General features: G+C 48.8%; 4 protein-coding genes across 11 annotated transcripts; 1 reads left to right on the top strand and 3 right to left on the bottom strand.

Annotated features, from left to right (window-relative positions):
* Positions 1–890: 890 nt before the first annotated feature.
* On the top strand, positions 891–18,258 carry LOC101118510 (clusterin-like). 3 transcript variants are annotated; one of them, XM_042243105.1, is made up of 6 exons: positions 891–1,071; positions 5,523–5,667; positions 10,288–10,890; positions 12,528–12,629; positions 16,677–16,906; positions 18,003–18,258. In XM_042243105.1, exons 3-6 carry the CDS (start codon positions 10,401–10,403, stop codon positions 18,069–18,071), a joined length of 891 nt encoding a protein of 296 aa, XP_042099039.1. In that variant the 5' UTR covers positions 891–1,071; positions 5,523–5,667; positions 10,288–10,400; the 3' UTR covers positions 18,072–18,258. The 3 variants fall into 3 exon arrangements, with proteins under 3 accessions (XP_042099039.1, XP_042099038.1, XP_042099040.1); XM_042243104.1 differs by having other exon boundaries at positions 16,677–18,258; XM_042243106.1 differs by having other exon boundaries at positions 10,482–10,890; positions 16,677–18,258.
* An 8,698-nt stretch (positions 18,259–26,956) lies between these two features.
* On the bottom strand, positions 26,957–27,424 carry LOC101118764 (ribonuclease P protein subunit p14-like). The gene has a single exon (XM_042242684.1). It carries the CDS (start codon positions 27,422–27,424, stop codon positions 26,957–26,959), a length of 468 nt encoding a protein of 155 aa, XP_042098618.1.
* A 2,693-nt stretch (positions 27,425–30,117) lies between these two features.
* LOC101106139 (nascent polypeptide-associated complex subunit alpha-like) lies at positions 30,118–32,232 on the bottom strand. Its single transcript, XM_042242685.2, has one exon. It carries the CDS (start codon positions 32,204–32,206, stop codon positions 31,496–31,498), a length of 711 nt encoding a protein of 236 aa, XP_042098619.2. The 5' UTR covers positions 32,207–32,232; the 3' UTR covers positions 30,118–31,495.
* Positions 32,233–34,466: 2,234 nt separating this feature from the next.
* Positions 34,467–60,123, bottom strand: LOC101106395 (L-gulonolactone oxidase). 6 transcript variants are annotated; one of them, XM_027964301.2, is made up of 13 exons: positions 59,980–60,123; positions 58,907–59,008; positions 56,776–56,901; positions 55,430–55,524; positions 54,961–55,051; positions 53,405–53,590; positions 49,035–49,160; positions 43,894–44,001; positions 42,757–42,833; positions 40,402–40,551; positions 39,427–39,591; positions 36,021–36,111; positions 34,467–35,245 (listed from the first exon to the last, which is right to left on the bottom strand). In XM_027964301.2, the coding sequence occupies exons 1-13, from the start codon at positions 59,980–59,982 to the stop codon at positions 35,117–35,119; spliced, it is 1,449 nt and encodes a 482-aa protein (XP_027820102.1). In that variant the 5' UTR covers positions 59,983–60,123; the 3' UTR covers positions 34,467–35,116. The 6 variants fall into 6 exon arrangements, with proteins under 6 accessions (XP_027820102.1, XP_004004204.1, XP_060265141.1 ...); XM_004004155.5 differs by lacking the exon at positions 49,035–49,160; XM_060409158.1 differs by having other exon boundaries at positions 34,467–36,111.
* Between the last annotated feature and the right edge of the window lie 4,429 nt (positions 60,124–64,552).

Raw genomic sequence — 64,552 nt, forward strand, 5'->3', positions numbered from 1 at the left:
ATGGCTATGCCTGTGCAGCTTCTGCGTTGGTCCTCTCCCTGCTAGGGAGTGGCATGACTGCTCTCACCCCTCTGCCCCATCAAAGGCCCCTGCCACAGAGAGTCTGTTGGCAAGCTTCCTTCTGCCAGCAGAGGGAACTTGGGGCTGGTGATCAGTAAGTCCCTTTGCAAATAGGATCAGCAGCATAATTTGTGAGGCTCCATGCACTATGAAAACGCAGGGCCCCTTGTTCAAAAACTATTGAGAATTTCAAGACTTGGACAGTAGCTCATCAAACAACGCATGGGGCAGCAGGGTCCCGTGTTCATGAAGCCCACCTGGTTTGGCTGGGTCTCAAGTGGATGGGGGCCACACTTACTTCAAGTCTGGGACTCAAAGCCAGGGAGGCCTTCTAATCTTCCAAATGAATGTTCTGTTCATCCCTAAGAACCTGTTTCTGTTTCCTGCAGCCTAGCAGGTCTGCCAAGGGACCACCAGGTCACTGTAGTGGTTTGGGAAGCCATCATTTCATACTTTCTGTGTTGCATCACAACATCCCTCTCCATCACACCCCCGATATTTCTGATGCTGTTATATGGAGCCGGAGGAGTGGCACATTTGAAAAATTAAAGTTCAATCCCGCAGCGGAACTGAGGTTTTATTTGGGGGCACCAGACAGGGGCGCGGAGCATCCCTCCACTCCTGCGGAGCTGGGCGCTCGCCGTGCATGTGAACTCAGGCTCTCCCCTCCTGGGGCGCCGTGCCCCAGCACTGAGCGCCCTGGGTGCGACCCAGCACCCCAGCGTCTGTCTCCACCGGAGCCTTTTGCTGTGCCGAACGCCTCCCCTCCTAAGCCCCCGCGGGGTGCTGCACCTGACCCACCTCCCAAATGCCCACCCCCCCGCATCTCCGCACCGCTTCCCGCGCCGGCTTCCGGAAAGCTCTCGGTGCTTTCTACGGCATTCTTCGGGCGTCCTGCAGGTTTGGAGCCATTCCCAAAGTGGGTGTACACGCAGCGGAGCGCTGTAAACACGGGAGCCTCACCGTGCAGTGCACGCGGGGTCGCCAGAAGCTTGTGGGCGGCGCTGACGGGTGAGATGTCCCCACCCTTCCAGTCCCCTGCGCAGAGCCCCGCCGCCGGGAAGATGAGTGTAGGGGTGGGGGTGGGGGGCCGCCAGGCGAGGAGAGGATGGTCGCTGGTAGTCCCAGGGCTGTCAGGGGGTGCTTTGGGTGGAGTCGGAAGATCCAGGGAAGGGAGGTGGCTGGAGCCCCATCGCCAAGGAACCTAGTTGGGGACCGAAAATTGTGGGGTCGGCGCACAGGCAGGGACTCGGGAGCCCCTTTGTTCATGAACTCCAATCACAGTTCTGTGGGGTAAACATGGTAGATGTTAGTGAACCTACTTTTGTGAAGATGGGGAAACTGACATTTGGAGAACTGACGCTGCTGCTGGAGTGGCAGAGCTGCTTCCTAATGCACCAGAGTACATCAGAGAAACGTCGCGCAACCTCCTCAGATTTCAGACATCTGATTCAAACTGTCACATCTTACAAATGAAAATCTGGAAGGATAAACAGAAAGAAAAATCTCTAAAGATACCCAGAAAATAGGTATCAGAATTGAGATTAGAACCCAAGTCTTGACCTTTCAGAATTTCTGGACCTATTGAAAAAAGAAGCTGATTATTAGTATTTAAGAGTGGGGTCAGGAATTTAAGAGTAAGTGCTGGTATTGTAACAGGATGCTTTTGAGAGTTCGTTATAATAATAGTTGGAAATTACAGACAATTTAAATGATCAGCCACGTGGGATGGCAAAATAAGGTACACCAGGTAAGAGACTATTACACAGCTGCAAAACTGTGCTTTTAGAGTGTATTTGAAGATAGTGGATGTAAAGGATCCAATTGTATGCAAATACACAGAAAAGAGGAAAGAGACCACAGTGCTACTGGTTGCCTCTGGAGGGTGTGAATTACAGGCGAATTGTTTTGTTTTTCTTTTTGGATGAGTTTGCCATATTTGGGGAGGGAGTAGGAGAGGAGCTTGGGCTTTGGGCTTTGAACCCTGCAGCTTAGTCTGCGTGACAGTGTCTTCCCCATGGCTTCCTTTGGGGAAAGGAGAGCTTTTGAGAGGCTTGTTTAATCAGTTCAGTTCAATTCAGTTGCTCAGTCGTGTCCGACTCTTTGCGACCTCATGAATTGCACCACGCCAGGCCTCCCTGTCCATCACCAACTCCCGGAGTTCACTCCAACTCACGTCCATCGAGTCGGTGATGCCATCCAGCCATCTCATTCTCTGTCGTCCCCTTTTCCTCCTGCCTCCAATCCCTCCCAGCATCAGAGTCTTTTCCAGTGAGTCAACTCTTCGTATGAGGTGGCCAAAGTACTGGAGTTTCAGCTTTAGCGTCATTCCTTCCAAAGAACACCCAGGGCTGATCTCCTGTAGAATGGACTGGTTGGATCTCCTTGCAGTCTAAGGGACTCTCAAGAGTCTTCTCCAACACCACAGTTCAAAAGCATCAATTCTTCAGCACTCAGCTTTCTTCACAGTCCAACTCTCACATCTATACATGACCACTGGAAAAACCACAGCCTTGACTAGACGGACCTTTGTTGGCAAAGTAATGTCTCTGCTTTTCAATATGCTCTGTTTAATCAGAGCAGTTGGCAACCAGGTGCCCTAGTCTGGAGATGGGAGGGAAGGGGAGTCAGTGCAAAGGGAGGGCAATTTGGCCCCACAGCCACTGTTCTGGTACTGCCCTTGCGCTAGTATCAATATCATCTGCAAGCTTGTTAGCACAGCAGTCTCGGAATCAGAATCTGGTGTGATAACAAGACTCCCGGCTAATTCCCAGGTACTTTAAAGTACCTGGAGCAGCAGGGAAGGACCACAAGTGGCCTCTGTGTGCCTGCTTCCTTTCCTCTGTCCTTCTCTCTGTGCCACCTCCTCCCACTTCCCCAAAAGATACTGTGCCAGTGCCCACAATTGGTCCTATGTCTACTTTTGAAGGAGTCAGAATTTGCAATGATGACATAAGACCCTTGTGTTTACAGAACACATTCACATCTCTGAGATCTGTATTACGTCCATTTTACAGATGGAGAAACTGAGGCTTAGATATCAGTGGCTTGGTGACAAGGAAAGAACACTGGGCTGGAGGGTTGGGAGGGCTGGGTTCTCATCCTGGGGTTGCCACCAGCTTGTTGCAGGCCTTGGGGAGCCCCAGCCTGTGTCTGGGTTCTGCCTTACCTCTGAGGTGATTGGGTGGGAGACAGGTCCCTGTCCCAGGTCTCAGCTCCATGACACCCATGGTCCCCAGGCTCCTGATGGGAGATCCTGTACTGACCCCTGCGTTTCCGGACTCCTCATCTAGTGCTCCTACCTTTGGCTTCCCTGTGTTTCTTTTCTTCAGGACCCAATGCCCTGTCTTCCAGTCACAGCCTATTTCAAAGGCTGGGGTATGGATTTCTACAAAGCCTTCACTTACGGGGGAGGAATGCTCTGCTGGAGAGGTGTTTCTCTCTGGCGTGACAAAGCCTCTGTCCCTGCTCCAGGCGTTTCAGGCCTCAGTGAGCAGCAGGGGCAGTGCCTGGCAGGCCTAAGATAGCACCTTGGCTTAGCTGCCCACCCACCATCTCTGAGGAGGGCAGTGACCCGCTCTCCTCTCCCACGCTGCTCAGGGACCACAGCCCAGCTGCCTTAATAATTGTGTCTCAGGAGAGACTTGCCTTATTCATTTTTCTCCCAAGGGTTCCAGCGGACCTGTGGAGGAGCTGAGAATGGCTTCAGGGTGTGCATCGTTTCAGGAAGGGGAGAGCCCCTTCCCATTCTTGTTAGGGTGAAGCGGATGAGTTCAGATGAGCAGTTGTGAGGAGGAGGGGTGCGGGGTGGGAGAGGGATGCAGGGAGAAGGATTTTTGTTTTGCAACAACTTTAGCTTTGGGGGAAGGATCCATTGTGTAAGACCAGCTGGTCCAGGGCTCAGGGCAGCCAGCCAAGTGATGGTGGGAGGATCTTGGGAGAAGCCCTGCTGTGGGCTTAGAGGGAACAGCCAAGTGAAAGGGACCTGGTGGAGCAGAGAAGCGCTGCTCCCAGCAGGACTTCTTCTGGGGAGTCTCCTTGCCCCTCCATGCTCCCCTCACCATGCCCCCAACCCACCAGTCCCTTTGGCCTTGCCCCTCCCTCTCTATACTCCCTGAAGACCACTGTCCTCCTTGCCTCACTCTACTTCCATCCATGCTTCCTGCCTCAAGTCTCACGCTGGGGATGATAAATGGATTTATTTCCCTGTGTCAGCTCAGAGGGTCTGAGGCTGTCACTGCTTCAGGCCCTTGAAAAGCACTTTCGGGAGGTGTTGAGGCTTGGTTGGGGAGTGGTGCTGTGACCCCAAGCCCTTTCTGGATCTTGTATCTCATCTGGTTGCTCTGTTCCCAGTCAGCTTGGCCCAGCACCCACACAGCCCCCCATGAAGCTCCATGAAGCCTGGACCACTGGGGCCTCTGTGGACTTCCCTCTTGAGTTTCCATAATGTTTACTACCTGTGTCTGCCACCTTTCCACCTACAAAACCAATGCCCTGGGTTCAGGAAAGAGAAAATGTCATTCATTAGGAGGGCTTGTCATCCTTCGGAGCCTAGCTTTTGGTTCCCCTCTTCTGCTAGGTCCTTCCTGACACCTGTCTTCCCTCTGCTCCACTCTTGTCCTGTGAGCTGACCAGCTCTCTGGGGTAGTAGTTAGAAACCCAAATGTTGAGATCAGAGGTGGGTGGGAGTCTATCTCCACCCTCCCAGCTGTATAACTGTGGGTGAGTATCTTGATCTCATTATGATTCTTCATCCTCATTTATGCAATGAGGTGAAGGCGGTGTTGAGAGTCTTAGATAAAATGCATATGATAAAATGCATTAGATAAATCTTAGATAAAATCCAGCATGGTGCCTGGCCCAGGATAAGCACTGGAGAAGCCTGGTAACATTGTCTCATTGTATTTTTCAAACGATGTGGTGTGTCTGATCACAGTCTCCTTGTGGAATGGTGTAACTAAGTCAGCTCGGTGTCCCCGTCACCTGACACCATGCATTGGAACAAAGACCACCGAAGTTCAGATGTTTCCTTAAACTGCATTCCAGAAAGGACTGTATCCAAAAGGATATTATTTTATATTTTGATGCTTAAACATCAAATTATCCTTCCAGGATTTTTTTTTTTCCTTGAACATTTTCTTCTGCAGTTAGTTAGGCTGCTCCTCCAGAGCCCCAGGGGCAGACTGGGTTATTTCTCTGGGTGTGTCTGCTCCAGTGTTTGCATTTCTGAGTAGCTGGGTCATTGATTCTCAGGCCCTGGGTCTTTAGTGCGCCCTGGAAATGGAACCTGGAATGGAACCTGTGTCAGAGTGAAGCTGGGACCCTGAAGGCTGCTTGCCAGGGGTACCCCAGCTATGCAGCCCCTAGATCCACTGGACTTTCTGACCCTTTCAGCTGGTTCCAGGATTGTATTCCCAGCACCACCCGTTCATATCATCCACCTCTCTGCCCTTTTCCTGCAGAAACGTCCACCGAGGGGAGTAAGTATGTGAATAAAGAAGTTAAAAATGCCCTCAAGGAGGTGAAACAAAGACCGGCATAGAACAAACCAACGAAGAGCGCAAATTACTGCACAGCTCCCTAGAGGAAGCCAAGAAGAGGAAAGCGGTGAGGAAGAGCTCCGTGGCCCCAACCTTGATCCTCTGTGCTGGAGGGAGGGAGTGGCCCTTGCTCTTCCAGGTGCCCTGCCAGGTTGCCATGGTGACCTGCCCTCCTTCCTTTCCCACTGTGTCATCTGATACCAGGGGCTGTGGTTAACAAATAGGGAAGGTTTATTCGCTTTTGAAAGCTTCAAGAGGTGAGATTTTGGATCTGGTTTCCTTATAAGCCTGCTGCCAGATTCATTTCAATAGATTTTTCTAAACCCCGATTGTGTGCAAACTCCAACATCGGCTTTGGGTAGGGTCTGTCACTGTCACGGGTTAGAAGGGGGATGGCACCCTACCTTCAGGAAGCTTATCTAGTGTGGGTAATACCTTTGGGGGTATAGCAGGCACACACTGTATTGCCCACATCTGAGTTCTGGACTACTTTGTAAAGAGACACCTAAATCAACAGTGAACATACACAACTAAACCAGTCATTCAACAAAGAGCTTATTTGTGCTGTGCTCAGTCCCTCAGTTTTGTCCAACTCTTTGAGAACCCATGGGCTGTAGCCCGCCAGGCTCCTCTGTCCATGGGATTCTCCAGGCAAGAATACTGGAGCAGGTGGCCATTTGCTCTTCCAGGGGATCTTTCTGATCCGGGGATCAAACCCACGTCTCTTAAATGTCTCTTGCCCTGGCAGGCATGTTCTTACCACTATCACCATCTGGGAAGCCCAGCTTATTTAAAAAATCAATAGTCTTTGTCAGGGTATCCTCAAATTCTACTCTGATTGCTACCCTACCCCTAATGACAGAGATGCTGAGATGGAGCCAATGGTCTCTAATGTGTGGGGTGAAATCATTATAAAGACTCAGAGAAGTTCTGCAGTAAAGAAACACATGTAACTTCATTTAACCCAAGTGCTTTCCAAATCCAATTGACCAGGAAATCCATTTATTTTTTTTCCTGATAGCTTGTAGCACAATTTCATGGTAGCCACTTGCAGAAATGTTGGCCTGGGTGCAGCTCTAACTTTCTCTGAAACTTAATGCCCTTTCTTGGCGTGAGTAGAAATTCCTGCCATGCTATGAGAAACCTCCTAGAGTCCACTGAGAAGTGGCAAGTCTTGTTCTTGAATATTTGTGTTTCTCACTGGAATTTGATATTTGACAATCCAGGTTCTATAAAGCACATCATGTTTGGAAAAAGACTCCATGACAACTCCGTTGAGAAATATGAGAACCGGAAAGAAAAGAATTGCCTGTGAATTGGCCTCATAGAAGGTGTGGTAGCCTTCCCCATTTGGGAGCAAGAGGCAGTGGACACAGACCAGGGGACAGGGGACATGGAGCAGGAGATTTCACATGGCTCCTCCTGGCCAGACATTCCTAGTGCAGCTTCATCTGGGGGTATAAATGGTCTACTTAATTCTTTGAAGAATAAAACAGTTATTTTTCAGGATTTTAATGTAGAAAAGCAGAAGAAAAGTTTTTCCATAATCCTTTTACTTTAGGACGATTCCTTAGGTATCTAAGGGTACCTAAGTTTGATCTATTTCTTACTACTTTTTCTCTTCTATACTTTTTGGACAGTGGCTGTACTCAAACTCATGGATTTTTTAACATGAGAAATGCTTATTGTAATATTTAACACTTATTACAAACATCCTTGGTAATGTTGTCCTTGCTACAATTTGTAGGTACAACTGTTTCCTTAACTTGTCCCCTAGTTTTGAACATCTGAGTTAACTCCATTTTTTTTTTTTTTTTTTTTTTTTGCCAGTCATGAATCTTGTAAAAAATATCTTCAGGCATACAGATTTTTCCTTGATTGCAGGGATTCCTTGGGATAGATTCTTGCAGAATTCCTGGATCAAATGTCATGGTCATGTTAGAGACTTTTGGTAGAAGGTGTGATTTTGATTTCAGAAACTTACCTATTCCCATGGCATGCTGCAGACTGTGGTTGCCATAGAAAAATAAGATTCAAGGAAGCTTTGGAAGATGACATTTAAATTCCTGAAGTTGAGAGTAGAAAGTGGGGTATTTAGTGAGAAGGGGGAAGTCTCGGGGTAAAGACAGTAGGTGCGGCATCAGAGAAAGATGTCTAGACGGGCTCTAGTGGCCAGAAAGGACCAACGAGCAGGATGAAGATGGGAGGATGTTTAAAACCAGATGAGAAGGGACATCCTGGTGGCAAATGTGGGACCTGTGAGCCAGAGCGGGATGGAAATAAGCACCCCATCTGCCCAGGTTGGGCAGAGTTGGGGGTGGGCACCCATGCCTGCTTCGGGAGGGGGAAGCCCATGGTTTCTGTGGCTAAGCCAGCCTGTGTCATCCCCTGGAATGCCCTGAATGACACCAGGGATTCCGAAACAAAGCTGAAGGCATCCCAGGAGGTGTGCAATGAGACCATGATGGCCTTCTGGGACGAGTGTAAGCCCTGCCTGCAACAGACCTGCGTGAAGTTCTATGCTCGTGTGTGTAGCAGCAGCTCAGGACTGGCTGGCCACCGGGTGAAGGGGCCCCGGCCCTTCAGTACAGCATGGCTCAGGCAGGGGAATGAGAACTGAATATGCTTCTTTGATTCTGCATTGAGTTCCAAGGGTGGGGCTTTCCCTACCAAGGGGTTCTCCCACACCAGCTGGGTGCCCTGCAGTTCAACTCAAGTTGAACCCCATCTACCTAGAGACAGCGTCAGACCCCGCAGCTTCAGGGCTCAGTCCCACAGGTCTGCCCCACCACGCCCACCCCCGACTTCAACCGCCAGTCATGAGTCCAGGTGCTCACCTGTGCTTCTGACTGGCTGGCTGTAGATTAGAGTGTTCCATGACCGCTTCCTTTTATTGTTGAGTCACTAAGTCGTGTCCAACTCTTTCCAACCCCATGGACTGTAGCCTGACAGGCTCCTCTGTCCATGGGACTTCCCAGGCAAGAATACTGGAGTAAGTTGCCATTTCTTTCTCCCAGGGATCTTCCTGACCCAGGCGTCAAACCCATATTATCTCCTACACTGCAAGTGGATTGCCCCCTTGAGTTCAATTAATTTGTTCAAGAAGCCCACAGAACCTGGAAAACATTTTACATACTGGATAATCAATTTATTATAAAAGGATATAAGTTGGGTGACTTCCCCGGTAGTCCAGTGGTTAAGTATCTACCTTGCAGTGCAGGGAACATGAGTTCGAACCCTGGTTGGGAACTAGGATCCTAAATGCCACAGGGCAGTTAAGCCCGTGTACCACAATGAAAGGTCCCACGTGACACAACTAAGGCCTGACACAACCAGAGATAAAGTTTAAAAATCAAAAATAAGTAAAATCAGTTTTTGAAAAGCCACCAATGGATGACTAGCCCATTGGTCATCCATTAAAAAAAGTAATAAAAATAAAAGGGTATAAGTCAGGAACAGCCAGATGGAAGAGACGCCAGAGATAGGGATGGGAGGGGTGGGGAGCCTTCCTGTCCTCTCTGAGTCAGCAGTCTCTTGTGTCTCATTGGTGCGTATGTTCATCAACCCAGAAGCTTCCCAAGCCCATTCTTTCGGATTTCACAGAGGCTTTGTTACACAGGCACGATTGATTAAATCATTGGCCATTGGTCATTGATTTAATCTCCAGCCCCTCTCCCCTCTCTAGAAATCAGGGGCTGAGGCTGAAAGTTCTAACCCTTTAATCATGTAGTTGGCTCTCCCAGCAATCAGCCCCCATCCTTAGCTACTTTCAAAAAGTTACTTTCCTAACATAACAAAGACACCTTGATTGCTCTTATCACGGAAAATTCCAAGAGATTTAGGACCTCCTTGTCAGGAACCAGACCATATATATATATTTCTTATGATAAATAATAGTATCACAGCTTCATTTCACAGGCCATTTGCAACTGATTAGTTCTGGCTGCATTGGAGCCCAGAGTGTCGTGATCTATTGGTAATGTCTGCTATGAGTGCAGTAATGTGGGTTGGTGAAAAGCACCTGTGTCAGGTATTTACCATCTTAGAAGACTCTCATCCAGCAATTCTTAGCTGCATAAGGTAACAAATGGCTCCACGGTAGGACAGAGCCCTGTGTCCACTTTAGCAAAAGGAATTAAGAATTTTTAGTATGTTAATTTGGAGAAGGAAATGGCAACCCACTCCAGTGTTCTTGCCTGGAGAATCCCAGGGACGGGGGAGCCTGGTGGGCTGCTGTCTATGGGGTTGCACAGAGTCGGACACGACTGAAGTGACTTAGCAGCAGCAGCAGCAGCAGTATATTAATATCCATCTGGACTTCCCTGGTGGCTCAGATGGTAAAGCATCTGCCTACAATGTAAGAGACCTGGGTTCAATCCCTGGGTCAGGAAGATCTCCTGGAGAAGGAAATGGCAACCCACTCCAGTATTCTTGCCTGGAAGATCCCATGGACAGAGGAACCTGGTAGGCTATAGTTCATGGGATTGCAAAGAGTCAGACATGACTGAGCAACTTCAATGTCCAGTATCCATCTACACTCCCCTATAGGCCTTGCTCGATTAGGACTCATGAATTTTGCCCTTCCCCAGAGTCCTGTCAGTTTGCACTTGGTTGATTGGGGAGGGGGTCAAAGAGGACAGCAGACTAGTCTCACCTGGTGGGTCTTGTGACTTTCTTGGTCTTACAGGTCTTCCTGCTCCTCCACATTGGAGTCAGTAGATTGGAAGGGGCTGGCCTGGACATTTCAGAGATGGGGAGCCATTCCCAGCCAGGCTTTCTACCCCCTGCTGGGACTCCTAGATGTCCCAGGTGCAGCCGGGACAGGCCTGGCTCATCTTGACAAGGGAGGCACCTCTGATTATCCTCCATCTCCTGTCACAGCTTGAGGATTTCCTGAACCAGAGCTCCCCCTTCTACTTCTGGATCAATGGTGATCGCATTGACTCCCTGATGGAGAATGACCGGCAGCAGAGCCATGTGATGGACGTCATGGAGGACAGCTTCAACCGGGCACCTAACACCATGGATGAACTCTTCCAGGACCGGTTCTTTCCCCAGAGGCCCCAGGACACTCAGTACTACTCCCCCTTCAGCTCATTCCCCAGGGGGTCACTCTTCTTTAATCCCAAATCCCGCTTTCCCTGGAACTTGCCTTTCCCTGTGTTGGAACCCCTCAACTTTCATGATGTGTTTCAGCCCTTCTACAATATGATCCACCAGGCCCAGCAGGCCATGGATGCCCACCTGCACAGGACTCCCTACCACTTCCCCATGGTGGAATTTGCAGGAGGTGAGAAGGAGGGGGTGAGAACTCATGGTTCACTGAGATGCTTAACCCAGTCAAATGGGCTGTGATGCTAAAGAAAAGTACAAATGACTAAGGAGCTAAGGGATTGTGGAGGTAGGGAGCATTAGATTCTCATATCTGTCCCCAGGACTTGGCCTATGCCATCTGAACCCCCACTAGCAACCTGGGGAGGGGGCTACCATCCCCTTTGATGGAGAGTGTAGGAGCATTCCCAGAGGTTCACGGACTTCTGTGGTGGTTCAGCGGTAAAGAATCCACCTGCAATGCAGGAGGTGCGGGTTTGATCCCTGGTTTGGGAAGATCCAAACCAGGATTTGGGCTGGTCAAATCTAGCCCTACAGGACTTGGAACCAGTGTTCTTTTGAGTTTTCCAGGTCCTTCCAAAAATTGGTGGGCATGACCCTATTTCCTCTAGAGCAGGCATCCCCAACCTCTAGGATCTAATGCCTGTTGATCTGAGATGCAGCTGGTGTAATAATAACAGACATAAAGTGCACAATAAATGGAATGTTCTTGCATCATCCTGAAACCCCCTCCCCTACCCCTCGGTCCATGGAAAAAATTGTCTTCCACAAAACTGATCCCTTGCTCCAAAAAAGCTGCAGACCACTGCTCTTGAAAACTAGATCCCTTTGTTTTGGGAACTCAGGTGGCTTTATGTGGACACCATGCTTATACTGGCAATGAATTGTACAATCAGCTCACTGTACAGTTAAGAGAGCTGTTTGTGGCTATAACCTTAGGGTCTGGTAGAGAATGGACACACAGTATCTTTTGAATGAATGAACTCTAACATGGACATGAAAAGCCAAAACTTTTAGAAGTGTCTTCTTTCAGTGAATCAATAGACACTGGTTGGCCAACCCAATCTCCTAAATGCTACAGTTTGACTGGCACTGGGGTTTGGCTTGTAATGGATTGGAAATACAGGAGCGTATTGGCTTGAATGGGCCTCCCTGGTGGCTCAGTGGTGAAGAACCCACCTTCTAGTGCAGGAGACATGGGTTCAATCCCTGGTTCAGGAAGATCCCCTGGATAAGCAAATGGCAACCCACTCCAGTATTCTTGCCTGGGAAATCCCATGGACAGAGGAGTCTGGCGGGCTACAGTCCATGGGGTCACAGAAGAGTCAGACATGACTTAGCAGCTTATCAACAAACTGACTTGAATAAGCATTTACTGCATATCGTAAGGTCGGGGCAAGGGGTGCCCTGTGTTATAAGGAGGTTCCAAGGTGAATCTTACTCCTGCCTTCAAGGGGCTTGCTGCCTGGCCAGAGGGAGAGAAATGAGCCAGACAGAATGCAGAGCAAAACAGGTTATAATACCAAAGAGAAGTATGGACAGCTCAGAAAATGTGGAGGTGGGAGAGGTGTCAACAGGTGGAAGTGGTGAGAGGGAGGCTATACCCAGCTCAGGGGGCCCCAGGAACCACCTCCTGGTCCTGCTGCAGGGAGTACCACTGCTGACCCAAGCCTGTGTCTTTCTGCAGGCAGACAGCCAGATGCCAACCTGCTCTGCCTGCAGAACCATCTCAAAGGGCCAGACAGTGGTATGGAAGGGCTCAGAGAGATGGGGCGGCCCATGTTGCTCTGTGTGACTTCCCTTGTGTGTCCTCAGAAAACAATGACCGCACCATGTGCAAGGAGATTAGCTACAACTCCACAAGATGCCTGTGGATGAAGGGCCAGTGCGCGAAGTGCCAGGAGATCTTGGAAGTGGGTGAGTCGGAGACCCTCTGGTCTGTGTCCTCAGGCTCCCAGCACCTCACTGGGGCTGCCTTTAGGGCATCAAGCTGATGGGAGTTCAAATGCCAACTCTGTTACCTTCCAGTTGTGGCTCTTGGTGGGAGAGGGGTCCTTTGCTTGGTTCTGCCTGGATCCCCCTCTGGGGTAAAGGGTTAAGATGCAGTTCAGTTCAGTTCAGTTCAGTCGCTCAGTCGTGTCCGACTCTTTGTGACCCCATGAATCGCAGCATGCCAGGCCTCCCTGTCCATCACCATCTCCCGGAGTTCACGCAGACTCACGTCCATCAAGTCTGTGATGCCATCCAGCCATCTCATCCTTGGTCGTCCCCTTCTCCTCCTGCCCCCAATCCCTCCCAGCATCAGAGTCTTCTCCAATGAGTCAACTCTTCGCATGAGGTGGCCAAAGTACTGGAGCTTCAGCTTTAGCATCATTGCTTCCAAAGAAATCCCAGGGCTGATCTCCTTCAGAATGGACTGGTTGGATCTCCTTGCAGTCCAAGGGACTCTCAAGAGTCTTCTCCAACACCACAGTTCAAAAGCATCAATTCTTCGGCACTCAGCTTTCTTCACAGTCCAACTCTCGCATCCATACATGACCACTGGAAAAACCATAGTCTTGACTAGACGGACCTTAGTCAGCAAAGTAATGTCTCTGCTTTTGAATATACTGTCTAGGTTGGTCATAACTTTTCTTCCAAGGAGTAAGCATCTTTTAAGATGCAGAGTTGTCCCCAAAGTTGGGAGACAGAATACAAAGTATCGGGTTGGCCAGAAAGTTTATTCAGGTTTTTCCATAACATTTTGTGGAAAAACCCCAAGAACTTTATGGCCAACCCAATACTTATCGCATCAGTTCATGGTTAACAGGCTGACGATAGGAGAGGCAGCTGTGCTTTCTAAAAAGCTGTCATCTTGTGACTTCCTCCAGTTAGTCTGTCCCCAAGGGCTAAACCCAGTAGACATCCTCATTTTTGGCTGCAGACGATGAAAATTTAGACAGTATGTTGCTGTTACTGTTGTTTTGTCGCTAAGTCGTGTCCATCTCTTTGCAGCCCTGTAGACTATATAGCCCGCCAGGCTCCTCTGTCCATGGGATTTCCAAGACGAGAATACTGCAGTGGGTTGCCATTTCCTACTCCAAGGGATCTTCCCGACCCAGGGATTGAATTCGAGTCTCCTGCATTGGCAGGCGGATTCTTCACCACTGAGCCATTGAGGAAACCCTTCGACAGTGTGGACTCTGTTAAACTCTTGCCAAGTGTTTGTTACTGAACACTCTTCTTCTAAACACTTCATATTTACCCTTCTCCCTTGGATAACTGGGGTGGCTGCCTGTCTTACAGAGGAGACTGAGTTAGAGAAGGTCCAGTGACCTGCTCAGGATTACAGGCCACCCCTCCTGTGGGGTGCCTGGAGTGTGTTCCCCACCAGTGCTGCTGTGTTCTCTGCCCTGAACATACAGGTCTCACTTTGTGATACCTTCACTTCCTGGCCACCTTCCCTGTGGTTGGTTGGTCCCCGAGGCAAAGGAAATAGCTCTCTTCTGCTGTTGCTCTCTGTTTTATCGGGGGAACTGAATTCTTCCTACTTGGAGGTAACAGCTAGAAAAGCAGAGACACACTTCCTGGCTCACAAAAGTTTATGCTCAGAAGGAAAGAGTTAATAGCCCCCCACTACCACTCCAACAAGTGGATCAATCCTGTGGCTTTGCTGTTACTTAATTCTTTTGGGTGCCTGGGCAGGCCTTCAGAGTCTGGTTAAATATTCCTAATCTCAGTGCTGTGATTTTAGAAGCCACTGCAAAAGTATAAGTGCTATATGAGGCTGATCTGTGAAGAAGTAAGGTGAGTCTACAAGCACGCTCTTGGGTTTAGCCCATAAAATATCACAGCTAGAAAGCCGTAAATCGCACAGTGCCTCGCAGCGAGAAAGTCACCTTAGGGCCAGGAGAAGAGACCTACCGGTGCCCAAGCTCAGATCGGTGCCCCTGGTACTGATCTTAACGGTCACTGATCACAACTTCCTGAAACACTGGTTTTCTTTTCTGCACTGAGGAAGATTTATGCCTTCTTATCTAAGGTGCTTGCAACCTTTGGAGTGTGTGCTGCCTGGGACCTCCAGACTGAACTTTTGCAATTTCCATACTCCTGGCATTTTGGACCAGATCATTCTCTTTTTTATGATAGGTTTCATAATTTTTTAAATATTTATTAAAAAAATTTTATTTATGTATTTGGCTGCTTAGGCTCTAGCTGTGGCATGCATGACCCTCATTGTGTCATGTATTGCAGTGGGTGGGTTCAGTTGTTGCAGCATGCAATGTGGGATCCTAGTTCCCCAACCAGAGATCAAACCCATGACCCTGCATTGCAAGGCAGATTCTCAACCACTGGACCACCAGGGAAGCCCCTGGACCAGATCATTCTTTGTGATGGGGGCTGCCCTGGGCACTGTAAGGTGTTTCACAGCATCTCTGGCCTCCAGTAACCTCCCATCCCCTACCCTGCCAGTTGTGACAACCAAAAGTCTTTTCAGACCTTGTCAAATATCCATGGGGACAGCACTGTCCCAGGTGAGAGCCACTGCTCTAGACTTCATCCTGGTTCTCAATGACTGTCCTTATTTTCAATGACTCTCTGGCACAAAGAGTTAAGGTTAGTCATTGTACATATTTTTCAACCCAGGTTATTGTTCATAATTCTATGTCTTGCTCCACCTGATGTTTTATTTTAATTTAATAGAAATGATTAAAGGGCTTCCCTCATAGCTCAGTCAGTAAAGAATCTGCCTGCAATGCAGGAGACCCCGGTTCTATTCCTGGGTCAGGAAGATGCCCTGGAGAAGGGCATGGCAATTCACTCCACTATTCTTGCCTGGAGAATCCCATGGACAGAGGAACCTGGTGGGCTACAGTCCATGAGGTTGAAAAGAGTTTCACACGACTTAGTGACTAAACCTAAACCAATAGAAATGATTACAACCGGCATGATGAAGCATGCATAGAACTCCTCCTTTTCCCTGACTTGCTTGAGTTTCATGTGCTCTTTTGGGGATATTTTTCAACAGTTAAGGGAGAGAAAAACAGTAGTTTTTAAAGAGAGAGTGCATTGTTTCCAACCCTTGTCTACCTGACCACTTGCAGTGGCTGGGGTGGTGGGGTGGGGGGACCAAAAGCAATGAACTTCCCTACTCTCTGGTGAGCTTGGCAGCCAGCCACACTGGGCAGATGGGCAAACCTGGACCCCCACACTTCCTGTGTGTTTGTGGTCTGAGGATCCTGGCTGGCTCTTCTGCTAGCCAGGTTCTTGGGGCCAGAATTTCCAACTCTGTAGATACAGGCAAACTTGGAGAACTTTGCAGAGCCACAGACTCAGTAGGAAGAGCCCAAGTTTAGGAGTTAAAGCCTTGAGTTCACCATCCTGACCTGCCAAATAATTCATCCTGTGACTTTAGGCAAATGATTTAGCTCTGTGCTCCTCAGTTTCATTGTTGGACGTCAGAATACATCAGACTATTAGAGATTACCACTACACAGCGTGTTCGGTGATGCCTGGGGCATAGCGGTACCACACAAATGGCAGCCACAGGCAATGTCCACCGTTTCTGGAAATGACTCCTGGGGGGGACAGGGACAGCAAAGAGGAGCTCCTAGTCTTTGCACACGGAGCCCTGAAGTCCATGCTTCTTGAGATGTGGACAATGTCCCTCCTTGCCAATCTCCAGGGAGGCAGGATCTTGCACCCAAAGAGAAATCAGTGATGTTACTGAAACAATTTACTTCAGCTGACACTGTCTCCCAGAGCAAGACTTTTTTGATGAAGATAGTATGTGCTGATTCCCACTCAGGGCGAGCTCTCTGCTTTGTCTTGGGCTGACAGTGAACACACGGTGGAAAGACAGCGCTCAGAGTAGCTCTGCCTTAGGTACTGGCTGTGTGACCCGACTGCCATTTGTTTTCATCCCTGTTGAGCTCTCCCTTCACATTTTTGTCATTTGTTTGTGTTCTTTCCATCTCTGGGCAGACTGTTCTGCCAACATCCCGACTCAGACGCTGCTGTGCCAGCAGCTAAACGAGTCCCTGCAGCTGGTGGAGAAGTTCAGCAGGCTGTGCGACCAGCTGCTCCAGTTCTACCAGCAGAAGATGCTCAACACGTCGGCCCTGCTCAAGCAGCTGATCGAGCAGTTCACCTGGGTGTCCCAGCTGGCCCACCTCATGCAGAACAACGACCAGTACCATCTGCAGGTCTCCACGGTTAGTCCGTGCTGGCCACACATGGCAGCTGCACTCGCGGTGCAGCCTGGAGGTCACGTGTTCCTCCCCCGGGGGTGAAACAGGATCAAGATGCTCACGGGGGCATGTCTGCTTTGATGGAGCACTTGTCCTACTGCAGGAAGCAAACACTCAGGTGCAGCGGTGCACAGAGACCTCATTGCCTGATGAGGCCGAGTGTCACGATCCTATTTTATGGGTGAGGAAGTGGCGAGGTTCAACAGCTTCCCCAGCATCTCCTACCTGAGGGGTGATCACCTAGGTGTTTGAACCTGTCTGCCTGGCTGCAGAGCTCTCTTTCCGGAGAGCTGCCCTGTGCCATGTAGGATGCCTCGTGAATTGATCCATTGTTCTCCTCCAGTGATAAGCAGCATCTCTCTAGTACCAGGAAACGTTTCTTTTTCTCTCCCTGATTCCTCTTCTACCACTGCCTGGCTTGTTGCTGCCCAAAGGAAGCATGGCAGCTCGGAAACCATGTTTTACTTGGGGGGGCTCCCCCTGGGCTGGTCCTTTGTGGAAGGCATTTACCCCAAAAAAGTAGTGTCTCTGAGGGCGTTTCTGTTCACCAAGTTGTCTAGTTGTGGAGGTTAGGGAAAAGCAAAGGGGTCCACAGATTCGAATGAAGCCTTACTTTAGTTGCCAGCTGAGTCTGGGTTGACCATCTTCCCCACCTCTTTGTTACTTTTTCTCCTTCCAAGTGAATCCCCACAGCTCTGACCCCAGAATTCCGTCTGGCCTCACCAAGGTGGTTGTGAAGCTCTTCAACCCCTTCCCCATCACTGTGATGGTCCTGCAGGAAGTCCCCAGTCCTAACTTTATGGAAAACGTGGTGGAAAAAGCGCTGCAGCAATACTGCCACCTCGGGCCCTCTGGGGCGAACAGCTCCTTGGGGGTCCAAAACACAGGGCAGAGGCGTCACTGGAGCTACAGCCAGAGCCCACGCAGGAAGTTGGGAAGCTACTAGGAATTTGTTTCTTTCTTTGGAGGATGTTCTTTCTGGGTTGATGAGAATCAAAGTGTTGGTTGCTGCTTCTCAGTGATTATCAGCCCTCACCTTCCCCTCCCGTTTCTTTCTCAGGGAGGAGTGAGGCGTGAAAGTTGCTTTTCTAAGTATGGGGGCATCTGCACCCACTTGCCTCTGAGATGAGCTTCAGGCCCCTCTAGAGAGTTCTGCACATCACCAGGTGACCAGGCCCTGGGCTCGAGGCCCTCCTGACCCCACCAGCCCCTCTTTCCTCTGAACTCCTCTGAAACGCACTGATGCCTGCGTTTGCTGATCACCGGAGGAACTTGCTCACATGCCCCTAACTCAATAAACCGCCTTGTAATCTGAATGTTTTGCTGTGTCTTTTTTTTAAATTTTTTTGGCTGCGTCCTGAGGCATGTGGGATCTTAGTTCACTGTTGTTGTTGATTAGTCGCTCAGTCTGTATTGACCTCTATTACGACCTATGGACTGTAGCCCACCAGGCTCCTCTGTCCATGGAATTCTCCAGGTGAGAATATTGGAGTGAGTAACGATTCCCTGCTCCTGGGGATCTTCCTGACCCAGGAATCAAACCCACATCTGCATTGGCAGGCGGGTTCTTTACCGCTGAGCCACCAGGGAAGCCCCTTTTAGTTCACTGACTAGGGATCCAACCCACACTCTCGGCATTGGAAGTGTGGCGTCTTAACGTCTGGATGACCAGGGAAGTCCTGGTGTGTCCTCCTTAGGCTGCTTGTTTTGTTTGTTTTAACCCCCGAATGTCTTCATTTGAATATGGGAAAAAGAAAAGAAAAACCAATGGCTAAGATGGTATAATCTCAAGTAGTTGAGAATAAAAGGAATGGGATGATGAAGCTGGTCCAGTTCAAGGATTTCCTGCTTTTAGGAAGAGACGTGCCCAGCAGCCAGCTAAAGCATGTTTCTGAAAAACGAACCGTTTCCATTTTCTTATAAAGTGGATACATACTATGATCGGGGTGAGGATGATCTCCCGAAGGAATACATTGAAAATTAGGGTGTGTAAGGGTAAAAATAAGGCATACTGGTTATTTTGATACATAATTGATATTTTCTTTCTGGAAAATGTACTCCTCCCCAAAAAACAAAACGAGGTAATTTTCTTTTAGTTGTGAGAGCTTAGAATCCCTGTGAAACGTTCTTGACTGTGGCATTGCTTGTTTACTGTCTGTTCTATACTACGTTTGTATCTGTCCCCCAACCTTAAGAATTTCTCCTCTGCCTGGGTTTTTCTTGATAACTATTCACCCCTCCAGGCTTCTCAGGTGACTCAGTGGTAGAGAATCCGCCTGCAATGCAGGAGACACGAGTTCAGTCCCTGGGTTGGGATAAACAGGAGAGGGTCAGATGTATGGAAAGAGTAACGTGGAAGCTTACATTACCATGTGTAAAACAGATAGCCAACGGGAATTTGCTGTATGGCTCAGGAAACTCAAACAGGAGCTCTGTATCAACATTAGAGGGGTGGGATGGGGAGGGAGATGGGGGGAGGTTCAGAAGAGAGGGGATATATGTATACCTATGGCTGATTCATGTTGAGGTTTGAGATAAAAATAACAAAATTTTGTAAAGCAATTATCCTTCAATTAAAAAATAAATTAAAAAAATTTCGCCCCTCACACTGAAATATAGCTGGTCTGCAGTGCCCCCAGATTGCCAGCAGGTGGCACCGACTAACTGCAATACTTTTCTCCACATTAAGAAGCTTTTCCATTTATGAATCTTCTCTAAAGAATCCTGTTCATCAAATATACATCAAAGGGAAATGAAAACCATCTGGATGCACGCCAGGTTTGTAACAAAATCCACATGTAAATTAAAAGCTTAAAATATTCTTAGTTTACTATTCCTTTTCTCTCTCTCTGTTGCCACACAGATGACAATATCTATTAGCTTATGTCCACAGAAGCTAGTACTTTAGTACTGCTATCAAGGAAATTCAGAGGAAGGTAAGCGTGTGTGATTCACTTAAAGATATACATTAATTAGGGTTATGGTTCAGAGGGCATTTGCTAAAATGATCATAATTGTAAATTATATATTACATTAATGTCACTTATTACATTTCACAAGTTATTTTCTGTTTTCCACTATGCTGCTGGATGTTGGAAGTCACTATACCCCCAGTTGTTGCTTCTTTTTATGCAACTCCCTTTAAATTCTAGACTTGCCCCTTAAAAGACAGAGCCTAGGACTTCCCTGGTGGTCCAGTGGTTAAGAATTTGTCTGCCAATGCGGGGAACATGGGTTTGATCCCTGGTCCTGGAAGGTCCACAGGCCATGGGGCAGCTAAGCCCATGCACCACAACTGCTGAGCCCATGCGCCTAGAACCTGTGCTCTGCAACGAGAGAAGCCACCACAATTAAAAACTCACGCACCACAGCTACTTGCCCTAACTAGAGAAAGCCCACATGCAGCAATGGAGACCCTGCGCAGCCAAAAATTCTACCTGATGCAAAGAGCCGGCTCATTGGAAGAGACCCTGATGCTGGGAAAGATGGAGGGCAGGAGGAGAAGGGGGGCGACAGAGGATGAGATGGTTGGATGGCATCACTGACTCAATGGACATGAGTTTGAGCAAACTCTGGGAGATAGTGAAGGATGGGGAAGCCTGGCGTGCTGCAGTCCACAGGATTTGAAAGTAGACACGACTGAGCAACTGAACAATACAAGGGAAAAAAAAAAAAAAAAAAAGGAGAGAGCCTGAAGCTGACTCTGAGTTTCACTGGATGCCCCTTTCCCCTTCCTGTTTCCCTCTTTGCACCATGACCTGGTTTAAGGGTCCTTGGATGTCCCTCCATCCCTGATAGAAATCCCAGCCGGAGGCCCCAGAAAGCCCTGAGGCAGGAGACGAAATCACCACGGTACTGGATGAGACAGGGTGGGGGTCTTCCAGCTGGGGGTCTGTGGATAATGGGCCCTTGGTTTCTAGCTTCTAGGATCCTTGTGGCAGAGAGGGAGCAGGGCTTGATGTTCTGAGAAGAGAGGGTTGCTTAGTGGAGGTTGGGGTGGGGGGCGCAGAATCATGACCCCTGCTGTCAGCCTCTGCATCGCCACTTGACTGTCTTCTGCCAGAAACCCATAGTTGGATATCATCTCTGATGACCATGAAGTGAAATGACACCAGAGTTGTGCAGTGTGCAGCCTGGGCAACTGTTACCAGGAACCCTGGGCCAACCACAATTCTCTAATCCCTGGGCCAATTATTTTGTGTGATCCCATCAGTTCCCCACAATTACCCTCAGGGCAGTGGTTATTTCCTCCACAGCATAAAAGCTGCCGGGGGTGGTGGGGGGAGCTTTCACTTGAGAAGTGCCTAGAGGGAAGAAGACCCTGCCCCAGTTCCTTGTGGCCCACAGAGGCTATAGAAGGAGACCCCGGGTTGCGGCCCTGCCCTGTGAAGTAGCAGGGGATAGGGGAGTGGTGGGAGCCAAGAAGCCTCCCATGCAGAGAGCGAGAGCCGCCACCAAGTGGTGGAGGTGGGGATGACAGACAGTCACTCAGCTCAGGACTCCCCAGGCTCCTGGCATCATATCTCCTGGGGTTACATGGTTGGAGTCAGTCACAGTGACAGGATTAAAAAAAAAGCGGCCAACGCGTAACAGAGCCTTTGGTCGCCCTGAGGGGGCTGGAGACTCGGACTGCTGGCAGGGGCCTATGGAGGACACAGGTGCCAAGTTTAAGGCCTACCCCAGGACACCGTTCACTTGTCTGTGATGGGAAGAGATCAACTGGCAGTAGCAGCCCAGATCAACAGACCAAGCAAGACCCTACCGCGCCTCAGAGGAGCTTGACCAGGGCGAGGAGGACGAGGGAGGGGGCGTGTCCAGTGTGGGACACGCCCCCTCCCTACTCTGCTCCGGGTTCTCAGAAGGTGAGCAGGGCAGCCTGTGTGCCCCTCACCTCCTGCACCCCTGCTCCTCTGATGGGGCAGAGAAAGAGCCTGGCTTTGCACGGGAGAGTGACGTTCCAAAGTAAATGGATCCTTTTATTACCTGTGAGATGTTCAGGAAGTAAAACAATCTGCTCTAGCTATTCTCAAGTGAAGAGAACAGTGGTCAGAATGAATAAAATTGCTTCTTGTGTGCGCCTCCGAAGGAATGGAAACTCCACAACAAACAGATTCTGAGTCGCAACCACAGCTGAGCAAGAGCTTCAGACAGGAAGCGGACCGAGGAGAGGTAATTGCCAGTGTGGGTGCAGACATAATGTGTGTGCTCAGTTGCTCGGTCGTGTCCCCACCCTTTGTAGTCCCATGGACTGTAGCCTGCCAGGCTCCCGTTCATGGGATTCTTCAGGCAGGAATACTGGAGTGGGTTGCTGTGCCCTCCGCCTCCAGGGGATCTTCCCAACTCAGGGACTAAAAGTGTGTCTCTTATGTCTCCTGCGTTGGCAGGTGATTTCTTAACCACTATCGCCACCTGGGAAGCGTAGAGATAATAAGAACCATTTATTTGCAGAAATGCAGAATTGGGATCAAACCCAAGTCTGACTCTGGGGTCTGAGGCACCTGCCCCAGTGTCCTCTCACGACCGAGCATTTGCCTGGTGTTCTCTCACTGTGACAGAATGGCTTGGTAAACCCAGGAAGTATCAGTATTGAATAGATCTAAAGACAACTCGAGGACTCAGGTCTGCAGAATATTTATTCATAGAACTGACAACTGCCAAATCAGTCAATAAGAAAGTAAGGAAATGCTAGGCCACATGGAACAAATTTACCAGGCTAATAATGGACTCTTTGTTTGCCTCTGAGATATCTCAGCCCCTCGGGTACAATCCTCCCAAATGGTGACATTGATCTCGGTGGGGTAGGGGTGGGCAATAACAGTGACTCCTGCCCCACCCCCACCACTCTTACTCACTAATGGTCAACACTTGCCTTCAGCCAGGTCAAGTCCGCTGCAAGGTTGGGGAGAGGGCATCAGGCTGCGTATAGGAGAGGGAGACAAGTCAGCACATTTCTTGCCCTCACTTCTTGCCTCAGGGCTTCCCAGGTGGCACGAGTGGTAAAGAACCCACCTGCCAAGGCAGGAGGCTTAAAAGATGAGGGTTCAGTCCCTGAGTCGGGAAGATCTGGAGAAGGGCATGGCAACCCACTCCAGTATTCTTGCCTGGAGAATCCCATGGACAGAGGAGCCTGGCGGGCTAGGTCCATGGAGTCGCAAAGAGTCAGACATGACTGAAGCGACTTAGCATGCACGTTGCCTCCAATATCAAAGGAATAAAGGCAGTGATCTTCAAGTGGTACCAGATGTTCTACAATCTCCTCTTGATCTCCAGACCCTTCGGTGCCCAATTCAATAAAAAAGAGCACTTGACCCAGTCTGACTGCCAAGCAGGCATGTCACACAGCAGCGGAGGTGACAGGTGAACTACATACTCCAGCCTCGCGTCCATGAAGAGACTTTTGCCTTCTTTGTGAAGGACTTTGTGCATGTGGACAGCATCACAAAGATGCCCTGACAGCATTAAAGGAAGATATTTCTCCCCCAAATTCAAGCCTGCACCCCTACCACCAGCCTGGAATGAACACGGCATCATTCTTTAAAACAATGTCCTGAGATTATCCAGAGCCCAACAAAACATTCTCTTACTCTGTGTATGTAAAAGTATCCACTTGTGGGTGTCAAAAATTAAAACTAACCAACAGTTTGATAATTCTCTTTGAGAACTTTCTGGAAATACCTGGGTCTCTCTTGACCCTGTCACATGGAGAAGAAACCAGGGTGGAGATGAAGATAAGCCAAGCTTGGGTATTTAGTGCAGCTTTACTCAGGCACTGCCTTGTATTCATCCCCTTTAGTTTATGGGTTCCTCAAGGAACTATTTTTCATAGCTATTTATCCACTTTCCACTGCCCCATTCTTGTAGCTCCTCCTTTTGGTCTCATTTTCGTGTTTGGCGCTAGTGGTAAAGAGCCTGCCTGCCCATGCAGAAGACATAAGAGACACAGGTTCAAGCCCTGGGTCAGAAAGATCCCCTGAAGTAGGAAATGGCAACCCACTCCAGCATTCTTGCTTGGAGAATCCCGTGAACAGAGGACCCTGGCGGGCTACAGTCCATGCGGTTGCAAAGAGTCACACATGACTGAACAGACACAGAGACCTATGGGTAAGATCTTCCTGGTAGGGGACCCAGCGCCACCCTTTCTAAATTTGTTTTCTTTTTTTTTTTTTTTTTAAAGACTCATCTGTTCTTTAATTTTTGGCCAGTTCAGTTCAGTTCAGTCACTCAGTCAAGTCTGACTCTTTGGACCCCATGAGCTACAGCACGCCAGGCCTCCCTGTCCATCACCAACTCCCGGAGTCCACCCAAACCCATGTCCATTGAGTCGGTGACACCATCCAACCATCTCATTCTCAGTCGTCCCCTTCTCCTCCTGCCCTCAATCTCCAAATGCCCAAAGCTCCCAAATCAGGAAACCTGTAACCTTGCTCCCAGATGAGAATGGACAACAGCAGTAGCTACTGTGTAGAGGCTGGGCTTTGTGCTTACCTGTTTGTATCTGTCATCTCCAACACTCCTGTGTGGTGTCATTATCCCTGCTTTATAGATGAAACCAAGAGAGCTCATAGAACTAAGTCCAAACATGTACATAAGCCCTCCCCCAGTGACAGGAAAACCATCTGAAGGGAAAGTGACACTGAAGGGTCAAAAAATCACCATCTTGGTATAAACAGTAATGAATTATAATAAATGCTGACTCAGAAATTGCTGAAGAACAGGATCTAAGAATATTTACTTGCCGGGAGCCAGCACACGAGGTCCCACCCATGACAAGGTCATGAGGAGACAACCTGACAAGCAGGCAGATCAGGACTCCAGGGATTTTGAAAAGCTGCCCCGGCGCTCACCTTAAAGATGAAATCTATCTTTCTGATGCTTGCTATACTAGACCGTGCCCTAATTTCTGTGATATAGGCAGAAGGCCTTCCCCGATCTGTTTCCAAACAAATCAACTTGAAACTTTAATCAATATGTCCCCTGGACGGTGGCATCCTATAAGATTATCCGGGATAAGAAGAGTATTTCAATCTAAACCCCTTTTGCTAGCATTTTAGTTTGCTTGACAAATGTGTTTATGCCCTTGGTATTAATGCACATGACTGTTCACAACACCTTAATCATAAACAGCATAAAGAACCTGAACACACAAAAAAGCCCTAATAGGCACAGAGCCCTTTGGGGGGTGAAGAAGCCCTATTAGAGAACATAAAAAATATTATTCTATAAAGTTGTTACTGGATCCATGTTTGCTTGCTGTGTTTTTGCTCTTAATGTGCTAAGGTTGTACAATAAAAACTATTGTTAATATGGAAAATAAGAGTTTAGCCCTAGTGTGAAAACAATAAGACAATTGTATAAATTTAGCTGGTGACTTCTGCAAAAGAACTGGCTTTTCTGTTATATTTCTACTATGTTGCAACCTGCTGTACCCTTATCCTATGAGACTGCAACTTTTCTGTTAAGCTCAAGGCAAAGAATAGATTATAGAAAACAGGGTTTACATTCACCTAGCCTGCAGGAAAAGGTCATAAAATGCTGATAGGCCCCAAGGCCAGAAGACAATGCACAAAAATCTACTATGGAAAAGACTCTCATAAACAAAGAAGAATGCAGAAAACATCCTGGGTGTCGTAAAGGACAAACTGATGTAATGTTAAACTAACTTTTACTTGGTCATCCTTAACGTGCAAACTCAGGGTATAAAAACTCCCTGAGAAAATAAAGTAGCAGACCCTGCTTCATACCCGAGCTTGGTCTCTCTCTCTCTCTCTCTCTCTCTCTCACTGACACCGTCCATCCTGAGGGTTTCCTTGGATCCTGCTGAGGCTGGACCCCAGCATTTACTGGTAAAAGATAGGTGTTCAAAGAGGGCCTATCTTCCATCATTGCCTTTAATAATTAAATGCTTGGTATTCATAAATTCCGTGACTTTAACAAATTCTTATTCTACACAGATATAGGCAGGTTTGTGTTATCTAACTGCAAATCTAATTAGGTTTAAAATCCTAAAAGTAGAACATTTAAGCTAAATCATAACTTTCCTAACACTTTTTTCAGTTTTTTTTCCTTTTATGATGGCACCTCATGGAGACAGGCTAACAATGCGCAACCTTAGAATCATCACTGACTTCCTCTGCTCGTGTGTGTGTGTGCATGCACGTGTGCTGTGCCACATGGCTTGTAGGACACAGCTGTGGGATCGTAGGTCCCTGATAGGGATTGGATCCATGGCCCTGGCAGTGAAAGCCTGGAGTCCTAACCACTGGACATCCAGGGAATTGCCTGTTTTTTTCAGTTTGAAACCTAGAGAGGTGATGAATATACTTAAGCCTGAGTGAAGCATAAGTGGACACTGGAACAACTCTTTACCTGCTCCCCTCTCCCAGTGTAGGTCTATGAGCCCGTCCTTGCGAAGAACAGCAATCCCTGTTTTCCCCAGAGGCTTTCAATACTAAAAACACTGATGGCTGAACTTGCATCTTTAAAGACGTATTTCAGGATTTGGGCGTTTTTGGAACCATAACTTTAACCCAGCCGTCCATGACAGTCTTTTTACTTTCTAGCACAGATCATGACACTGCAACAACGGCAATGAACTGCTTCAGCTTTTTCACTTCTGCAGAAGCTAAAACAACTTCCCCAGCATATAAAGGGGCTGGAAAGTTAATTTTCTGGGAAAGAAATACACAGCCTGGCCCCGGCATTTTAGTACCGAGGAAAGCTGAAATAAGTCCATTGATCAAAACTCCATGGACAATTGTCTTTCTAAATCTGGTGTGTTTTGCAAATCTTCGTCTAAGTGCAAAGGGTTGACATCCCCTGTTAATTCTGAGAAGGTGGCCATGTCCCTCTGTATGAAGGCCCTATTGAGTTCAGCCCAGTCTCCGACTCTGAGGAGCATGTGCTCTAAGGGCTGCCTGTTCGGTACTGATTGGCTCAGGCAGATTCTCCTGTGAAGCCAACCCCACCAAAGGGGTTGGACATTACTGGGGGCATCTTCAGCACTCTCAAATTCCATCAACAGGAGCTTTTGGGCTGCTTCAGTCTCCAAACATTATGCTGGCACCAAAAAGTACTTTTGAGAGTGAGGAATATTTTCTCAAATTGAAGACTACTCAATTCTAGTTCCCTACTATTGCCAGATAATGCAAGGAGAAGTGGAGAAAACTGAATCACTCTGAAAGCATAGTTCTTGCCTTTATAGGATCCTAACAGGGTCAGAGAGCTCCACAATTTGACAAGACCACTGCTGCATATCCTTAGGATGCCTGACAGGGTCTTCTCTTCATAGGTCAGAACGTCCAAGGGTAACGCAGCATCAACCTCACCAAACAGGTCCTTCAGCGCTGAAATAAGCAGCTGTTTGAACTGTGCAGCATTCAGTCCAATCCCACAATCTTGAAATTCTAGGCGGACTTTCATGTAGTGGTACTCAGAGGGATGTTTGTAAACAGTTCTTTTCCATGTGGCAGCTGAGGCTGGCATCTTTTTCCAGTGCTGGTCACATCTGTATTGAGTCAAGAGGGTGTTGGGCGCTTAAAGTCGTTTTCAACTTTTTTTTGGACTAACTTCTGCCTCTGATTTCTCCCCTACCTGGGGCCAGGCGCATGCGCTCTGCACACGTGGTCTCAGTCCTCTCCACCACCCTATGCGACTGAGACCGCGTTGTAGAGAGAGGCCTGGGATGTTTCACGGCCTGGCCTCGCCTTAGTTGGTGGCATCCACGGCCAGAGTGGGAGGTACCCAAGGCCGCACCTTGCTGCCCGCCACCCCTCTGCCTTCTGTTTTCATTTTTTACTTTTTTATTATTTTATTTATTTGACAGGGACCAGATTTCACCGGGGCAGGCAGGATCTATTTCCTTGATCAGGGATAGAACCCAGGGCCTATGCATTAAGAGCAGGGAGTCTTAACCACTGGACCACCAGGGATGTCCTCCACCCCTTCTCAATTTGAAACCTACGTTTGCCGGGAGAAATCTCTTCCCTCTTGCCCACCCCCATCCTCCAGGGTTTTCCCCCTTTTCTGAGGCCCTTCTGGTGGCTTCAGAGTTTGAGACTAGCCAGCTTCATGCCTTTAGGGTCAGCCTTGCTTGCCTTCGTGTGGGCTCAGTTGTGTCTGACTCTTTGCGACCCCATGGATTGTAGCCCACCAGGCTTCTCTGTCCTTGGGATTCTCCAGGCAAGAATACTGGAATGCGTTGTCATTTCCTTCACCAGGGGATCTCCCCAACCCAGGGGTCGAACCTGAGTCTCCCGCATTGGCAGGCAGATTCTTTACCACCACTGAGCTACTTGGAAAGCCTTTTAGTTCAGAGAGGGAGGCTTTGTTCCTCTTGAGCCTGCACCTCGCAGGATCCCGACAGCTGCCACCAGGAGGCGCCATGAGTCCCTGTTCCAGGGCTGACGGTGGATGCTGACCTTGAGAAGGACCAGAGCTGTCCTGTGGCTCCGCAGATGCTGGGCTCTGCTGCTCTGCCCCCTCCCGTCAGCTGACCCATGCATTCCCTTGTCTATCTTCCAGTCGGAGCCTCTGCAGGTGGCTAGGTTGACTTGGCCGTTTTGGGGTTATCCCCATGCAGAGACACCTGCAAGTGAAGTGAGGGGGCATCCGTCTTGGTTTTTAAATGTCCCACATCTTTGCATTTGGGGAGGCTTTCTGATCAGTGGTGCATCCTTCTGGGACTGTCAGAGGTCACCTGGAACCCTCCTTTTCTCTGCTGTGCACCTGTAGGTTGCAGGGGCCAGGCGGCCACTTGAGGGGAGAAGCTGCCCACAGTCCACTCACTCCACTCGGTGAAATTTGCTTGTTACTTTTCAGCTGATGACTGCTCACCCCAAATTCAACTTTGGGAGCCGCCCACAGCTCAACAGCCCTGATGCTGTACTATGACTGAGCTTCACACTGGCCCAGGAGGACTTTTCCTCATCCTTCCAGCCTACTTCAAAGATGCTGCCGACAATCACTGTTTACTGTTAGAAGCACAGGTTCTGAATCTCAGCACCCACAATTTTCCAAGTCTCCTGAGGTGAGGAGAGTGTTTGCCACTGGGACATCATATGACCCGAGGCTTGGGCCTGAGGACAGCACTGGGAGCGAGGGGAAGCCAGCCACTGGGAATCTGGACCAGCAATAGCCAGCAGGAGGCGAAGGAGGAGAGAAAAAGTGGATCTGCAGCAGTGGCGGCTTCAGGAGCACAGTTTATGGCCTCAGTATACACTCAATCTCAAAAGGACTCTGCAATGAGAATTTGCGGGGGGTGGGGGGGGTGGGGAGGGGGTGGGGGGTGGGAGGGGTGGGGGGGTGGCGAAGATGACCTTCAGGCTTTAAAAGGTCTCAAATCAAAGGAAGACTAAATTATAATTCATCAAAATCCTGATCTAGGAAGGGGCCTCGGGTTCTCTGGTAGTTAGAAAGTCTATTTCCAGAGTATTCTTTGACCTCAGCATTCCAGGAGTTGAAGTTTAACTGAATCTCAAGGTTTTGGGCGTAAGCCATTGCACTGGGTACTCCTTAAATGTAGGGAACAAAGTATAAAGAAGGTTGAGAAGTGCTTGCAAACGAGACTCTCAACCAGGGCTGAACATTCTTGCAAACGAGATGTTCTGCCCAGTGTAGGGAACTAGGTTTAAGGAAGATTGAGAAGTGCTTGCAAACGAGACTCTCAACCAGGGCTGAGCATTCTTGCAAACGAGATGTTCAGCTAAAAATCCTGTTTGTTCCCATGGGAAAAGAACATTGCTTGCACACAAGGATGTTTCTCTGATTCCTCAAAAGGAACAGACCTTGGGACAAAACAGATTCTAAGTTGATAAGGAAGTTCCCCAAACATGTATACTATCATGTGAATTGAATCGCCAGTCTATGTCTGACGCAGGATGCAGCATGGGGATGACCCAGAAAGATGTTATGGGGAGGGAGGTGGGAGGGGGTTCATGTTTGGGAATGCATGTAAGAATTAAAGATTTTAAAATTTAAAAAAAAAAAACTAAAAAAAAATAAAAATTAAAATAAAAAAAAAACAAAAAAACCACAAAGTCTTAGCTGCAGTAAATAAGCCAAGGTAAAGGTTATCTCGCCCTGCGCCTGCGCACTGTATAGTCTCTGAATCATAGTGCTTGGCAGCTTGCCCTGTAGGTTGTTGTGCAAGGGATATAAAATTAAGCAGCTGTAAGAAGCAAGTGTTAAAAAATATAAAGATTTAAACCACTCTGCAGTGTGGGTGTTTCATTCCGTCGCCGGCACTTAAAGCCTGCACTTGTCCCCCTGGGGTTCATGAAAGGGGCCATAAACCACACACCAAACATGGCACTCCTGCCTAGGGCAGAAATGCCATCTAAAAATTTGGAAAATAAAACGCTGCTCAAAAGTTTAAAACACGATTACACAATGGAATAGAATACAAAATTCACAGATTTAAAAAATTTAATTCAAGCTATTGAAAATATGGGTTTTGAGATGTACCTTGATTGAAATATTTAGGGGCACTGTCTTTCCTAAATTGCTGTGTGACATTGAACAAGTTTCCTCAACTCTCTGAGACTTGGTTTTCTCATCTGTACAACAGGGAGTGGCTTGAACTCCACCTTTTCCTGAGCCTCAGGGTTTAGCCTACCATGCTTTTCTTTGTATTAATGTCACCAGTTCATCTCTTTCCTTATATGTCAGCCAGGTCCTCTGGAGAAATAGAACCAGTGTACATGTTTATGTTAAACTGACGTCAAGGAGCTGGCTCAAGTCTGACAGTTATAGGGCAGCCCCACGGGCTGGAAACTCAGCTAGCAGCTCTTGAGATAGAATTTATTCTTCTCTTAGAAATGTCAACTTTTGTTTTGAAGGCCTTTCTAATGTTGCACGAAGCCCATGTACACTGTTATTGTTCAGTTGCTAAGTCATGTCTGGCTCTTTGCGACCCCATGGACTGCAGCACGCCAGGCTCCCCTGTCCTCCACTATCTCACTGGAGCTTGCTCAGATTCATGTCCATTGAGTGGGTGATGCTATCTAACCATCTCATCCTCTGCCACCCACTTCTCCTTTTGCCTTCAATCTTTAGCATCTGGGTCTTCTCCAATGAGTCGGCTCTTTGCATCAGGTAGGTAAGTATTGGATCAGCATCAGTACATTATTGAGGGTAATTTCCTTTAAATTAACTCACTCTAGATGCTCAGTGCTTCCATAAAATACCTTCAGAACAACCCCTAGGTCAGTGTTTTTTTTTTTTTCATCCAACAAGAAGCCATAACTTTGTTAATGATAGAAACAGTACAAATTTCAAACCCAGCTGCAGTTACTCTTTTGAAACACACACACACACACACAAAGGTCCTCTTTTCAGATGGTTACATTGTTAATTCCATAACAGCATTTACAATATCATTACTGTTGTTCTTCAGGGCTGCTGCTAAGTCACTTCAGTCGTGTCTGACTTTGTGTGACCCCATAGACGGCAGCCCACCAGGCTCCATGGTCCCTGAGATTCTCCAGGCAAGAACACTGGAGTGGCTTGCCATTTCCTTCTCCAATGCATGAAAGTGAAAAGTGAAAGTGAAGTCGCTCAGTCGTGTCTGACCCTCAGCAACCCCATGGACTGCAGCCTTCCAGGCTCCTCGGTCCATGGGATTTTCCAGGCAGAAGTACTGGAGTGGCGTGCCATTGCCTTTTCCATCTTCAGGGCTAGGACTGCCTTTGCTCTCGACGCATTTGCTTGTGACATGACCAATTCTATGTTCTTAACTTCCACACCTGTTTCATCAACCTCTTGCTCTTCACTCTCCTCTTGTACAGTTGGAGTCTGTGTGTTTTCTTGGATGTTTGAGACAGCTTCACCTTGAACTTTGAATTTCTCTGCAGCTGCTAACTGTGCTTGCTGAGACAAATCCTCAATCTTGGCTTCCCCCAAAACAATGTAGGTATCTGAAGCTGGGCTCTTGTACACATCTGGTTTTGTGATGACAAAAAGGATATTCTTAGATTTCCGGATAGTGACTCTAGTAACCTCTGTAACCTGTCGAAGACCCAGTTTGGACAGAGCCTTCCGTGCCTTCTTTTCACTCCAGCTCTGTTTTGCTTTACTGACTGGTTCTTCATCGATTTCAGCTGCTGCTGCCAGCTGAGCTTGTTGTGTGGTTGCCTGTGTAGAATCCTGTTCCTCAAGCTCTGGGACTGATTCATCACTATCAGATTCTGTTCCAGACCCTGTCTCAGCCTGGGGCTGTGGCAACTCCTGCTCTGTAGCAGGGATGGTTTCTGTGGCTTCACCAGGCATTTTGTGCGGGGAACGCGGAACCAAGACGGCGGCAGGCCTAGGTCAGTGTTTGATGAAATGATTCAGACTGTTGTCCAGTAAGGGGACATGTGCCTACCAGCTATGCCTGGCGGTGGGGAGCAGGGCTGGTTTCATGGGTTAGCTTAGCCAGTGCTGTGCTTAGAAGATCCCTGTGCTTTTTAATTGTATATTTTAGTTTTGGGTTGCACCGTGCAGCATGTGGGATCTTAGTCCCTTAATCAGGGATCCAACCCACAGCCCCTGCATTGGAGTATGGAGTCTTAACCATCGGACCAGCAGGAATGTCTCAGAAGGCCCTTGTGCTTGGTTGAATGCTCTGTTGTCACCCTCTTGAAATTTGTTTTTTAATTCAAGTATAGTTGTCTTCTTGAAGTTCTTCATTGCCTTGTGCTGGGTTCTGTGATTCATATAGCCTGTCCTACTGAAGGTGTAGTTTTTGCCCTTGAAGTCATGGACTCGGATCTTGAACCAGTCTCTCTGGGGAAGTTGAGTCCATGGGCACTGACCAGGTCTCCATGGTTGTGCCATTTCCCTAACACTTCATCACACACTCCCTGGCTTGGCTATTTAATGTCCTATGAATGTTAGTCTTGTTTCCCTGAATTAGAATATACATTGCTTTACTTTTATTGGTGTAGAAATATATATAATATAGAATGTACCATGTTGACCATTTTTCAGAGTGCAGTTCAGTGGCATTAAGTACAGTCAGTGTATTTTACTTTTTCACATTTATTTATTTATATGGCTGTGGCGGGTCTTCATTGCAGTGTGTGGTATGGATTGAACCTGGGCACCCTGCCCTGAGAGTGCGAAGTCTTAGCCACTGGACACCAGGGAAGTCCCAAGGACATTCACTTTATTGTGAAGCCATCACCAGTCTCCAGAATTCTTCATCTTCCCCAACTGGAAACTCTGTACCAGTTAAACACTATCTCCTAGCCTCCCAGTGGCACCCTACTCCAGCACTCTTGCCTGGAAAATCCCATGAACGGAGGAGCCTGGTAGATTGCAGTCCATGGGGCCGCTAAGAGTCGGACATGACTGAGCGACTTCCCTTTCAGTTTTCACTATCATGCATTGGAAGAGGAAATGGCAACCCACTCCAGTGTTCTTGCCTGGAGAATCCCAGGGACTGGGGAGCCTGGTGGGCTGCCGTCTATGGGGTCACACAGAGTCAGACACGACTGAAGCGACTTAGCAGCAGCAGCAGCCTCCCTTTCTCCCAGCCCCCACTATTCTATTTTCTGTTTCTGTGAGTCTGAATATTCTAGGTACCTCATATAAGTGGAATCATGCAGGATTTGTCTTTATTGTGACTGGCTTATTTCAGTTAGCAGAAAGCTTTCAAGGCTCATTAATTGTAGGATATATCAAAATTTCCTTCCTTTTTAAGTCTGAGTATTATTCCACTGTATGTGGAATATGAGTCCACATTTTATTTATCTAACCATCCATCAGTGGACATGTGGGTTGCTTTTATTTTTTGACAATGGTGAACAATGCTGCTATGAATATAGGTGTGCAAATATCCATTTGAGTCCCTGCTTTCAGTTGTTTTGGGTGTATGCCCAGAAGTGGAATTGCTGGATCATGTTTTATGTTTTTTGAGGAACCTCCAAACTATTTTCTTTGGCAGCTGCACTATTTTATTACAGTTTCACCAACAATATACACAGATTCCAATTTCTCCATGTCCTTGACAACACGTGTTATTTGCTGTTGTTGTTGTTTTGAAAAGAGTAATCCTAATGCATGTAAAGTGACATCTCATTGTGATTTTATTGTCATTTCCCTAATGATTAGTGATGTGGAGCACCTTTTCATGTGCTTATTGACGATTTGTTTATTTTCTTTGGAGAAATGTGTATTCAAGTCCTTTGCCCATTTTTGATTAGTTTGTTTTTGTGTTGATAAATTGTAGGTGTTCTTTGTATCTTCTGCATATTAACCTCTGATTAGACATATGATTAGAATATACATTTCTTGATCCAGGAGCCTGTCTTAAGGTTCTTTTAATTCCCCCAAAGCACTTGGCACCTTGTAGATAGTCAACAAAAGCTTTGTGAAAGACTAGCCACAACATGTGGGAGGGCAGAGGCCACTCGAAACTGCAAAAGGAATATGAAGAACATTTTCCAGGCAAGTCCAAGACCCTGGAGGGAAGCTGGGGAATCAAGGAGCCTTCTGCTCCCAAAGGATTACCTTGGAGATGGAGAGGAAGGAGCGGAGACTAGACTAAAGGAACTCTTGGCCTTTATTAAAAAGACGGCAAGGAAAGTCCCCCTTTCCAAACATCCCTGGAACAGACATGCTGCAGGTTGGGCTATGGGAGATCAGGCGGACAAGTGGACCCCCTGGAAGAGGACAGTCCCAGGGCAGGGCACATGCCTTTGAGCATCTGAAAGACCCTGGAGGGTGAAAGGAAGCAAGGCACAGCACACATGACCTCTGTGTCTAAACGTATGCTGGTGGGACTCCTCCCTATGAGGGTGGGCAAGGCGACCCCTGGAGCTCCAGACATCCAGCCAGCGGGTGGAACCTGTGAATGGCCGAATCCTTACCTCATAGACATACAGAACGTTTGGGGGCTTCTCTGTCTCTTGGGAACAGGATGTGGTGACTGTAGGCTTGCGCTAAGGGGATGCTGCTGGAGAGGTAAAGGGATTTGGTGCTCTTCCTTACACGGGGTGCTGCGAGGATGAAGAGGTAGGGGATGCCCAGAACCAGGTTCCTTGCTGTGGGTCGGAGCAGCTGTGGGTGTCCTGGCAGAGGGCCCCAGGGGAGATGTCTGTTCCCCATCAGGACAGCGGGACATTGAGCCTTGCCCTGTGAGAGGTGGGCCTGGAGGTGAGATGAGGTGGGCTAGACTTGTTTTCTGTTTGTGCTTCAGTAGAACACCTTCTCCAGATAGGCGTTCAGGAACATCCCTGTGGGGTCCAGCTTTTCTCGGATGGCACAGAACCTCTGGAAGGCCGGGTACATTTTCTCAAAGTCCTTCCGGGTGCAGTTGTGAGCCTGCGGAAGCAACAGGAGACAGCAGGCCTTGTTTCCCGGAGCTGGCATTTCAGCGGGGCTGCAAACCTGTGTCTGTGTGCCTGCATGTGTGATCCCCTATCCCTAGGCATGCACAGAACACATGCGTGCAGGTATATGCATGCACACACTCACAACCCCCATGCGTGTGCCCACACCCACGTGTGCATGTATGCACATGTATACATGCATATAGGCTCATGCACAAACCCACGTGTTATGTGTGTGCACATATGCACACACACACACGCATGCATGCACATACACATGTAATGTAAAGAACCCAAACAGGAGGGAGGAAGTTCTTGGAAAGTAGAGAAGGAAGCGGTTAAAATGCAGTATTAAAGTTCCCATTCCATTTGCCATCGGGCAGTGGAGGGGGCTCTGGCACCAGTTCTACTGCTAATTAGTAAGTCCCATCATCTCTGAGAGACCCCTAGTTTCCTGTCTGCTGAATGGACTCATTGCCTTAGCCTGCTTATAGGGTTTCTATGAGAATTAAATGAAAGGTGAGCACTAAAAACTCGAAGGGAACTACAGCCACTGGGCTTCTGAAACATGAATGCAGAGAAGCTGGTCTAGTTAAGGTAGTGGAGGCCCTCCTTCCTATGACTTGCTCAGCTCACGGTTTCCCCTGGAGGCTGGAGCCCTGGGCAGGCAGGACAATAGGGAAGAGAGGCGCCCTCTGCTGGAAGCCCTGGCTCACAGTAGCTGCCCGGCTCCCACCCGTGGTGAGGCTCCGACAGACGTGTCTTACCTTGGCCCAGTGGGGCCTGCCTCCCACCTTCTTCATGATGTTCTCATAGGCCAGCCAGTAGTCCAGCCGTGGTACGTCCTTGCCATAGGGCCTGAGGAGGGGGCAGAAGGAGGTGAGGCTATGCTCTTGTCTCTGTGGTCTCACCCATGGTTATCAGGCATCTTGCCCAGCGCTTGTCTACAGAGCACGGATGGCAGTGACTCAGCACCCTGCAGCTTTTGCTCAGAAGGATTTGGAAAAAGTTTACCTCTTACACATATTTTAACTGTCAACTGAAAGTTGCCGTGTTTTTGTTGTTGTTCAGTCATTCAGTCATGTCCGACTCTTTGCAACCCCATGTGTATGAGTGTGAATAATTTTAAATTAATATATTTTTTCCTCTGTGTGTGTATATATACATATACATATATATACACACACACACACACTTATTTGGGCTTCCCTGGTGGCTTAGTGGTAAAGAATCCACCTGCCAATGCAGGAGATGGAGGAGACATGGGATGGGAAGATTCCCTGGAGGAGGAAATGGCAGCCCACTCCAGTATTCTTGCCTGGAAAATCCCATGAACAGAGGAGCCTTGTGGGCTACAGTCCACAGGGTTGCAAAAGAGTTGGACATGACTGAGTGACTAAGCACAGCACATACACTTAAAGATTTGAATTTTAAATCTAAATAGTTTAAAATGTAAATTAAAAAACTTAATGTAAAGATTATTTAAAAGATGTATACAAAAATCTTTATAATAAATAAATAGATATATAAATATCTCTATCAGAATCACCTCATTTGATGCATGGAAATCACGGCCAATGTAACCTAGTTGGTCAGTCCTTGCTGCAACGTCAGACTTACTGACAGAGAAGAGTCAGAACTCGCAAAAACTCAAAAGTTATGATGCAGCCCCCAGGCGAATTTTCTTGCTTCTGAATTTGCATTCACAGGCAGGGACAAAACAGACAGATATCTTGAGGACTGAGCCAGGCCCTCAGTTTGTTCCTGCGTGAAATGAGCTGCCTCCCATTCGATGTGGGTTTCTGAAATTCTCTTTTCTGGCTTTGGGACCCCCCCTCCAGGACAGCGCCCTCTTAAACTGTCCCTAGGGATCCCCTGAGTTTGGGGGTATTTTACAGACTGGAGAGATAAAGCATAGTAAGATTCAGGCTAGGTGAGAGGTGGTCTGTTTGTCTTTTACAAAGTCAGGGAAGGACTATTATCAGTGGTGGAAGGGAAGGAAGAAAGATGTGTCTTAAGCAGGGAGTTTTAGAAAAGAAGAGTTTCTTAAACTGTGTGTGTCCATAAGCCTCATACGGGAGGTCATTGCACACCAACTCAGGAAATAATAGCACAGTATGAGCATACGGTGTCTGCCTATGGCCTGGTGGACCTGGTGAGATGGCACCATGTCCAGGCATAACTCTCCTGGCCTCACAGTCCTTCTCAACCCGATGCTCCAGGCTCTCAGAATCATTGCCTAGGGCAGCACATGAGACAGCATAAACTTGTCAGTCCTGAATATCAGTTTTGCAAAGGGTAGCTGTGCATATTAACATTAATATTAACATTTGCCTGTATGCTCACTCAGTTGTGTCTGACTCTTTGTGATCCCATAGGCTACAGCCCGCCAGGCTCCTCTGTCCATGGGATTTTCCAGGCAAGAATACTGGAATGGATTACCATGCCCTCCTCCAGGGGAATCTTCTGGACCCAGGAAATTGAACCTATGATTCCTGCATTGGCAGGTGGATTCTTTACCACCAGAGGAGCCCATTATGTGTTACATATTAATTAATAGTACATATTAATAATATCTCCAATAATAACATTAACAATTATAATTACTAGGATCCTCTATGATCCACCTCCCAGAATTCTGGAAATAAAAGCAAAAATAAACAAATGGGATCTAATTAAACTTAAAAGCTTCTGCACAACAAAGGAAAATATAAGCAAGGTGAAAAGACAGCCTTCTGAATGGGAGAAAATAATAGCAAATGAAGCAACTGACAAACAACTAATCTCAAAAATATACAAGCAACTTATGCAGCTCAATTCCAGAAAAATAAATGACCCAATCAAAAAATGGGCCAAAGAACTAAATAGACATTTCTCCAAAGAAGACATACGGATGGTTAACAAACACATGAAAGATGCTCAACATCACTCATTATTAGAGAAATGCAAATCAAAACCACAATGAGGTACCACTTCACACCAGTCAGAATGGCTGCAACCCAAAAATCTGCAAGCAATAAATGCTGGAGAGGGTGTGGAGAAAAGGGAACCCTCCTACACTGTTGGTGGGAATGCAAACTAGTACAGCCACTATGGAGAACAGTGTGGAGATTCCTTAAAAAATTGCAAATAGAACTGCCTTATGACCCAGCAATCCCACTGCTGGGCATACACACCAAGGAAACCAGAATTGAAAGAGACACATGTACCCCAATGTTCATTGCAGCACTGTTTATAATAGCCAGGACATGGAAACAACCTAGATGTCCATCAGCAGATGAATGGATAAGAAAGCTGTGGTACATATACACAATGGAGTATTACTCAGCCGTTAAAAAGAATACATTTGAATCAGTTCTGATGAGATGGATGAAACTGGAGCCGATTATACAGAGTGAAGTAAGCCAGAAAGAAAAACACCAATACAGTATACTAACACATATATATGGAATTTAGAAAGATGGCAATGACGACCCTGTATGCAAGACAGCAAAAAAGACACAGATGTGTATAACGGACTTTTGGACTCAGAGGGAGAGGGAGAGGGTGGGATGATTTGGGAGAATAGCATTGTAACATGTATACTATCATGTAAGAATCGAATCGCCAGTCTATGTCGGATGCAGGATACAGCATGCTTGGGGCTGGTGCACGGTGATGACCCAGAGAGATGTTATGGGGAGGGGAGGTGGGAGGGGGGTTCATGTTTGGGAACGCATGTACACCCATGGTGGATTCATGTCAATGCATGGCAAAACCAATACAGTATTGTAAAGTAAAATAAAGTAAAAATAAAAATTAAAAAAAAAGAAAAAGAAAAAGAAAAAATAAAAAAACAGTTATAATTACTATATGTAAGTAAAACAATTCTAATTAACAATAATATTATATATTAATTAACATTAATGACCACATTAACACAGTACAGCTAGAAAGGGTAGTTGCTGGAACGGGAAGGAGAGAAAGACTATTTTCTGCTGCTAGGACCAGGGAAGTCTCCCTGGAGAAGGTGGCATTTGAACTGGCCTTGAAAGCTGAGGAAGGAGGGAGGGGCTCTTCGAAGAGGAGGGACCTGCTTCCGAGGCCCCGCCCCCTTCACTGCCGGCTTCCGCAGCCCCGCCCCGTCCACTACCGGCTTCCGCAGCCCCGCCCCGCCCCGAGCAAACCATTCACCTGTACATGATGATGTTCATGTAGCAGCTGTCGCGCTGGAAGCAGGGGCTCAGCAGGATGTCGTCCGCGCGAGTGAAGCGTACCTCTACGGGGTAGTGGGCCACCACCTTGGGGTTTGCCTCTAGCGTGGCCTTCAGCTCCAGCAGGGCCACTTTGGTCTTCTCTCTGCACTCGGCCCGGGGTGGGAGAGGGGATGGAACCCAGACCTGAGGAAGGGGCCTCTGGAGATGTCCCATGAGGCTCAGCACGGCCCCCAGGAAGCCCCTTCCTCATGGCTTCTGCTCTTAAAGTCCTTCTCACAGAAGCAGAGAGCTACCTCCTGCTCCCACTCCAGTCCCTAGGACCCCCACCCAATTGGAAGCTCTGCTCAGGTCTCTTCTGGCCGCAGCTGTCCCAGGCCGTGGCCTCTTCTTCTTCAGATAGGAGCAAGCCACTCTGATGCCAAGATTCCTACTTTTTCTAATAGTCCAGCCCTGAGAGTTTGGTGCCCCAGCCTCTGAACACTGTGACAGAGGGATCTCCTGAGCCCTGAGCATTGATCCCCCTTTTCCTGGAGAAAGATAAAGAGGGGCGATTCAGAGAGGAAGCTGCAGTGAGTTGGGTACAGACCTAGCCTCCATCTCAAGGGGGTCCCTCCCCATGAAGAGTCCTCCAGCCTGCCAGGTGGGCTCTGCTAATGGAGGGACTGAACACAGGGTACAGTCTTTCAGAAGAGCAAGATGCTGGCCACGAAGCCCTATGTTTCAAGTCTAAACCAGTCAGGGGCCAATGGGGAGAGTGGAGTGGATCCCCTGGCTGGTTTCCCTAGAGGCACAATGGTGCAAGGACACTGGATGGGAATTTGGAACTTCCCGTTTCCCTCAGAAATAACAGGTAGGATGGGTAGCCTGGTTGGCAGTGCATGGGCTGTGAGCACGACCCAAAGGGAGCTATATGTTGCTGACCCACCCACAGGGTGGCCCGCTCAGCCCTTACCTGGGGATGGCCCAGTCCTGGACATGCTGCTTGAAGCGGCATTCGTAGTTGAAGATCTTGTGGCTGAGGTTGCAGTTTTCCTTCTTCCCATTGAACAGGAGCCAGAAGAAAAAGCGATTGATCCAGCCCACAAGGCCTGGCAGGAAGGTGCTGGGGGGCAGGGCAGAGGGGTCCTGATCATCAAATTATCCAGCGGTGGGTAAGTACCGGCTGTGTTGTGGTCAGTGGACCGAGTCCTTTACAAACCGGGGCTTCATTCCCTACATCCTGTGCCACATGTGCTAATCTGCAGCCTGGAAATCCCTCCAGGGAACGTGAAGATCCCCCTGTATCACTCTTTCTGTGGCTGCCCAGGGCTCCAGTTATGGATTTTAGCCTACATTTTATTCTTCTCTCCTTCTTTAATGACTAGGTTGTTTTTAGTGTTAGAGTGTTTCATTTTAATCGTGATTTAAAAGAAAAAACCACATAATGTAAAATTTACCCTCTTAACCATTGTTTAAGTGTGCAGTTCAGTACTGTTAAGTATATTCACATCACTGAGCAGTGGATCTCCAGAATCTTGCAAAACTGAAACTCTGTCTCCACTAAAAATTAACTCCCCATTTCTCCCTCCCTCCAGCCTCCGGCAACCTCCATTCTTCTTCGGCAACCCTCCATACTTCTCGTCTTTGTGAATTTGACTGCTCTGGCTGCCTCATATAAGTGGAATCACTCAATATTTGTCCTCTTATGTGTCTGGCTTATTTCAGTTATCATCATGTCTTCAAGATTCGTTCACATTGTAGCCTGTGTCAGAATTTCCTTCCTTTTTGAAGGCTGTCTAGTTTTCCATTGAATAGCTATATGTCCCATTTTGTTTAGTCATCAGTTGGATAGTAATGTTCACTTTTTGGTTGTGAACACAAATGTGCAGATATCTCTTTGAAATTGTGCTTTCAGTTCTTTCTGACATATAGTCAGAGGTGGAATTGCTGGGTCATAAGGGAAATTCTATTTTTAACTTTTTGAGAAACCTCATACTGTTTTCCATAGTGGCTGCACCAGTTTACCTTCTCACCAACAGTGCATGCGTCCTAAGTTGCATCCGACTCTCTATGACCCTGTGGACTGTAGGCCGTCAGGCTCCTCTGTCCGTGGGATTTCTCAGGCAAGAATACTGGAGGGGGTTGCCATTTCCTCCTCTAGGGGATCTTCCTGACCCAGGGATCGAACCTTCATCTACTGCATTGGCAGGCGGGTTCTTTACCACTGAGCCACCAGGGCAGCCAAATCACCAAGACCCAATCCTTTATTTCGTGTTCACCGCTGCATCCTTGGGGACATGGTTCAGCGAGCAGCAGAGCTGCAAGGGTGAGGCCAAGTGGACGTGGTTTCCAGAAGCCACTAAGTGAGAGCCACATAGGTGGGGCTCAGAGGCCATGGAGCTCCCTCAGAGCATCCGTCCCAGCCCGGGTTGTGGCCACTGTGATTTAGAGCTCAATTTATTTGGATGCTTCCTGGCTTGGACTCCACAGACACAGGCACATAAAGCTGCCAGGCTGCTGTGATGGAAGGGGAGAGGTCTGGCTGGGCATTTTCCACTCTCACCCCTAATCCATCATCTGATGGAGCAATGGCCTCCAGGCTGGACTCACTGTCTTTAATAAGACCTCAAAGTCTCCAAGATAAAAGAATAGATGGATACACTTGACAATAAGTTTAAATGTCTATACACCATAAGGGCTTCCCAGGTGGTAAAGAATCTGCCTGTCAGTGCAGGAGACACAAGAGAAGTGGGTTTGATCCCTGGGTCAAGAAGATCTCCTGGAGCAGGAAATGGCAATCCACTCCTGTATTCTTGCCTAGGAAATCCCATGGACAGAGGAGCCTGCTGGCCTACAGCCCAGGGGGGTCTCAAAGAGTCTGACACAACTTAGTGGCTGAACAACAACAACAACAGCAACATACTTTAAATATGTGTTGCCTATATTATTTATGTGTATGAAACATGTCAAAAGTTTTTATCAGATGCCATTCCATGTCTTGGCTGAATATAGTGTCACTGCTCAAGGACCCATAAGGCCTTCCTCATCACTCATAGTTATGTGTCTGGTACTTGAGCCTGAGCACAGACTTCAGGCTGGGAAGGAGGTAAGAAACTGGACAATATGAAGGTTCACATCAGCCATGAGCCAGAGTGTGCAGCCTGGGCATGGGTATTTTTTAAAAAAAGCTCCACAGGGTTGGAATTCACTGCTCTGGACCATGCAGACAGACCAAGTTTGCATGTCTGAAGGTGGGATGTTCTTCTGATGGACCACACCCCCAGCAGTAGATGGCAGGTGCTGGGAAAAGATACAGTGGCCTTCCTACCTGATCCAGAGTAGGAACTCCAGTAAGTAGAATCCAATAGCGTAGTCCCAGAACCAGTTGGCTGAAGAGGAGGGCGGCTGGGAAGCAGAGTCTGTGGTCAGTTCCGAGCTGGAGCTGAGTGTCCCAGGAGAGGCTGTATGTGTGTGCTGGGGAGGGGGGACCCACTGGCCAGGACGATTGAAAGCCTCATTCTTGGTGGCACTGCCGATCCCCATGTCCTGTCCCCTTCTGTTTCGTGCTTATGTGATCATTTTGCTTAAGACCAAGAAATGCCTATGTCTCTTCTCTGCAGAGCTGATGAGCCTGGTGTTCGGCAGTCACCCTTTATGAACCCTATGCCAGCCCTGTACACATAGTAGGTGTTCTGGCCTTTGTCTGACTTGTCTGGTCAACATCTTCCTGCTGCTGCTGCTGCTAAGTCACTTCAGTTGTGTCTGACTCTGTGCGACCCCATAGATGGCAACCCACTAGGCTCCCCCATCCCTGGGATTCTCCAGGCAAGAATACTGGAGTGGGTTGCCATTTCCTCCTCCAATGCAGGAAAGTGAAAACTGAAAGTGAAGTCGCTCAGTTGTGTCCAACTTTTAGCGACCGCATGGACTGCAGCCTACCAGGCTCCTCCGTCCATGGGATTTTCCAGATAAGAGTACTGAAGTGGGTTGCCATTGCCTTCTCCAACATCTTCCTAAGTGAGGGCTTTATTTTATTCTGCTGAGAAGCAGCCTGTTTGCCAATGACATGGTGGTGAGGAGACAGAACCATGGGTTTCTTCCCCTGGGGGTGGGAAGGATGGGGTGCTGGAGGGAAGGTGGGATGTGCTAGCTGGCTTCTGAGGTCTATCCTGACTGCTTAGGACTCAGTGGCCAGTCCTGCCAACACCTCCATCTCTGCTCCCCACATCTGGATTGTCCCTTGGCCTCCTACCCCTGTATCCCTCCTCACAGACTCGTGGACCCTTACTGGGACCACCTTCCCTCGTCCTTCCGCCCTCTGCATTTAGTGCTTCTCTCCTCATGCTCAGGGATGCTCACCCTTTGCTTTTCCTCTCATCTCTCACCGGTCATCAGGATGGTAATAGGTGTTAGGTGCCCTGGGAGCTGGGCAGTGGGGGGAAATGGGGAAGATGCCCATGGCTACCTTGTTGGTGTGGTCCTGGTAGATTACACTGACGTTCTCACTGTGTGGGAACCAGAGAAAGCGGAAGTATTCAGATTTCTTCAGGTGACTGTCCAGGTTGTCAAGAACCTGAGAAAGGAGCAGATTGTGTTGGTCACATTTGATGGTGGGGATGCTGGAAGTTGGGGCCCCCATCAAAAGAAAATATCCAAAATTGTCCTAACATTGCCAAAGAGCAAGGGATGTGTCTTATAAGATGCTGGATGTTAAGTGGTAAGGAATCTACCATCAATGCAGGAGATGCAAGAGACACAGTTTTGATCCCTGGGTTGGGAGGATCCCCTAGAGAAAGGAATGGCAACCCACTCCAGTATTCTTGCCTGGAGAATCCCATGGATGGAGGAGCCTGGTGGGCTCCCGTCCATGGAATCTCAGAGAGTTGGACATGACTGAGCACACACATGCCACAGACATTAAAATGATCCACTTATAGGTTGACTTCATTGAGTTATGCAGAGGATAAAAATGAGTTCTCGTTTGAACAATGACTAGCTGTATAAGTCTGGGCAAGTGCCTCAATTTCCTCATCTGCAAAATAGGATTAACAACAATATCTATGTCAGGATTGTTATGAAGAGTAAACACACTAATGCCTAGAAAGCCCTTAATATGGTGTCTTGAGCACAGTAAGCTCCATACAGGTGTAGCTGCTGCTGCTCCTATTACTCTGACATTGTCATCATCAGCATCACTGTCATCCTCTCTTATTCCCACAATCCCTGACACCACAGTGGGCTTTAATAAAATGAACAGGAGTGTCTGATTCTGAATGGCTCATCCGTACACGTGGAGATGTCATAGAGCAAATCATGTCTCCCTGACACCCATCAGGCTGACACATGACAAATTCTGAGCCAAAGGAGATGACAGGCAGCTGGGAGGGAGAGGGAGAGTGCTGATTTTGGAGTAAGTTCTGGATTCAAGTCCTGGCCTGGTGACTTGCCAGCTGCACAACCTTGCTGGATCCATATCCCTGGAGCCTTGGTTTCCCAGCCTCCCCAACAACACATGGGCAGTTGTGCAAATGAAATGAGATAATCTATGCTGAAGCTCCTGCGTAGAGTGCCTGCCTGTGGCATGTACCCAGTGGAGAGTTTAGGTTCTGAATGTGAGCAATCCTGGCACACATTTGGGGATCCAGCCCTATTCCCACTAGGTTCCCAGCTGTGAGTTTCAGGAAGCAGCATCTCTTCATCTGTAGAACCAAGACAGAAATAGCTTTTTGTCCTTTTCTTCCTTCCTTCCTTCTTTCCTTCCAGGACTGTTGTGAGAACCAAGGGAGGTCATGGATGTGAAAGTAGTTTACAAGCTGTAAACACAGCAAGGAGATCAAACCAGTCAATCTGAAAGGGAATCAACCCTGAATACTCATTGGAAGGACTGATGCTGAAGCTGAAGTTCCAATACTTTGGCCACTTGATACAAAGAATCAACTCACTGGAAAAGACTCTGTTGCTGGGAATAATTGAAGGCAAAAGGAAAAGGGGGCAGCAGAGGATGAAATGGTTGGATGGCATCACTGACTCAGTGAACATGAAGTTGAGCAAACTCTGGGAGTTAGTGAAAGACAGGGAAGCCTGGTGCGCTGCAGTCCATGGGGTCACAAAGAATTGGACATGACTTAGCGACGGAACAACAACAAAAACAACCTGTGATTTCCATATCTGACCAGAAAGGAAGGAAAAACCAAGTGAAACACCAAGGAATGAGCCCATCTAAAACTTCAATTTGGAGCACCAAATTCCACTGGGAGAAGTGGAATTTTAGAATTCTGGATCCTGGTCCTCACTTCGGGGAGGACCCCTGACTTGTTAACTGATGCTTGATGGGGCCCAGGAAATACAGGAATGGGCGGACCATTGTCACCTTCCAGTGACCTGGCTGTCATCCCGAACCTCCCCTGCCACACATCAGCCCAGGCTGTGGGTCACCCTATTGCATCTCTGTTCATATCTCTCCAGCCTTCCCCTAAAATCTGCTCCTGCTAACGTGGCTTAGCCCAGGCCCTTCTTAGCTCTCACTGGCTCTTCTGCATTAGCCTCATAATTTGCCCCATTTTTCATCTTTCCAGACAACATCTACAGGGAAGCATTCCAAGACACAGCTCAAAAATCCCCAGCAGCACTCAGTTCCAATGGAATCGAGCCCCAATAGTTCAGCACTAAGAGGACTTCTTCCACACACACTGTCCAGTACTGTTGCCACTGCCCACAAGTGACCACATGGAAAGGGTCAGATCTGAATTCAGGTGCTCAATTTAACCCCACCTCTACCCCCACCAATGCTGTCTCCTTCCATTCTAAGTGGTTTTTATTTGTATTACATCCATCACAGAAGTATAGTACAGGTACTGAAGCATACATCTGTCCTGAAATTCATCAAGCCTCTCATTCACATTTGGTTTCTTCTCGAGGGCAGACATCAGCACATTTTTTTCTGTTAAGGGCCAGATAGTAAATATATTAGGCTTTGCTCTCTCTGTTTCCTCACCTCTGCTGTGATAGCATGAAAGCAGCTCATTGCGGTGTGTCAACAAAACTTTATTTACAAAAGCAGGTAGTGAACCAGATCTACCCTGTGGGCCAGTTTCCCAAACCCTCACCCTAGAGCTGCTGGCATAGGGACTTGGACACAGTAAATGCGGCAGTGTTCTTTGTTGTTTAGTCGCTCAGTAATATCCGACTCTTTGCAACCCCATGGATTGCAGCACATCAGGGTTCTCTGTCCTTCACCATCTCCTGGAGTTTGCTCAAACTCATGTCCATTGAGTCAGTGATACCATCCAACCATCTCATCCTCTGTCATCCCTTTTTCTCCCTGCCTTCAATCTTTCCCAGCATCATAGTCTTTTCTAATGAGTTGGCTTCGCATCAGGTTGCCAAAATATTGGAGCTTCAGCTTCAGGATCAGTTCTTCCAATGCATATTCAGGGTTAATTTCCTTTAGGATTGGCTGGTTTGATCTCCTTGCAGTCCAAGGGACTCTGAAGAGTCTTCTCCAACACCACAGTTTGACAGTATCAATTCTTTGGCACTCAGCCTTCTTTATGGTTCAACCCTCAGATCTGTACATGACTACTGGAAAACACTATATGGATCTTTGTCCATAAACTGATGTCTCTGTTTTTTTTAATATGCTGTCTAGGTTTGTCGTAGATTTTCTTCTAAGGAGCAAGTGTCTTTTAATTTCATGGCTGCAGTCATTGTCCACAGTGATTTTGGAGTCCAAGAAAATAAAGAGCCCTATGATTTCATATTTGAAGAGGAGGCCCTCTTCTGCTGGGCTGTAGATCCATGGAAAGTTCAGGAAGAAACACCAGGTCCCTGTCACTATCACTTCCATCCTGACTGGGTGATGGACCCATGGCCCATCACCTCTGGGCAGAACCATTTCTCCTGGGAGAATAGGAACATGGTCTGGAGCTCTGCCTGAAGGATGGGACTGAGAGAGCGGAAAATCCCCCCTTCTCTCCTGTCCCAGCCTCCAGGGCCTTCCTAGGTTGCCCAGAATCTTAGCAGTAAAAGTAATGGTGGCGCCCCTTTCTGGGTGCCCAGTTTCCCACCCAGAGTGGAGTAAAGAGAACCACTTTCACATCACACTTTGTGCCTCTCTCCTGGCATCTGTCACTTCTTTTCCTCCCTGCTTTAGAGGGACAAGGCATATCTTTTCCCCCATGCTAAACTCCAAGCTCCTCCAGGCAGGCAGCATGCCCCCTCCAGCTCTGTGCCCCTGTGGTCCCTAACTGAGCACTGTGTGGTCACTAAAGGATGGAGCCCCCTGCCCTGGACCCATCTCACTGTGACTCTCTTCAGGGCCTACAAACAATCCTATCTGGGGGAGGAGGGTCCCCAGGATCAGCTTTCCTCAATCTAACTGGTGGTTCCTGGGAGCACTATCAAAGGGGGTGGGCCCCAGAGGAATGTCTTCCTTGGCATGCCATTGGCAGGAAGGGTTCTAGAGGGTTCCATCCCCTCCAAAATTAGCACCGCTGCTGAACTGACTCACGAGAACTGATTACCAGGCCTGTGAGCAGAAGCTGAGGGCTCCCTGTCCCATGGTTGGGGGTTACCCAGTGGTCAGTGGCCGGCCACCCAAGAGAGTGGGCGGGCATTTGGATGCTGCTGACAAGGTTGGTGTGTCCCAGGGACCAACCCTGCTTCCCGCAGCACTGGGGGAGGTGGTGATGCAGGCAGCCAGCTGTACTTCTCACATCTCATTATGGTTTGCGTGGCATAAAGGGTTGACAGCCATTTCCAAAATCCTCTAGTCTTCTCGCTGACTGTGATTTCATACCAGTTAGACTGCAGAAAGTTGGGAATGCTGAGACCTTGTCATAAGAAGCCAGGGAGGCCACCCTTTTCTCGGCCCCTCTGCTCAGAAGCACTGATTCTGACTCCCCCTTCCCCTCATATGGCTTTGAGCAGCCTTCAGAAGCTGTGTTGAGGTGCAGATAAGAGAATCAGACCTGGGAAGCAAGGAGCTGCATCTGAGATGGACCCCACACAGCACAGGGGTGGGCAGGAGAGGGTAAACCTCAGAGAGGGGTGGGTGTTTAAAATTCTTCCTTGTGGCTCAGACAGTAAATCTGCTTTCAATGCGGGAGACCCGGGTTCGATCCCTGGGTAGGGAAGATCCCCTGGAGAAGCGAATGGCAACCCACTCCAATATTCTTGCTTGGGAAATGCCATGAACAGAGGAGCCTGGTGAGCTACCGTCCATGGGGTTGCAAAGAATCTGACATGACTAAGTGACTAAGCACACATTGGTTCTCAGGCACCTGCCTGCTCCTGGAAATGAGGTCTCATCCTTTTTCTTTTCAGAAGGAAAACATTCAGGGGGAGCAAGAGTGAGGAGAAGCTGCTCCAGTGACAGTTTTCTGATTGGTCCTCTTTCCTTCCTCTCTGGACTGCTCTCCTCTGAGGGGAGCAGCCTGGGACTCAGCTTCCCACCTGCATCTTACTCTTCCTCCCAAGCATTCCCAGCCCCTTGAAGGGGCCCTTTAAAGGCTGCTCTGAGCAGAGAGGGTAAAAGAAAATTGAATGCAGGGCCATGGACAGCACACGCCCCTGGGAGGAAATCATAGGGTTGTAAATGCCACCCACCCTCTGTGCAGTCCTTGTCTGTGGCCAGAGCCTGGGTAGGGAAGGCTGGTCCATGGGCGTGATGATAGACACTGATGATGGCCCTGGTGGAGACCCATGCAGCTCCGGGCGGAAGAGCAGCTGGAGCTGTGCAGAGGGGAGAGAGAGAATCCACAGAGGACCTGCTGACTCAGAAGAGGAGGAGGAGGAGCATCTAGCCTTGTGAGCCTTTGAGGGATGGGCTGGGGCCGCAGGGAAATGATGGGAGACTCCGCACCAGGATTCATGCCCCTCCCCAGGAATAAGACCCAAGAACATCCCCAGATGCCCCAGGCGAGAGAAGGACCCTCTGTCTCCAGGGTGGGGCACAGTTTTGTATCCAAGTGCTGCACTGGTTTATGTAATGTCAGGGCTGGAAAAGAAGTCAGGTTCATCTAATTTGACCCTACTTTTAAAATGGCAAAGAAGGGACTTCCCTGGTGGTCCAGTGGCTAAGACTCCATGCTCCCAATGCAGGGGACTTGGTTTCGATCCTTAGCCAGGGAATTAGATCCCACACGCTGCAACTGAGACCTGACGCAGACAAATAAATAATTTTAAAAATAAAAAGTCTCCAAAAATGTGAAGGGCTTGGTCCAGGTCACACAGAGGGAGCTGCACAATCAGGCTTGGGGCTGCCTGCCTCCCCAGAGCCCCTCTAAATACTCACTGAGCATTTATTGCTGTGTAATTGTGTGTGTGTGTGTGTGTGTGTTGGGGTTGGAGGACAGCCTGAGATAAGACTGCAAGAAGCAGGCCTTAGGTGTGGTCAGTCTTAGTACATCTCTGCCAGGTCAAAGGAGGAGCAGAAAGAGGGTGGGGTCTGTCTGTCCACTTGGTTCTAATGCCCTGGTAGGAGCCCAGGGGCCAATCCTACTGGCTAAAGAAGAAGCAATCTCTTTATCTCTGGGTCAAACTATTCAGCTTAAAAATGAACAAGTTCTGACCTAAGTGAGAGGCTGGAAGGTGGTCCCTTTCTGGTTGAAGGTGGTCTCTGCCCATCTCCCTTCTCTGCCTGAGATGCTGACCCCTTAACCTGCCCACTGCTCCATTGACACCATGCTCACTGAGGTCAGCAGTGATCTCCTGATGACCAGACCCTGGTGTTGCTCCCCAGCTCCTCACAGCATTGGACTTGTCTGGCTGCTCTGTTCTGGACACTGAGCACTAAGGCTCCTTTCTGTCCTCACCCAAGCCCTCTCTCTGTGGGTGACCACATCTACTGCTGGGAGCCAGCACGGGAGATCCCACCCATGACAAGGTCATGTGGAGAGACCTGACGGGCAAGGCAGGTCAGGTCTCAAGGGGTCCTCTGTCTGAGCATCTACCCCGAAACCAAAATCTGTCTGTTTACTGTCTGCTATACTATACTCTTCTGACATTACCACCTTTCTCTGGAAAGAGTTAACTCAGAGCTCCAGTTAACAGTCTCCTGCATATAAAAAGAATGTCTCGGTTTAAACCCCTTCGATGGCTTTCTAACTTACCTGACCAGTCTGCCCAGACTTTTACAACTTGTGAATTGTTTACAGCCCCCCAACTGCAAGAGGCATGAAGCTTAAAACATCTTAAAGATATAGAGCCTTTTACAGTTAAGAATTAGTTTGGTGAAGAGTTTGTTGAGTTAATGTTTGCTGCCAGGCCTCCATATCCTTTATCTTTTAGGCACCTGGGAGGATATTAATCGGGATGCAAAAATAGGAATATAGTAGTTTTGATGATAGCAACACTAGACTTTTGAGTTAATGAATTTTCTCTTTGTTATAAATCACTGTGCTCCTCTTTCATTGTTATAAATTGTTGTGTCCTTGCTATGTAAGAATGTAAATTTATTTAGTGCTTTCTGAGAGTGGCACCAGACTTTGGGAAGAACAACACTATTACCCTTATCAGAAAAGGGCTGTAAAATGTTAATTGGCCCTCTGGCCAGAAGATGATGTAAATCACCTAAGACTTGTGTATACAACTAGGTATGCAGAGAGAAAGTCTGGTCTCGAAAAGAGTCAGGGCTGCTGACACTGCATAATTTTATATTATCCATTGATCTCTATGTACAAAAAAAGTATAAAAAGCCCTTACGAACAATAAAGGATGGACCAGTTTCTCAGACCAGCTTATCGAACTGGTTTCTTGGAAATCTGGCTCTCCCCGTGTCAAATCTCTCTCTCTCTCTCTTTCTCCCTCTCCCTCCCTCTCCTTTTCAGGCTGAATTCCCATCGGGGCGTGGAGGGGCGTGGAGGCTCTCCGAGTCTACTTACTTGCCCTGGCTTCTAAGACCCACGCGAGAGGGAGCCCAAGGCAGGGCACCCTCCACTATTCAAGTGGGCGCCGGTGGCCTAATGTAGATGGTACAAGTTCCTTGTCTTGGAACTTAATTGGTTTTCCACATAAACCAAGTTATTCAGCCTCTTTTCTCCACTAAATTTTCCTACTATACTATTTTTTTCCTAATCTCTCTTTATATTTCTAAATAAGTAAGTTTTTCCTCACCTACTCCATCTCCCCTTCAAATTACCCTGGACCCACCGGGGCTGGACCCCGACAATCAGCTCGCACAGTCTGAGGGGAGTGTTGACCTCTGCTTTGTGCTGAATTGCATCGACCTAAAATGCAACGTGTAGAAGCCCTCATCCTTGGCATGTGACTATATTTGAAGCTAGGGCCTGCTTGGAGTGAACAAGAAGCTTAGATCAGCCCCTTAACACTGGTCTGGGGATGTGGCTAGTTGGAGCAGGCTCTTGAGGTGGCTCAGAGTCTGGGGTGGCTCCACGTGGACTGGTTCTACCCTCTTGGAGCTCCCTGGCTTAGCCACACAGTATCTCTGCCAAACAATTCCATGAAATGTCCTTGTAATCCTTTCTTGAGCCAAAGCATCAGGCAACTCATTTGCCAAGAGTGGTCCACACGTGCTCAGCACTGATGCTCTAGGAATCAGTGCCACATCCCCTGGACCAGCATCCCCACCCTTTTTGGCACCAGGGATTGGTCTCATGAAAGACAAGTTTTCCAAGGACCGGGACAGGGGTAATGGTTTCAGGATGATTCAAGTGCACTTTATTTCTGTCATTACTACATCAGCTCCACCTCAGATCATCAGGCATTAGATCTCAGGGAATGGGGACCCCTGCCCAACAGCATCCCTGGAATCACTTTGTCAGCCACCAGTGGAGAGTTCTGGGGCTAAAGTTCCACAAACACCATGTGCTTCAGCAGGTTCAGTTGTGTCTGACTCTTTGCAACCCCACCCACTGTAGCCTACCAGGCTCCTCTGTCCATGGGATTCTCCAGGCAAGAATACTGGAGTGGGTTGCTGTGCCCTCTTCCAGGGGATCTTCCCAACCCAAGGACTGAATCCGCATCTCCTGTGTCTCCTGCACTGCAGGCAGATACGTTACCGCTGAGCCACCAGGGCAGCCCCGCCAAACAACATGCCTCTGCATAAAGGACCTTCTGCATTTAAATCCTTTGCTGTGAGGTTTATAACGTGTTAGAAATTCCAGTGGTAAGGATTTCTTTAGACCAGATGCTAGATAACAGTATTTTCCATTTTTCACTGACTAGGTACCCTGGGGAGCACACTGTAGTACTGAACTAGATACTTTACAAGTGTTATCTGAGTTAATGCTCAGGTTCACTACTTTAAGGTAAACATGATTTACTCTGTTTTTGCATGAGGAAACTGGGGCTCAGCAAGGTTCAATGGCTGACTCAAGGTCACAGCTTGGGGGGTGGTACTGCCAGCATTCAGTTTGACCCCAAATTCCACCATAACTATGTGGGGCCAGTAGTGTTCACATCACTACCAACTCCATCTGTGCAGAGGGTCTACTCATATTGAATAGTGAGGTGACTATGGAGGAGCTCAGATGCTGAGGGACTTGGAACCATAGATCTGAGTCCTGTAGCTTAGCAATTAGCAGGGATAGATCCATGCTTACCAGGCATTTCTGGTCTACTGCATGCTATCCATCCATCCATGCATCTATGCATCAATCTATCATCCATTCATCCATCCATCTGATCATCTGTCCATCTAGTCATCCATCCATGTATCCATCCATCCATCCATCCAATCATCCATTTTCCCAGCTAACCAACATGGGGTTTCATTCATTCAAAAAACATTGCTATCATTCAGAAGCCATCTTATCTGCCCCTCATCACCCAGCTCCTCTGAGCTCCACTGACCTGCTCACAAAGGGGTACTGCCACAGTATTCTGGGGTCAAGGAAGGGCTGGTGAGGTCAGTTCACTGCCCCATTCTGGGGACCTGCAGAGCTCAGAGGAGCATGACTTATTAATGTCCTCCATTTCTTTTCTGAGGCTGAGCAGTGGCAAATGAGAGACAGTACCTCTTTCAAGGTTGAGGGGAAGGTGGTCTCCTGCAAGTGGAACTGGGGCACACACTGCAGTGTGACTGTGAGGATGACTCCGAGGCAGCCCAGGTGCACGCGCGCAGCCTGGAACACCTCTACGTTGCTGGACTCTGAGCACTCGAGGATGGTCCCATCGGCTGTCAGCAGGGTCAGTGCCACCACCTGGCGGTGGGAGAAGAGCCATGCTTCAGCATCCCCAGGCTTCTGGTAAACCCCTCCCTTCCCTGTTTGTCCTTGCAAGGGAGGCCAAGTGTCTCCGATTCCCAGATGTATCTGGCCATGATTCCCACCATGTATCTGGCCCCAGGGACTTTCCCAGCTAGGTCTCCAATCACAGCCCGAGGGAGCCTCAGTCTTGGGGGAGGGTAGAAGGAGAAATGGAGTGAGGGGGGCTGTGTCTGGGTGGCATCAGCCCTCAGCAGGGAGGGGGCCCATCCATCACAGGCATTTCCATGGCACCCCAGTGGCTTGCCCTCCCCCAGCTGCCTTGCTCATTCTGTGGATTTCAAACTCAGGATTCAGCAAGCTTGTCCTCTGCCTGGAAGAGAGCTAAGATGAGATCGACTCCATAGAGCCACGAGGCCCCGGGTGGAAGTGGCTCATAAAGGCAAAGGGTGTGCATGCATCTGGGGGTCTGGAGCTGGCCCCACTGTCCCAACACGCAGCCCTGGGGACCAGAGTCCCTTGCAGGCTGTCTGCTCATTGCCCTCCTGAGCACCATCTCAGCCAAGTCTAGTCCATTTTCTCATTTGGGGACCTCTCCCTTGCCTTAGGAACTAGATTCCCCTACTTGGCCCTACCAAACGCAGAATCTCTGGGCTCTGCAGAGTGGGCTCCCCAGCTGGAGACAGGTGATGAACATCACTCTCCTTGCCCTTGGCTCCTGTTTCCAGAGGAATCCTCTTTCATTGCCTGCTGAAGTCCCTCCCCACACTCTGCTATCTGCTCACTGGGACGGAAATTGCTTTTGACATGTGCAGTTGGCGGTGGGGTGCCCAGGGTGAGAGAACAGATAAAGCTGAACTAATTCTGATTAATAGTGACCTAAACCAGAGAAGAGAAACTGGCAGAAGTGGGGCACAGTGGCCTGCTCTGGGAGTGAGGGTGTTAAGATGATTTTTATTAAAAAACAAAAACAGACTTTGTTGGAGATTTGGGGCTGAGTTGAGTGCTGGCCAGTGAAACACAGCAGTGGGGTCCAGTGATAATAAAGGTGGGCACTGACTCACCAGCTGTGTGATCTTGGATGTATGACTTAACCTCTTTGTTTCCTCATATGTGAAGTGAGGGCTATAACCGTCTCAGAGAGATTAGGTGAAGCACCCAGTTAAGTGCTTGGGGTTCAGTAGATATTAAAGATGCCAGTGTCTTCCCCTTGCTCCCTGCCATCAGCATAAGTGTAGAATTAAACAGAGGAGCTCTCAAACCATCCTGGAATGCCTGCTTGTCAGGAGCATCAATGACAAGGGTGAAGGGGCCTTGACCCACCCTCCCCTCTCCCTGGTGGTCAGCATCGAAGCAAGTGAACTCACTTGTGTGGCCAGGATGCCGTGCTTGATCCCCGTGTTGTGGGTTCCAGACCCGATGACACCACCTGCGGTCACGTCTGACACAGCTCCCAGGCTGGGGAGAGGAGGAGGGACACAGTTAGGCTTCCTGGGACAATACCTCCCGGGGTTGTGGTGCGAGGCCCTTCGGAGCAGAACAGCTGATCCATCTCCTGCCTGGGAATCTCATCCCCAGTTTAGCTTGCAAGGAGTCAGACATGACTGAGCAACTAAACAACAATTTCTTTCTATTCTCATATAATAGCCCCTGGACACCCGGGGATGGGGAGATGGGTACCCTGTGGGGATGGGACAGGGATCCAGAGAAACAGGTGCATCCTAAAAGTGCTCCTCTCTGGCCCCTGCCAGATCCTTGAGTGTCTGGCTGAGGTCAGGGTTGGGAGTGATGGTCATCACTGGCACCCGCCCTGGGAATGGGTGAGGTGGCTCTTACTTGGACAAAGCCAGGCCATGCTTGTCCAGCTGGTGGTTCAGGTCAGCTAGGAGGATGCCGGCCTCCATGGTCACCTGCTTCTTCTCTGTGTCCACCTGCAAAAGACCGGCACAGGCTAGGATGAGCTAGGCTGTCACCTAGCCCTCGTCCTGCAGCCACTCAAGGCTGTGAGTACAAGCATGTCTGTCCCAGCCCACAGTCATCCCAAGCTGCCTCCCACTGCAGGCAGCCAAAAGGGGGTGCAGGCAGAGCCCTAGAGTGCTGGGGCTCAGGGACTGTCCTGTGCAACCCTTCTAGTCACAGGGGAAAGAAATAAGGGGCAGGGAAGAGAAGAGGTTTACTCAAGGTCACCATAGGGCTGGGACTGGCGCTCAGGTCTCCTCAGCCATGTGGGAGAGTAGTTCTACGCCCTGAGACCCCCATGGTTGGTGGTGGTGGGGGAGGGAGGGGAGGAGTAGTCTCTCCATTTCATAGCATGGAGACTGAAGTTCAGGGACTCTAAGTCACTCACCCAAGGTCACACAAACATCCGCAGTGGAACTGAGATAAGGATTCACATCTGTGGACTCCAAAAAACAGCTTTCACTGACCCTGAGCACACAGCCTGGGCAAAATCAATTACCAGAGCCTGGTCCTCACTAATTAGCGATCAGAGTTAATTCCTCCCATGACTGATGTTTTGACCAGAGCATTTTCTACGGGGTGGAGATGGTTGGCCTGAGCAAATCAGGAAATAAATAGTACAGAGAAATCTAGAATCTCTTCTAGCAGAGCTGGAGGGGCGGGTACCAGGCAAAAATGACAGCTCAGAGAAGCTGGCCCTGTCAGGTGAGAACAAGAGCACATGCCTGTACTCTCACTCCCTGGCAGGCTCCTGGTTGTGGATTGGGCAGGGGAGGGGGTGTGAGAGGCCTAAATTAATGTATCCCAGTACAGGGTTGGTGTCAGACTCCTGAGTTTGTGGCCAGCTCTGCCGCTGGTCAGCTGTGTGACCTTAGGCAAGTCACTCCCCCTCTCTGATCTTCAGTTTCCCTACATGCAGAACAAGTTAGGTGCAAACCCTAGATTTGTCATAAATCCACCTTTGGGGCCCTGACTTGTGGACATCTTCTCTGTGGCCACAAGGGTGCACACAGACCAGATGTGAGGCTTGAAGGAGTCCAGGGCAGGCCCTGTCGGGGGTGAGGGTGATCACAGTGGACCAGGAATTGGGGGAGGTCACTTTGGGACTCAGAGGCCAGGAGGGGATGAGGCATGAGGGAAAAGGAGACTCCACCTCCACCCTGGAGTCTGGAATGGAGTGGCATGGGGTGCAGCAGAGGTAGGGAGCCCAGAGCTCCGGGTACCTTGAGGATGCGGTTCATCTTGCCCATGTGGATCATGAAGCCGTCAGTGCAGGCGATGTCTGAGGGCGAGTGGCCACCGCCCACCACCTTCACCCGCTTGTTCTGCTGTCTGGCCAGGGCCAGCACCTGTGGAGGCAGCATCTGCATCAGTCTCAGCCCAGGCCTTTCTCTGAGAGGCAGCCGGGCCACCCAGGCGTTGCACCCCCAGTCCCCCAGGTGCTGCTGGCTGGACGCCGCCGTGCAGGCCACTCCGAGAAAGAACTAGAGAGAAGGGCCAGGAAGTGAGCGGGGTGCAGGCCAGCACGGCTCAGAACAACTTTTGCATGCAGGACATCAGCCCTCAGATCAGTATGAAGCCTGTTTTCTCGGCATTCAAGGACCTCGGATCCATTCAAAGCCACTCCACCTCCTAGCCTTCCTCTTTTGCCCTCTCTGCTCTGCAAACATCCGCGCCGCCCCCTCCCCCCAGCCACTGAAGACTCTGATCATTCTCCACCCGTCCTCCCCTCATCTCCCACTGCCCTACCCCAGCTCCCCTTTGAGCTCCTATTCATTCTCCGGGCTGACTCAGTGATCATTTTTCTTCATTCTTCTGCTTGAGAAATTGGGGGCTTCAAATCTGGGTTTAAAATCTGGCTCTGATACTTAGAATTTAAGAATAAGGGAAAATTCCAAAGCCTCTCTGAGCCTGTTGCCCATCTGTTAAATGGGTTAGTAATCACTACCTTATAGGTATGGATGGGGACAGGTGAGACCACAGATATGAAGCAGGTGGTGCTGATCACCGGTGGTAACCATGTCATTCCCACCACTCTCCTCTGAGTGCCCTCACACACACGTATGCACAGGCTCACAAACACATGAATCTCTCCCCTCTTTGTGCTCTGCTAATCCTAGTGAAACACCTGCATCGTCTGGGTTAGTCCTATGCAACCTGTCTTATAGGTAAGCCTTTCAAAAGCAGAGGTTGGGTCTTGTCCATTTGTTCATTCATTCACTCATCCATTCAACAAATATTCATTAAGTGCTTCCTGTGTGCCTGATAAAGGGCTATGTGTGCTAAGGATGCAATGGAAAACAGGAAAAATGTGGCCTTACATCCTTATGAGGGAGAGAGAAAAAGGCATGAAAAAGTTCATGTCAGTGAAATAACTGCAGGTTTTGAATGCAGTGAAAGAAATAAGCAAGGAGCTGCGATGCAGAAGATGGGGACATCCTCAGATGAAGTGGTCTGGAAGTCTCTGAGGAGGTGATTTACCCTGAGTGCTAAAGGATGCAAAGGAGTTGGTCCCGTGACAAATGAAGGGACAGGCATCCCAGGTAGTGGGAAAAGCAAGGGCTAAGATACAGAGGTAGGAAAAAGCTTGGTTTTTCCTGTGATCACAAGTAAAGAATCTGCCTGCCAAAGCAGGAGACGTGGGTTTGATCCCTGGGTCAGAAAGATCCCCTGGAGAAGGACATGGCAACCCACTCTAGTATTCTTGCCTGGAAAATCCCCTGGACAGAGAAGCCTAGTGGGCTACAGTCCATGGGGTCACAAAGAGTAGGACAGAGATCAGTGGGGAGGCCATTTCAGGCCATGGCAGGTGGGGAAGGGGTGGTGGCCTGGGCTTAGTGGCAACAGTGCTGGAGAGAAGGAGGTGGTTCTAGAAACTTCCAAGCCAGGACTTGCTGAAGTCAGGCAAGGGTAAAGAAAGGACAGTGACCTACTTCCTGGCTTCTAGTTTGAGCAACCAGGTAGTTGGTACAGAGTTAGGAAGACCACAATAGAATAGGTTGAAAGCAAGGAAACATCAAAAACATCTTTCGGGGCATCAAAGTTTGTTATGTCTCTGATGAAAGAAGTCATATGCCAGTTTGCAGCTTGGAGAGGAGACCTGAGCCAGAAATAACAATCAGAAGTCACTGGTGGACACCCCAGGTGGTCACGTGACAGCAGAGTTCAGTTGGAGCCAACCTCATGGTGCTGTTGCCTGGCTAGCAATTCTGGGATGGGGATGGGAGTCTTAGCTGGGAAGTTCTCTTCTCAGCCTCCTCTCTGGGGGCATTTCTGATCCACATTTCTGACCCAGATGGAATTGGAGGTCTGGTGGCTGGACCATCGGGTGCTGTTCTGAGACAAGATACTCACCTCTTTGACCTCCTCCACGGACGTGGGCTGAAAGTACATCTCCGGGCAACAGCCGTAGGTCCTTGCCCAGTTTTGGAATTTGACCCCCTTGTACCCGTGGACCTATGTGATAGGACAAAAGCTGGGTCACCTCCAGTGAGTGGTCTCAGGCTACCTGTCCCCCATCCATCCACTGCCCTGACATTGTAGAGACGGAGGCTGAGGCCACGGCGCTGAGCCAGCCTCCGGGTTTGCCCTCGACACCCCTCTGCGCCCCTGGGAAGCCTAAACACATGTCAGTTCTGAAGCCAAGTGGCCATGTGGGGACTTCTTACTACCATTTTCTTCGATCAGCTCATGGCGGAGCGGGACGGTTAGGGGGTTGGGCAGATCATGCAGTGAACTCAGCACTCTCAGGAGAAGCAGGGAGATGAGATCAGTTTGCAGCTGGAGAAAGCAGTATTTGGGTTCCTGCTCTGGTGTGGTGAGCCCTCTGAAAGACCCAGTAGTACAAGGTGCACTGGGCTGAGTAGGACAGTGGGGGAGGGGCTGCATGAACTGGCCCGGTGGCCCAAGAAGGAAGGAAACTGGCCATCAGCTTTCCCACCAGTCTTCTCCTGCAGGAAGGGGCACGTCTGGGAGACTCCATGGTAGCCTTTCCTGGCCTGGAGGCCAAGCAGGGAGCCCTGGGAAATGGATTCCCATTTGAGGGACCTCTGCTGTGTGCCTGGGTTCCTCCACATGCCATACCTTTTTAGGGCTTATAGCAATACCACTGGATGGATGATATCAACGCTCATTTTCAGGAGCAGAAACTGAGGCCCAGGGAGGTGGCCTTCCCCAAGCTCACACAGCAACTGAGTAAAGACACAGGAGCCCAACCCAGGCCTTCCTCTTCTATCCCTTCCCCAGCACCCCAACGGCTCCTTGGAGCCTTGAGTCCAATTGGAAGGCTTCCCTGTGGCCACCCCTCAGCCCCACACCTGCCCAATTTTGCCCCCCTGCCCCAAGCCAGGTTCACGGGCTCAGTCTGGATGTAGCCGGTGGGGCTGACTGGCTGAACTGACCCGACCAGCAGTGCCATTTGGTCCTACCATGGCTCCAGTGGTGGGTCAGTGGCCTCGGCTGACTCCGGCTTCCTCTGGGAAGAGAGCACAGGGCAGCAGGGCCCTGGGGCAAAGCGGAGAGGCTGGAACCAGCAGAGAGGTGACAGTGAGCACAGAAGCTCAGGGAGGCACAGAGGGGCCCGCGGGAGGCGGATCAGCAGTGTGACGACGGGCTCCACCCAGGCAAACAGCCACCAGGCCCGCCCTCTGCCCCTCAGCCCCACTCAGGCAGCAGGGTGGAGAGGCAGGCTTCACAGGGTGGCCGTTTTTTTCCCCAAAGCTGTGGAGCTTCGATTCCAACAGGGTCTTTGGGGGCTTTCTGGAGCTGAAGGGCCCCTGGCCTTGAAACTGAGTCCGTAAAGCCACAGATGAGGGGAGGCTGTGACCTGGGGCCCATGTGTCAGTTCATTTGTCAGAGTTGGGGGAGGAATTCACCAGGCTGCCCACTGCCACTGGGAGACAGGACAGGATGTTGGTGGCTGTAGCGGGGGATGGTGTGAGGGGGAGGAGACGGACAAGTGACACAGCCCAGGCAGAGTCTTCTAGCTGAAGTCTTCCCTCTCCAGGCCTTAGGGCAGATAGACCCGGGTTTCTCTTTCGTGCTTTGCTGGTTAACCTCCACGAACCTCAGTTTTGTCTTCAGTAAAGCGGGGGCATGTGTATGTGTGCTGAGTTGCTTCAGTCGTGTCCAACTGTGTGTGACCCCGTGGACTGTGGCCCACCAGGCTCCTCCGTCTATGGGATTCTCCAGGCAAGAACAGGGGAGTGGGTTGCCATGCCCTCTCCCAGGGGATCTTCCTGACCCAGGGATCAATCCATATTTCTTAGGTCTCCTGCATTGGCAGGCGGGGTCTTTACTACTAGTGACACCTGGGAAGGCCTAAAGTGGGGGCGCTTTTGCCTGCTTCTCTGGGCAAACATCAAGGTTAGAGCAGACATCTGAGAAGCACTGGGACACAATCAGAGCCTGAAATGGTATAAAGCTCTTGCATTTGCTCCTGGCTCTGAGCTTCCAGTGGCAGATTCCTTGGGACATTCCTGTCCACGTCACTGCCCCTTGGCTCCGTGCCTGGCACCACACTGGCCTCTGAGGCACGTTTGTTCAACAGAACAGATTAATCATCACTGAGCACCTTGGCATCAGATCTGTCCAAGCCAAGAGCTGGGGTCTAGTGGGAAGTGAGAGCAACAACTCTGGGGTTTGGGAGGCGAGGCTGGGCTGGAGGAGCAAAGCTTGGGGTCAGATACATACAGGAGAAGTTCTGGGATGGGGTGTCAGAGTCACACCTGTGTTCTCAAAACCAGGGTCTCATAGAGCTGCCAGGTGCATGTGCGTATTCATGTTCATGTGTGTCTGTGAGTGTGAACATGATCACACTCCCCATCTGCAAATGTATGTGCTGGGGGAGGGGAGGGGTGGCAGCTACATGCGCCCCACTGGGAGATCCCAGCTAGTGGAGATGCTGCTGTTCACGATCTCTTAGAGGCAGCTCAACAGCAGAGAGGAAAGAATGGGATGGGTAAGGAATCTGCAGAGCTCAGGGCCACAGAACAGAGCTGACTGGGAACAAGAGATGGAGGCCCTGTTATGGGCTGAATCGTGTCCCCCCACCCCAGCCCCTTAAGTTTCTAAGTTGAAGGCTTAATCCCCAGGGCCTCAAAAGGTGACCATGTTTAGATAAGGTTTTTAGAAATAACGAGGTTAGAATGAGGTCATTAGAATGGGCCTTGATCCAAAATAACTCTGGATAAGAGGAGATTAGCACACACACACACACACACACACACACACACACACACAGAGGCTTCCTAGGTGTTGCTAGTGGTAAAGAACCTGCTTGCCAATGCAAGAGATGTAAGAATTTGTCTCCCACACTTCAGGCAAAATGTGTCCTTCCCCCCCCCCCCCCGACAAATGCCTCCTACAACTACAGCTGAAGCCAGGTTTCTCCTTTGGGCATATGCATTCCGAGGCAGTACATTCCAGAAGCTGGGTGCCATGGGTGTGGGTACACCTGGACTGTGCCCCCAAACTGCCTGGGGGCCTTCTTCTGTGCTCCGCTGAGACCCCCCCGGAGCCTGGAGTCACCCATCAGGCTTGCTCTGTTCACTCTGCTGTGGCCCTTGCATGGAACTCATCTTCCTTTACCTCCCTCAAGCCAGGAGCATCACTCCTATAAATTGCCCTTATTGAAGAAAATAAAATGACATGAAAAGAAATAAGAAGATCAGCAGAAATGGTGTCTATCAGTTAATTCAATCTGCGTCGCTGCCATCTCGTGGTTGAGGTCGATGGTTTATTGCTTACTCCTTGTCTGAAGGACTCAGCTTGTTCTATATGTGCTGAGTCTTAACTTTTTCAAACATTTGCTGGCAAGGGAAATTAATGTTACTGTCTTGATGGCCACTGAAGCTTGTTTTTATCTTTTCCCCTCCTGTGCTTATTAATCAGTGAAAATGAGTCCTTAATATACAATAAATTAAGGGGAGGAGGAGAAAGGGGCAACAGAAGATGATGGTTGGATGGCATCACCAACTCAGTGGACGCTAGTTTGAAAAAACTCCGAGAGATAGTGAAGGACAGGGAAGCCTGGTGTGCTGCAGTCCATGGGGTTGCAGAGTTGGACATGATTTAGTGACTGCACAACTTAACACGTTTCTTTGAAACACCGTGAACATCTGGAAGAGTGTTTAATGATTTCTGATTGGCAGATACTACTTCCTTGAGCTGCTCAGCCAGCTCATTCTCTTTTAATAAATTTTGTCTAAATGGTACCATCTACACAGCACTGAAAGTGAAAAGAGAAACTGTTAGTCGCTCAGTCATATCTGTCTCTTTGCGATCCCATGGACTGTAGCCCACCAGATTCCTCTGTCCCTGGGATTCTCTGGGGAAGAATGCTGGCATGGGTAACCATTTCCTTCTCTAGGGGATCTTCCCAACCCAGGGATTGAACCTGAGTCTCCTACATTGCAGTTGGATTTTTCACTCTTCTGACAGAGGGGCAAAGGCCTATGCACCCAACATCTGAAACATGGAAATATGGATGGAAATTAGACAAAATGTATTTAGCTAACATCGGGGAGAAACTTCCCAGTTGCTAAGAAAATATTTTATCATTTGTGGCCAGCTGTGTTCCCTTGAATAGCGAGCTATGATATTTTCCACGCAACTCTTATTTCTTTTCTTTTTCTTTCTTCCTTGTTTTTTTTTTTTTTTTTGGTGTGGGCCATCTTTAAAGTCTTCTTTGAATTTGTTGCAATATTGCTTCTGTTTTACGTTTTGGTTTTCGGCCCCGAGGCATGTGGGATCTTAGTCCTGGATCAGGGATCAAACTACCAGCCCCTGCATTGGAAGATGAAGTCTCAACCACTGGATCACCAGGGAAGTCTCCAATTCTTGTTTTTAAAATCTTTGAGCTTCTGATCTATATATTTTCTTCTCTGACCTACATATTTAACCAGTCTGGTTTAAATTTGTTTTCATATTAACGTCAGTGTGAACAGTGGGCCTTAGAGTCACTGCCAGGCCTAAAACCATGGCTTCATTATGCTCCAAGAGAGACAAAAATAGCTTTTTGTTGCGTGTTATAAATAGATCCACTTTTAGAAGACATTTCTCCTGGAAACCTTGGACACTGCTGGTTGACAGTCACTGGGTGTGAGGACAGTGCCTGTGAGTGAGCTTGGCATTCCTGCCCCCAGTGGGATGTGGGTGTCATAGAGAATGTGGGGTCTGCCATGCTTCTTTTAAAAGGCTCACTAGGTGGCTCAGTGGTAAAGAACCTGCCTGCCAATGTAGGAGATGCAGGTTTGACCCCTCGATCAGGAGAGTCCCCTGGAGAAGGAAATGGCAACACACTATAGTATTCTTGCCTGCGAAGTCCCATGGACAGAGGAGCTTGGCGGGCCACAGTCCATGGGGTCCCAAAAGAGTTGGACATGAGTGAGCACTAGCTCCCTCCACAGAGGTGGAGACACTTTGTTATTTATGCCTTCATAGTCTGAAATAAAAATAACATTAAAAAAAATCAAAGCAGTTTGAACATACATCAAACAAATTGTACTTAACATGGCCTCTGAAAAGTATTTTTGGGAATGACCTAAACACTTTTCCCCGATGAAGTAATTTTTTTTTTTTTTAATGACCTGCAGTCTTGTACGACTGGTGATATTTGTGTTGCAGTTCTATGAACTTGATTCATCTGGCCCTTATTTGCCAAAAGAGAATTTCTGAACACTTTGAATGGTTTACGGAGATTTCTGTGTAGAATTCTGGAAACGCAAATAGGTTGAAGAGGTTTGCCTACTTGTGTTTTTTCTGATGAAAGATGTTTTAAGATTCTTCTTTCCAGCAACTGGGCTTCCCTGGTGGCTTAGACGGTAAAGCGTCTGCCTGCAGTGCTGGAGACCTGGGTTCGATCCCTGGGTCAGGAAGATCCCCTGGAGAAGGAAATGGCAACCCACTGCAGTACTCTGGCCTGGAAAATCCCAAGGATGGAGGAGCCTGGCGGGCTACAGTCCAGGGGGTTGCAAAGAGTCGGCACAACTTAGTGACTAG

Source organism: Ovis aries, chromosome 2 (genome assembly GCF_016772045.2).
Source record: "Ovis aries strain OAR_USU_Benz2616 breed Rambouillet chromosome 2, ARS-UI_Ramb_v3.0, whole genome shotgun sequence".
Taxonomy (NCBI): domain Eukaryota; kingdom Metazoa; phylum Chordata; class Mammalia; order Artiodactyla; family Bovidae; genus Ovis; species Ovis aries.

Coding starts and splice junctions, on each gene's coding strand:
- LOC101118510 (XM_042243104.1), top strand. CDS start 10,401: ATGTCCCAGGTGCAGCCGGGACAGGCCTGGCTCATCTTGACAAGGGAG. Junction 10,891..12,527: donor CATGGTGGAATTTGCAGGAG/GTGAGAAGGAGG, acceptor GTGTGTCCTCAG/AAAACAATGACCGCACCATG. Junction 12,630..16,676: donor CCAGGAGATCTTGGAAGTGG/GTGAGTCGGAGA, acceptor ATCTCTGGGCAG/ACTGTTCTGCCAACATCCCG.
- LOC101106395 (XM_060409158.1), bottom strand. Junction 56,902..58,906: donor CCGTGGAGGAGGTCAAAGAG/GTGAGTATCTTG, acceptor CTGCCTCCACAG/GTGCTGGCCCTGGCCAGACA. Junction 49,161..53,404: donor TCCCCTCAACCTTGAAAGAG/GTACTGTCTCTC, acceptor CCCTCTGCACAG/CTCCAGCTGCTCTTCCGCCC.
- LOC101118764 (XM_042242684.1), bottom strand. CDS start 27,424: ATGCCAGCCTCAGCTGCCACATGGAAAAGAACTGTTTACAAACATCCC.
- LOC101106139 (XM_042242685.2), bottom strand. CDS start 32,206: ATGCCTGGTGAAGCCACAGAAACCATCCCTGCTACAGAGCAGGAGTTG.